General features: G+C 42.3%; 1 protein-coding gene across 1 annotated transcript; it reads left to right on the forward strand.

Moving 5' to 3' along the window:
- The first annotated feature begins 33,369 nt into the window (after positions 1 to 33,369).
- metap1d (methionyl aminopeptidase type 1D (mitochondrial)) lies at positions 33,370 to 59,837 on the forward strand. Its single transcript, XM_084057577.1, has 10 exons — positions 33,370 to 33,421; positions 35,724 to 35,944; positions 37,667 to 37,816; positions 46,127 to 46,275; positions 48,663 to 48,705; positions 51,250 to 51,413; positions 52,366 to 52,463; positions 56,247 to 56,294; positions 57,206 to 57,284; positions 58,100 to 59,837. Exons 1-10 carry the CDS (start codon positions 33,376 to 33,378, stop codon positions 58,185 to 58,187), a joined length of 1,086 nt encoding a protein of 361 aa, XP_083913703.1. The 5' UTR covers positions 33,370 to 33,375; the 3' UTR covers positions 58,188 to 59,837.
- The last annotated feature ends 10,175 nt before the right edge of the window (positions 59,838 to 70,012 follow it).

Consider the following 70,012-nt stretch of genomic DNA (forward strand, 5'->3'; position numbering starts at 1 on the left):
ACACTGTTGTTTAGTTATGCTACCCCTTTACACATGTATCATGCATGGGTGAAAAGAGTCAACTGGAATGGTACCGGGAAAAAATCCAGACTACCACAGAACCTGAAAGCCTTCATTTTAAACTCTTGCAAGGAAAGGTACTATTCTGGCGTTGACGAGATACCTGCTGACCGTAAGCAAGTCATTGTAAACCACGTTAACGATAATCTCCGTAAGGGAAGAGAGTGGAGTGACCGACAGTGATTGATTAGTGTTTTACTGATTTAACATGTGTTTCACATGTGAGCTTGTAGATCGGCTATTTTTAAAATTTTAGGCCATAAAACTGATTGAATACTTTATTAACAGTTTCCTTTCTATGTAAATAATAATGTACCATTACAACTTTTTTAATTGCATTTGAAGACAGTGTGCTTTTTTTTGTGTGTGACATGTGTACTGTCTGTACCTTACATTTACAAATAAATCTGCTTATAAAAACAAGCTTGATACATGTTTCTTTTTTTTCTTGTTTTAAACATTCATTGCAATTCATTGCAATTCACTTTATTAACAGTTTGCCAAAAAAGCACAGTTCTATACAAAGGGATGCTCATGAGAACGAAATCTTTTTAAACATTTACAGTTCTATTTCTTCATTTAATGATTGTTTAATGATTTTTTGATGATTTTTCTTTCAATGTGACATGATATACTGTACCTTACGTTTACAAATAAATCAACATCAATACAGTATCTCTCATTGTCTCTTTTCCAGCGAGACATGTTTTTTAAGCGTGTTAAAATAACATGAGAAAGTACATCAAGGCATTTAAATGGCCAAAACAGAAAAACAGAAAACCCCTAACCTGACATAATATTATCATGGACACAAAAGACAGGATATCTACACTCTTCAATAACAATAGAACACGGCTTGGGCAATTTGCAGAATTGAATTGTGATGAATAGAACAGGTCATTAACAGACACACAAGTGTTAACGATCGCTCATTAACTTTGTTTGATTTGCTTAACAAAAGAGCGGGCGCGTGCCGTGGTGCACACTGTATAGACAAGGATTGTCTGACATTAATGTGTAAAGTGTGTTGAGGTTGGGTTCCTAGATCAGTGGTTCTCAAACTTTTTCATGTCAAGGACCCCCAAATTGACACTTATTAGCCCGCGGACCCCCATTTCAAAAGATATGCCAGGGACCCCCATAAGAGAAGATTTTTTACGGCTCTAGCAGCGATTCTCAACCATTTTAATTTCAAGGAGAAAGACAAAAAGGCAGAGAGAGAGAGGGGGGATTTTCACTTTATTATTTGCTTGTTATAGCAGAGAGAGAGAGAGAGAGAGACACAGACAGACAGACAGACAGACAGACACACACATTCATTGCATCAACATTAATGCAGTGGCGTGCAGTCTTGACAACTTAGTTATTTTAAGTTTTACAGACTTTAAACTCAAATGTTTTAATGCATTTGAACTCAAAGTTTTTTACACATTGCATTACTATTAAATGTTGAGTAGAATATACTTATTTTTTTTTAGTAATGCAATAAAACTTAAATAGTCTGTGTATATTGTACTTTTTCTTTTAAGTAGAAATAAAGTCTGGGTTAACAGTGTTCCTAGATCACAGTAACCACTTTATTATTCGCTATTAGGAGAGAGAGAGAGAGAGAGAGAGAGAGAGAGAGAGAGGGGGGGGGGCGAGAGAGCGAGAGAGCGAGAGAGCGAGAGAGCGAGAGCGAGTCAGATTGGAAAGAAAAAACAGCACACAGCCAGAGATGCTCATAGGCCTGCGTTCTGCGTCGCTGACGCCGCGGGGTCCCTGGGACGCACTAGTTATTACCGGCAGAGAGAGAGAGGGGGGATTTTTCACAGACAGACAGACAGACAGACATGACGATCGCTCATTAACTTCAAATACATTTGAAAAGTTGTGAAAAAAAAAGAAAACCACATTAAAAACATAGCATTTTCGGGATATACGAGCTCACAACACGCCACTTCGTGTCATGATGCAAGCAAAAGCAAAAAAAAAAAGCAAGATTATAATCTTTGTCATATGCTGGGATCGAACGCCGACCTATAGTTCGATAGTCCACGGCCTGGACCGTCAGGCCATTGAAACCTTGGTTTGGGAAGGTGAAATATCTGATAATTAAACCTACCCAACATAGCTGTAGTATATATATTTATATGTACATATATATATATACATACATATATATACATACATATATATACATACATACATATACATACATACATACACATACATACATATATATATATATATATACTGTGCTTAAGTACAATTTTGAGGTTGTACTATAACTTTGTAGATTTAGATTACAATTACAAAACACACTAACCACTCCAGTCCTATATATATTTCAGCTGATCGAAACTAGCCGATCTACAAGCATACAGTGAGTTTGTAGATAGACTATTTTCAAAGGATTTTTTGTACATTTTGAACGTGTGAAATGGGACTTTTCCAAAAAATGCTATTTTTTGTTGTGTAGGAAAGTAACTAAGTACATTTACGCATTTACTTGTAGAGCTTGTAGATCTGCTATTTTCAAAAGATTTTCTACTTTAAGTACATTTTAATACCAATACTTTTGTACTTTAACTCAAGTATAGTTTTATTTCGTCTCCTGTTAGATGTTTTTTTCAGGCCAATTTTGAAACAAACCAGTGTTCAATTTTGAAAGAAACCATCCTTTAATGGATGCTATTTTCAAAAGATTTTCTACTTTAAGTACATTTTAATACCAATACTTTTGTACTTTAACTCAAGTATAGTTTTATTTCCTGACTTTTACTTGTAACAGAGTATTTCTACTTTGCAAAAGCAGCAGAAACAGTCTATAGCTATGTTGCTCACTGTGAATGCGCCACCCTGTGGCAGAATGGCCACACTACACACTGAAATAAGATATAATACATTTAGGGGGCGTGTCTGAGAATCTGGGGGAGTGGCCGACAGAGGTACCCAAGGGACAAATCAGTACCTATGAGTACTGATTTGAAAATCGTGAGGTTCTCAGCTGGCTACGACTGTACATAGGTTATTAAAAAAAACTCTTGCAATAAAATAAAGAATATTTGGAATATTTTTTAAAACATTCTAACAACACAAATGCTCCCTGGCAAAAAACATGTTCGTGAAAAGATTTGAGAACCACTGGTTTAATTATTATATATATTTTTTTTAAAAGCCTAAATAAGCAAGTACCTAAATAAGCCTAAATAAGCAAGTACACTTTATAAATAAGCCACACAAAACTACTAATTTTACAAGCAACTTTACAGAAAAAGAAGCCCAAAGTCGCTTATAATAAGCCGACATGGCAACGCTGATGCTCGCCTCGCCTCGCCTCCATTCCAACAGATGTTTACATGTTTGATTGTGTGCTGTCATGCTCGTTTGAGCTTATATGTGTTTGGGAATGTTGTTGAAGGTTATGTTATTTCGTCAGCTGACACCCAAGCCGTACTACATTTATTTGATATCTCCGACGTCTGAACACTTGCTGACAGACAGACAAGAGTCCCTGGCTGTTCTCAGCCACCGTGACCGTGAGCCACCCACGTTAGACAACGTTTCTCAGACTGGACACAGAGAAACACCATTTAGCTGTTAGCTCAATCTCATTGTATTTAAGATACCCATGCCATGCTGTTTCTTTGATATCTCGACATCTGATCTCCAACAGCTTTTCCTCCAGGTTGGAAATCTGTGCAATTTAACCTTTTTAATTTAACGTCTGAAACCTTGGCATTGCATCCGATAATGCAGCACTGTCGTACCATTACTAAATTAGAGCAACAGACAAGTTAGAGATAGATAATAATGTACACCGTCTACTTGCTGGACAACAAACACAGGACTACAGACTACATACACTACTACTCTACACTTGTGGCAGCTGTCAATCTACTCCCTCAAGATGGCAGTGAAAGTGGGCTGATTTAACGGCGTCTCGACCCTGTGACGTCGCTATGCCCGACCCCTATACTGTCTTCTATCCCTTACACTCAGGAAATACTGCAGTTATTTTAGGTTACAGTAAACATCTGTATTCCTCCATAGACCCTCCAGAAAAACCCTCAGTATCAGTGGATCCACCAGGAGAAGTTGTTGAGGGCAGCAAAGTGACTCTGACCTGCAGCAGTGATGCCAACGCACCAGTAGACAGCTACACCTGGTACAGAGACATCAGATATATCTCCACTGGTCCTCAGCTGGTGAAGGACAATGTGTCTCCTGCAGACTCTGGACAGTACGTCTGTCAGGTGACAAACACACATGGATCACAGAGATCATCACCATACCATCTACATGTTCAGTGTAAGTGGACTCAACGTTTTAGGGTATTTATTTACAGACAGCAACACAACAGCATCATTTGTTGAAGTGTTTAGTTTTTGTGTCATAAAGAGGGCTTTTAAAGTGACTTAAATGTTTCTCCAACAGATGGTCCTAAGAATATCCTTTTGTCAGTAAGTCCACCAGGAGATGTTGTCAAAGGAAGCTCAGTCACTTTCACCTGCAGCAGCAGTGGATCAAATCCACCAATCCAGAGTTACATCATTTTCAGAGACAGAAGTATAGTGTCAGAGAAGAAGATAGAGACCATCTCTAACATCCAACCCAGTGACAGTGGAACATATTACTGTCAGGCAAAGAACAACATCACTACAGTCAGTTCACCTGGAGTCACTGTTGATGTTCACTGTGAGTATTTCATTTCATTAACTCATTCACTGCCAGCATTTTCTGTGGTTGCGTTTAGCCACTGCCAGACATTTTGACCATTTTTGCCAATCTTTGATTATCCACAGAATATTTTGTGCTATGACTACATGTCACACAATAGCTCAAAAGAAAGAGGAGAACCTCTACGCTCCCCAGAAAAAAATAATTTGCAATCCCATCCTCCGTTCTTTACTTATCGGCAGTTGAGTAAAGCTTGTTTTCAGTGAAAAACACCCTCTGAGAAAAGAATTCTGAGATAAACAGCTTTTTGTAAAAGCTTTCCAGAAAACTCTTTTGATACATTTATTTTTCGCCTCAGTGACATACCAGAGACATATCAAAAGTCAGGAAACAAATGACAAAAATAAATAATCACCTCTTCAGGCAGGTCACCTACAGTGACATTAAGTGGTTAAGTAACTACATAACAGTGACTGAAATAGTCTCCAGGGTAAATAAGCAACTACTCACACAATATACAGTAGCACACACACTGTGAAACAAGCCCAAATAAGCAACTACACTTTAGAAACAAGCCCAAATAAACAACGACACTTTAGAAACAAGCCCAAATAAACAACTACACTTTAGAAACAGACATTGAATCAGGTTTTCCTTCTCTGCCTCTGCCACAAAACAAATGTGCAATCCCATCTTCCGTGTGTGTGTGTGTGTGGGGGGGGGGGCCGAGCGTTGGCATTGAGCCTGCTCTGGGGGTCAGTCTGCCTAGGAGCTATCCGACGCTGTGGAACCCGTCTCTGGCTGGTCCACGCCTTCGCCACACTTGTGGTGAACTCCATGCTGGTTTTTCAGCTGCCCTGAGGGTTTTTCTTTTTGTACAACACAAAGGCATTGGCCATACATATTTCAAATAAATAAAAGATGAACTTGTTGGTCTACTTGGAGGATTTCCTGGTGAAAGGATAGTAAGAGAGGGATTGGTCCAGCTTGTCCACGCCGTTCATGTTGTTGTTGTAGTCTATAATACTGGTAGGCTTGGCTCTGGTCACAAGGGCAGCGGGCACCGTGCCTCTCCGTCTCCGCTACACCTTTACCTCTCCCGTCGTGTCCGGATGGAACGTGGAGACCATTCTCACGACGTTGTTGTCCCGAAAGGCCATCGACATCACCTGGTCTGTGTGACGTACCAGTCTGTCCCCAACACCCAGTCTGGCAGTGGAAGCGTCCTGGATCTCTTGTGGGGCGCCCTGTTGCTGCGCAGTGTCCCACAGACATGGGTCTTCTTCAGGAGCAGATCACACATGGTCACACTATTATAAAAATTGTCCATGTAGAGCCGGTAACCTTTCCCTTCTAGACCACCAAGAAGAGAGACAATTGTATCTGCAAGGCTCACATGTGTTCCGCAGTATGGCCTGAGGTTGTGACAGTAGCCGGTTTTTGAGTCACATAAAATATAAGACTTGATCCCATGTCTGACAGGCTTCATTGGATTGTAGACTTTGAAGTTCAGTCTGCCTCTCCAAAGGAGTGTACCCTCGTCGATCGAAATGTTTTGATCTGGCTGGTACAGTTCCTAGAACTTCTGCACCAGATAATCGAGAACTGGCCGTACCTTGTGCATTCTGTCACGACCAGTATCAACACTGTCACTGAAGTGAAGGAACCTCAGGATGAGCTGAAATCTATTTCGAGCCATTGCCTTGGTGAAATATGGTGTAGAAATCAGCTCATCCTGAGCCCAGTACAGTTCCAGTTCTGGCTTTTTCACCAGCCCAGTAGTGAACAAGAGACCCCGGAAGGTCTTGATATCCGCAACAGTGAGCGCTTGCCAGGCATTTACCCTAGACTGTGGCAGGTCGACCTTCGCAATGCACGCCAGCGCGTACACGTTTGTTTGTTCCACGTTAGTCGTTAGCATATATATATATATATATATTTTTTTTTTTTCATGTCAAGGACCCCCAAAATTATTATGCATTTGGCCACGGACCCCCATCTCAAAATATTTTGTTCCAGGGACCCCCCAGAAGCAAATATGAGTTAAAAATGTTGTCTTAAAAAAATTCACCCACACACTCTCTGAGCAGTGTGGAGTTCAATGGTGCAACCCGGAAGTGGATCTGTTCACTTCCGGTTTTACAAGGAAGTGGTCGTAGAGACCCGAGATTGGACTCAACTTTTAGGTTATTTATTTACAGACAGCAACACAACAGCATCATTTGTTCAAGTGTTTCGTTTTTGTGTCTTAAAGAGGGCTTTTAAAGTGACATAAATGTTTCTCCAACAGATGGTCCTAAGAATGTCCTTTTGTCAGTAAGTCCACCAGGAGATGTTGTCAAAGGAAGCTCAGTCACTTTCACCTGCAGCAGCAGTGGATCAAATCCACCAATCCAGAGTTACATCATTTTCAGAGACAGAACTATCAACTATAGTCTCAGAGAAGAAGATAGAGACCATCTCTAACATCCAACCCAGTGACAGTGGAACATATTACTGTCAGGCAAAGAACAACATCACTACAGCCAGTTCACCTGAAGTCACTGTTGATGTTCACTGTGAGTATTTCATTTAATTAAAGTGTGTGTGTGTGTGTGTGTGTGTGTGTGTGTGTGTGTGTGTGTGTGTGTGTGTGTGTGTGTGTGTGTGTGTGTGTGTGTGTGTGTGTGTGTGTGTGTGTGTGTGTGTGTGTGTGTGTGCACGTGTATTTGTGGGGTAGGGCAGGGGGGGTTTGGCTATGCATGAACATCAATGAATACAGTTCAAATGTTGTCCATATTATCATAGTTAATATAAAGACACATAGAAAGAGCAAGAGAGAAAGAGGGGGAAATTATAAAAGAAAGTGTAGTTTGGAGAACATACGTTATTGATTACTTTAGTGTCTAGTGTTTTATTATTTTAATCAAAGTTGATTCATATTCATTACTGTTATTGTTCATTATTTGGAAGTGATGTATACACAATATAGTGTTATTTGAGTGTATCGATGTCTATTCCTCCACAGACCCTCCGGCAATGTCTTCAGTAACAGTGGATCCACCAGGAGAAGTTGTTAAGGGCAGCAACGTGACTCTGACCTGCAGCAGTGATGCCAACCCACCAGTAGACACCAAATGGTACAGAGACAGAGTCAGCAGATCTATCTCCACTGGTCCTCAGCTGGTGAAGGACAATGTGTCTCCTGCAGACTCTGGACAGTACGTCTGTCAGGTGACAAACAAACATGGATACCAGAGTTCATCACCATACTATCTAGATGTTCAGTGTAAGTGGATTAAAATGTTCGTACTTTAAAATATATTCAGCGTAGCGATAGTTCATGTAGGCATGTACTACCTGCTGTTTTTGCAGTATTCATAGGGAAACGGGTGCTAGCATTGTGCTAGCGCTCTGCGCTCTAGCTTTGAGATGCTGCCTGCCAGCCCACTCCACAAATCGAGCTCGTGGCTTGCGGCCTTCTCCTTCACCGAAAATAGCCGATCTACAAGCTGACAATGCATCGTGCTGCGACAGCTTGTAGATCTGCTATTTTTGGTTAAGAAGTTTGGTGGTGTATATGTAACAGACGTGATCTTGCGTTGTGTTGTTGCGTTGTGTTGTAAGATGTCGACAATGGCAACTATTGCGGCATGGTCATGCTGGACCTCCAGAAGGCCTTTGACACCGTTAATTACCTAATTATGATCGATAAGCTTAAAGCAATAGGTTTTGATGATACGTCGGTGAGCTGGATGAGATCCTATCTGGAAGGGAGGGAGCAAGTGGTGGAAGTAAACATCCGTTTTCAATCGAACGGTTGGACCTGATCTGAAAAAAAAAAACCTCATCTGAAAGAGGCAAGACAGTAACTGTGCAGCCATGACTCAGTTAGACACATTAGGCTGGAGTGCTTGTAATGACGATGTGATCAAAGTCTCTCGTTCATCAGCCCTATTGTCGTCTCGAATCGACTGTATGTTCCCCAAAACAGACGTATGGTTGCGTTTCAACGGAATTACATTTCCATTGTACCCTCTTCTCACTGTTTTGCAAACCGCTACTCTTTCTTTATTGAAGTTTTTTGATTTTTTTTTCTGGCACAGGATGCACATCCTCTACGCCAGACTCAACACAATACAAACAATATACAATATAATATACAATAGCACACGCATAATTTCACTTTTACATTAAAATGTAAAATGTGTTGGTTAGCCAGTCTATGACTGTATAATCCTCTCCGTATAATCCTCAAAACAGGGATATATACGCGGGTGGCACAGAGTGTTGTCCCTTGAACGAGAGAAGCCTCTCTCTACTGTATTGTCTGCACACTCCGCGCGCCATGGCACCCGCTCCAGGCCGCTTCTCGTTCCGGACACGCGCGTCCGCTTTTACCAGGGAATCGCGCACGGGCTCCTGCGTCACCAGCCGCCATGGTGCGTCCATCCACTCCGGTCGGGATCACGTTCCGAAAACACAGGGGACATATCCATAGTCCTGTGGCCCAAAGAAAAAAAACAGGAACTTAAACTTAAAAGAGGTTAGGCCCCTGGTTCCCTTTGTTCAATGTCGTAGTGTATCGACTGTATCTAACTGTACCGCCGGCTGGTCGGACAGAAGAACAAAGAAAACACTGATTAATCCACTATATACAAAGAAAAAGCTAGGACTCCAAAAACTCACCTTATCAGGGGTATTGAGGCGAGTCCAGTGTTTTATTATTTTGACCAAAGCTGATGTATGACACCACATTATTAATACATTCATACTGCATTATTGTTATTGTTCATTCCTAATGAAATTACTGCATACAGCAGTATAGCAAAGTTTGAGTGTAATTTGAGTGTATCAATGTTTATTTCTCCACAGACCCTCCAGAAAAACCCTCAGTATCAGTGGATCCACCAGGAGAAGTTGTTGAGGGCAGCAAAGTGACTCTGACCTGCAGCAGTGATGCCAACCCACCAGTAGACACCTACAGCTGGTACAGAGACATCAGATATATATCCACTGGTCCTCAGCTGGTGAAGGACAATGTGTCTCCTGCAGACTCTGGACAGTACGTCTGTCAGGTGACAAACACACATGGATCACAGAGATCATCACCATACCATCTACATGTTCAGTGTAAGTGGACTAAACCTTTTGGATATGTAGATTTTTTATTATTTTTACAGACAGTAAAGTATGTTTATGGGGTTTTGTCACATATGATAAAGAGTGCTTTTAAAGTGTCATAAATGTTTCTCCAACAGATGGTCCTAAGAATGTCCTTTTGGCAGTAAGTCCACCAGGAGATGTTGTCAAAGGAAGCTCAGTCACTTTCACCTGCAGCAGCAGTGGATCAAATCCACCAATCCAGAGTTACATCATTTTCAGAGACAGAACTATGGTGTCAGAGAAGAAGATAGAGACCATCTCTAACATCCAACCCAGTGACAGTGGAACATATTACTGTCAGGCAAAGAACAACATCGCTACAGCCAGTTCACCTGAAGTCACTGTTGATGTTTACTGTGAGTATTTAATTTAATTAAAATTATATTGATTAATTGTTATTGTTCATTCCTGGTAAGCAACACATGCGCCAATTCCTTACACACACTCAGGAAAAAAACTGCAGTTATTTAATATTCAGTATAAATCGTTATTCCTCCATAGACCCTCCAGCAAAACCCTCAGTATCAGTGGATCCACCAGGAGAAGTTGTTGAGGGCAGCAAAGTGACTCTGACCTGCAGCAGTGATGCCAACCCACCAGTAGACACCTACACCTGGTACAGAGACAACAGATCTATCTCCACTGGTCCTCAGCTGGAGAAGGACAATGTGTCTCCTGCAGACTCTGAACAGTACATCTGTCAGGTGACAAACACACATGGATCACAGAGATCATCACCATACCATCTATATCAGTGTAAGTGAACTAAACTTTTTAGGTTCCTTTCTTTTTTTTACAGACAGCAACACGGGAGGCATGCGTTAATCCGACGAACCTTTTCTCCGACTATGTGGCATCCGCGTGCGGTTAGGGTTAGGGTGCGGGTTTGGTTCGGGTTTACTGTTTAATGTCGGAGCACTGCGCTGTCGGAGGAATGCGCTGTCGGTCTAACGTATTGCACCCCAGCAACACAACAACATAATTGTTGAAGCGTGTTTAGTTTTTGTTGGGAGGGATTTGTGAACACATTATTGATTGTTTGTTTATTTATTTTGTTTGTTATGGAAAGAAGCAGGGACAGTATTTCAATCCCGAAGTGTTTTATTTTATTTACCATTTGCCAATTATTATATTGTAATTCCTGTTGTGTTTCCTTTAGTTAATGTTTCCCCTTGCAAAGTTAAAGGGTGATTGTTACAACACTCCCAGTAGGCGAAGGAAGAACTGCCACTCCAAATGTTCACAATCAGCCTCATGGTGGCGCTATAGCAGGTCACTTCACGTTTTGGCCTATGATTCTTGAACCGTATGTCGGACCATCAAAATGTTGTCTTTTTTCCCTCTAGTCTTGCATGAATTGCATGGAACATGGTGCAACTCCCCAAATACATTTGTGCCTGATTAGATGTTTTCAGTATTATGAATCAGTAAGATTGTTCATGTTCCATTCCGATTGGCTATGATTGCCATCCAACGTTTGTGGGAGGGGCCTGTTTAATACATTTCATTCCATTGAAGTCAATGGTGACTTGATGTGACTTTACACTTGGTTTTATTACCTTAGTAAACCTTTTCATAAAGACTTTTTCAGAGTTTTCAGTCACTAGTGTCAAATCTTCTTTATGTGTTTTTGTCTTAATATTTTCTATTGATGATGAAGCAGGGCATGCTTTCCGGGCTTGTGATTGGTTCTACTGAGTGAAGACCTCACTCCCCTTCAAACTGGGTGTGGTTTCACTCACAGACATTTTTCACTAAACTAGAGGGCTATACACTGATGATACGTCCCAGGTGCATCCATGTGATGTTTTATTTATAGTTATGATTCTATTTAGAGTGGCTCATAGGAATAGACTACGTGACAACCAGGAATAGTTTGGTGACCACCAGAGAGACGGGTGACAGCCGGAATCTAGACGGCATCCCGGGAGCAGTATGGGTTAGCGCTCCAGCCTGTGTCTTCCATGAGGAAGAAGCCCAACAAATCCACGGTGAGGCCTTTAGGAGGGCCATTCAAGCAAGCCGCAAGTGGAGCCTGTAGTACCACCATGGCCCAAGAAACCATCACGCCAGAAAGAAATGTTTGGATCAGGGGGAGTCTGGTGCAGCACTCACCTGGTGAGACGAAGGAGGAGCCCGGCCAGGAGGCCACCCACAGAGCCTAGTCCCTCCACGTGCCAAAGCCTCCCCCAGTCCCGGCAGAGTAGTTCTGGAGAAGCGGACTGAATGGCCCTGTCTTTCCCTATAAGACTGACCGTGGGTAGCTACTGGCACGTTAGTCTGTCTTTCCCTAAGAGGACTGACCGTGGGTAGCTACTGGGACGTAAGTCTGTCTTTCCCTAAGAGGACTGACCGTGGGTAGCTACTGGGACATAAGTCTGTCTTTCCCTATGAGGACTGACCGTGGGTAGCTACTGGGACGTAAGTCTGTCTTTCCCTATAAGAGGACTGACTGTGGGTAGCTACTGGGACGTAAGTCTGTCTTTCCCTATAAGAGGACTGACTGTGGGTAGCTACTGGGACGTAAGTCTGTCTTTCCCTATAAGAGGACTGACTGTGGGTAGCTACTGGGACGTAAGTCGGGGCTTGATCAACCCCGGCTGGGTCACCTGGGTGAGGGTGTATGTTGTTGCGAGACCCGAAACACCTGATACCCCCAGGCTACAACACTGATGATACGTCCCAGGTGCATCCATGTGATCTTTTCTTTATAGAGGCTTCAGAACGTGTCTGTAGAAACCATGGCTGACACGGCTCTTAGCCATATTGTTTACAGCTGCTCCCTTGTTGGTGAAGGTTACCGTGTCACCAAAACACCATGGCAACCGTGTATGTTTGCTGCTGTACTGCTAGACAGGTTCCATGTACTGTTACACTCACACTGTATTTCACTAGCAAGGACCACACTACAAATCAATAGCCTTTAAGAGTTTTATTGAAGATAACCGAATAGAAAGGCGAGGGACTTCGGGCTGTGTCGTCAATGCAGGGTTGATGATGCCTAGTCGTTGATGTAGAGTCTATGGCGAGTATCAGAGGCTGAGCTTCAGATGCCAGACTATGCAGAATTGGGAAGCTTTGAAGGGAGCCCGTCGTAGCTCCCGGGCATGACGAACCCCCAAAAGCTTCAGTTTATTTCAGACGGGATTGAGAAGCACTGAGGTCTTGAAGATCCGGCAGGATGTAACTATGATACGCTTAGGAGGACCAACGATCCGCAATTCCAATTAGGTGATCTGGTGAACTAAACCTGAATCCAGATGAGCGACCATTTGCAGCTGTAGGGGGCGCTGGCAACCCGGTGCCAGATGTCCCTAATGGAATGTGTTGCTGCTGTTGACTGAGTTGGGCAGCAGAGGACGCCGTGAAATAGCGCTGCATGATCAATCTAGAATAAAATCACGATGATTTATACATCTATGCAATCTCGTCAAATAGCCGAACTGGCATACAGTGGAGCCTGACCGAACAGTTGGAAGACCTGGATTTTGCTGATGATTTAGCACTCCTAGCACACACACAGCAACAGATGCAGGAAAAATCAGGGAAACTAGAGACAGCAGCTACTTCACTTGGGCTTAAAATCAACTCATCAAAAACTAAGGTAATACGGATCAACAATAAGAACAAGTCCATCATGGACCAAAAGCAGCTAGAGGAGGTAACCAGTTTTACATACTTAGGAAGCATAATCGCGGTGGACGGAGGAACGGATGAGGAAGTCAGTGCTAGAATAGGCAAAGCCAGGACCACATTCAACATATTAAATAAAATCTGGAAAGCAAAAGACATTTCACGCAAGACCAAACTGCAAATATTCAACTCAAACGTCAAATCCACCCTACTCTACAGTTCAGAAACCTGGAAGATAGCAACCACCATACTCAACAAAATACAGACATTCCTCAACCGCTGCCTCCGACGCCTCCTAGGAATATACTGGCCCAACACCATCTCCAATGTCAACCTGTGGGACCTCACTAGACAGGACACAATAGGAACACAAATCGGGAGGAGGAAATGGAATTGGATAGGGCACACACTGCGAAGACACAATAAATCAATCACAAAACAGGAGCTAACATGGAACCCGCAAGGCAAGAGGAAGAGAGGAAGGCCTAGAGCCACCTGGAGAAGAACCACAGAGCAGGAGATGAAGGCACAAGGGCTGTCATGGCAACAACTGGAACGGAGGGCACAAGACCGAAGGGGATGGAGGAGTTTCATCAATGGCCTATGTTCCTGGCCCGACAAAGCCCGGTTCACAACATGCAGTCAAATAACTTTGTTTGGCAACGGACCACCTCACCTGATAAGAATGAACCCCAGCAAAGAGCTGGAGAAACAAGGATGGATTATTTGTCCCGGTTAGCGTCCGTGTTTGATCCAAGACATGCGTTGACGAGCAGACCACCGCCTGAAGGAATGTGTCCGTTGATGACGAGACAAGGGCTTTCCCAACAACAACGTCATCAAGAGGGCCCAAGACAACAGCAACAAACATGGGCCCAAGACAACAGCAAGGCATCTCCCAGAGGGAAACACATGAAAATTGTGTTTTCCCCCCGGTATTCTCTATCCCCTGGGACCACTGCTTGGAGTCGACGCGGGACAAAGGCCTCTCCCCTCCCCCACCCCTCCTCCTCTACCACCACCAGCCGATACCAGGACAGATGGGAAACGGAGTTATTTTCCCTGCTTTCTCAATGGATACAGCACGACGTCTTCAAAGTTTTCCTTTGTGGGGAAGGCTTGAATTCAGAGACGTACAACTACAGCGTGTCCCACCGAGAGGAATGCTGGGAAACAGAGTTCTTTTCCCTGTTTTGTCAATGGACCCAGGGCGTCATTTACACGGTTTCCCTTTGTGGGGAAGGCTTGTAAACAGAGATTTTTTTCCCCCTGTTTATCACACCATGGCGCCAGCACAGAACTTCTGCCTCACCCCTCCCCCACCCCCCACTGCCCTGCTGCAACCACAAAGACCCCACCCCCCTCCCCCGATCACACCTCCACCCCCCCTCCCCCCCTCCCCCCACAGCAGGACGGAGGAAGATCTGGCAGAGACCATGAAACCAGCTGATCAGGTTTTAACCCAAACCCCCCGCCCATCGGCGACTCCAACGGAACCATGTCCTCTTCCCTCCCGGTGAGCTGTGGGGTTCCTCAGGGCAGCATTCTTGGGCCGTTACTGTTCCTTTTATACATTAACGACATGAATGCTGCCTGTAACTGCAAATTGTTCCTGTTCGCTGATGACTCGGCACTCCTGATCTCGGGAGAGGACAAGTTGCAAGTTGAGGAGGCGCTCAGCTCTGAACTCTCAAAAATCCGTACTTGGCTTACCGATAACAAACTGTCACTACACCTTGGGAAAACTGAATCCATTCTCTTTGGGACCAAACATTCCCTCAGACAGATGGAGGTAAATGATTTCAAGGTCAAAGTCGATGACACAATTATCGCTAGCAAAGAAGAGATTACCTATTTGGGTTGTATTCTCGACAAATACCTGTCGGGTGAAAGCATGGGGACAAAGGTGGTCAAAATAGTAAACCAGAGAACCAAATTTATGGGCAGAGTTTCCTCTTTTGTCAACCCACAGGCCCTCAGGACCCTCTCAGGGGCCCTGATTCAACCACATTTTGACTATGCTAGCACCTCCTGGTACTCCAACACCTCAGTGTCACTGAAGACTAAGCTTCAAACCTCCCAAAACAAACTGATTCGGCTACTCCTCGGATTGGGGCCCATGACCCACCTTTCTCCCACCCATTTTGCCAGCCTAGGCTGGCTCAGGGTGGAAGACAGGGTTAAACAACTAAAAATGGGACTGGCCTTCAAAATTGTAAACGAAAATTTGCCCGATATGCCCCCTATTCCCGCATATCTGAGTAAATACCTCCAAAAGGTTAGTGACACCCACAGTCACAATACCAGAGGGAGCGTTAACAACAATTTGGTACCACCCACCCATAAAACAAACATGGGCAAATTCTCCTTCTACAGCACTGCCACCCAGGATTGGAATGGGCTAACCCCATCCCTCAAAAAATGCAGTTCGCTGGGCTCATTTAAAAGAGCCTTAAAAAATCACCTTTCAGGAGGCCAAAAGAGGAGGTAGTACCATTTTCCCATTAGATAGCCGACCCCCCCCCCCTGTTCTTGTACATATCTTCCCCCCCTTTTTTTTAAATTTATTTTGTTGTACATAGTATTATATGTATGTATATATGTAAGTATATATATATATATATATATATATATATATATATATATATATATATATATATATGTGTATAGATATATATATATATATATATATATATATATTCTTGCTGTTTTATTTTTATTTTCTTTGTGTAATGATATTCGAACTGTGATGCCACTATATATGTCTATGAATTGAATACCAAGGCCCTCATTGGAAACAAGTCCGCAAGGACTTTTATGAACGGACCTGTTACACAAAGTATTTTAAATGTAAATGTGTTGTTTTACATTTTTTGCCTAATAAAATATTCAATCAATCAATCCTCAGGGAATTTAAAGGCCTAAGAAGAAGAAGAATCTCGTCAAAATGATTCCGATAACGTCACACTGTGTACATTCACATATTCGTATTTTCTATAGAGCAGGACGAGCCCATAACAATACAGACCAAACAAATTCCCGTTGACCGATATTCACACGGCGTCCATTTTGGAATTTAACATTTAAATTGCCACCCGTTGCCATGGCAACCAGGGTGGCACTTCATTGACTTAATAGCAACATGGACGCCGTGTGAATATGGTCTATTGAGATTAGAGGAGGTTGCTGAAACCACGTGCTTTGCAATTATTCCTGCTTTTTAAGCTTTCATTGTGCTGGGTGAACTGTCCCTTTAACAGAGGTGTTGACGTCACTACGTGCAGTTGTAGTTTGCAAGGGAACGTCACACGGAAGAGAGCGGTGGACTACAGCCGACTAGGGATCATGAAAAGTAACTTTCTTTTCTGTCAAATCGAATTCCCTCATCTTTTTTAACGTCTTGGAGATGACTACAATTCACTCACTCAATGTAGGCTGGCTGAATAACTTCAAGCGCGATCTGCAGAGAATTGAGACAGCTGCGTGCCGTCCGTCAATCAATCTATCAAACTATTATGGGACTGGAGTTGTCGGAACAGCGGAGGCTTGAATCGTATCTCCCACAGAAAAATAGCATCGAGCTACAGCAATGACAATCGATTGTTCTTCAAATTAATTTAAATATCGATGGTAAGATTATGTTGAGGAGAGATTAACCTGATGGATTACAAACCATGCATGGACTGTTTGAGCTTCGAGGTTTTGACCGGCCGCAACAGATGCCAGGGACGGGAGAACACATTTCCTCTGTGGATTTATCTACCTGGCGTGCAACTTGATCTGAAAAGCTTCATCTGGTGCGGCTAGAAAGGTGGAAGCAACTTAAGGCGAATGAGCTGAATAAATTGTTTGTCACCATCAAAGTATTTCTATTGACGTTGCGTCCTCTTGTTCTAGTGCAGATTGTAGAATGCAATAGCCATAGGGGGAGAGAGGGTTAGGTGAGCTTTTTTAGCTAAAAGGATGCGACTTGATTGGAGATGGCCTGATTGTAGGTGCGGTCCTGCTCCTGAACTTCTTCTAGTAGCTCCATTTAAGACTGTTGTACAGCTAGACAGTTTCCATGTACTGTTACACTGAAACCCATTAATTTGATCATTTTTCTCTTCAGCTCTCCAGGTTCAACCAGCAGTCCACACAGCAGGTAAACAAACACGAACAAACAACTACACATCATTGTAAGCTAAAAGGTTTTTCTTCTAATCAAAGTAATATTACCTTTTTACTGTGTATTCTATTGATATTGTACAGAGTCTGATGATGTCAGGTTGGTGGAAGGAACCAATAACTGTACTGGTAGACTGGAAGTGAAACACCAGGGAGAATGGAGACCAGCGGCTGATTCTACACCAGACTGGAACCTGAAGTCATCATCTGCAGTGTGTAAACAGCTGGGATGTGGCTCTGCTGTTTACACAAAATGGAGTCCTGGTTCTACACGTCAACCTGTATGGTTTATTACATCTTCCTGTGTTGGATCTGAATCTTCACTGAAGGAGTGTGTAACACTGCAGTCTGGTAGTTCTGGGGACAGACTGCAGCTGATCTGTTCAGGTAACAAACAATGACTTCAACAATGACAGTAGTCTGTCTGTCTGTCTGTCTGTCTGTCTGTCTGTCTGTCTGTCCCCTAGGGCTCTAGTGTGTCTCCTAACGTGTATCCTAGCATGTCTCCAAACGTGTATCCTAGCGTGTATCCTAGTGTGTATCCTAGTGTGTTGTCTGTCTGTCTGTCTGTCTGTCTGTCTGTCTGTCTGTCTGTCTGTCTGTCTGTCTGTCTGTCTGTCTGTCTGTCTGTCTGTCCGTCCGTCCGTCCGTCCGTCCGTCCGTCCGTCCGTCCGTCCGTCCGTCCGTCCGTCCGTCCGTCCGTCCGTCCGTCCGTCCGTCCGTCCGTCCGTCCGTCCGTCCGTCCGTCCGTCCGTCCGTCCGTCCGTGCGTGCGTGCGTGTAGCCTCGGAAACCCATGGCTTTTTTTGGCCTGGGCGAACCATGCAGGAATGATGGTCTTAGGACCTTGTTATCTCCTAACCAATCAGAGTGCCGAGGGGCGTCGCTCTAAATTTGGTGACGTCAGCGTGCTCCGTGCACAGGCCGGGGGGGGGGGGGGGAGGGGAGGCGGGGACTTGGATTGGTGTCCTATTGCCGGCTGGGTTTGGATCCGCCCTTCAAGACCATCGATTGGGCTCGTTCTTTCAGTCTAGCCTTGTTGTAACCTGCACCACTGTGAAGAAGTTATGATGGAGAGGGTTTGTAAAGGACTGTATAAAGGGACTGGTTCTGAGGGGTTATGGGGCGTCGGTCAGGACACAACAGACAGGCGGGTGCAGTACGTTAGTCCGACAGCGCATTCCTCCGACAGCGCAGCGCTCCGACGTTTCCAATACTTAACCCGAACCAAACCTGCACCCTACCCTAACCGCACGCGGATGCCACATAGTCGGAGAAAAGGTCTGTCGGATTAACGCATGCCTCCCCAGACAGGCTATGGCAGCTTTACTAAAAGTTGTAGCGCAGGGGGAGTTACAGGCAAGGGTTTCAGATGGTTGGTTTGAATGGTACAAGCACTGAGTGACAATGTGTCAATGTGGTTCGGCAATAAACATATCGGGTGCCGATCACGGTCTGAACCGTGTGTTTACATAGTAGCGCTCTGGTGCCGTTCACGGTCTGAACCGTGATTTCAGTCTTTTTGTTTTTTTCGTTTTTCTCCGCACGGGCGGGGCTAGAGCAGCCCTGGGAGTACCCATTGTGATCCTAAGAAGGATAGGCCAAATGGATCACCGGAAACAAAAACATGGCTTCCATCCACTTCCTGTCTATTTCCTTCTTTAAAACGCCTATATCTCCGAATCCGTTTCCGGTGGTGAAAACCGGTCATGCGCGATGCGCGATCCCCCCCCGTTGTAACTCGCAAGTGAAATGTTATGGTTCCAGGCTGTAGCCTGGATCATCGCTCAACATGAATGGATGCTTTTTTTTACGTGGATTTGCTCGTCGCTGAGTCTACAGATTTAAACAGTAAAGCGCAGTCAATGGGGAGAATGCTGGCACCCAACGTAAGTTGTTATGCTGGCACCCGATGTGTTAACATAGAAAAAACACACCCTGTGTGAAGAAGCGGCACCTTTGATGAGCCCCATGCTCAAACATACATACGCATCCATGTGGAGTTTGTGTTGTCATCAATATTTGTTTATAGCCCAGCCAATAAGAATACAGAGGGGAATACATACGGACGGACATACACGTGGGCGGTGTGGTCATCACAGTGGTCATCACAGACCCATGACTCACAAAAAAAAAAGTGTTTTTAGCGGTGCCAGCCGCTCTACATTTGACCGTGTGTGTGTCCGTCCGTCCGTCCGTCCGTATGTTTGAGCACGGCAAAGAAGCAACACATGTGCCACTTCAACACACACACACACACACACACACACACACACACACACACACACACACACACACACACACACACACACACACACACACACACACACACACACACACACACACACACACACACACACACACACACAAGCCAACACTGCACACGTGCGCACACGCACACGCGCGCGCACACACACACACACACACACACACACACACACACACACACACACACACACACACACACACACACACACACACACACACACAAGCCAGCACTGCACATGTGCACTCAAATACTCAAATACCTTGAGTAAAAATACTTCAGAGTTGAAAAAAAGAGTAAAAATACTTGAAAGTTGATTAAAAACAGTAAAGATACCTAAAAGTTGATAAAAAAAGTAAAAATACTTAACAGTTGTAAAAATCTGTAAAAAGTACTTTAAAGTTAATAAAGTGATTAAAATACTTTCAAGTATTTGAGTAACAATACTTAAGAGTACTTAAATTGAGTAAAAATACTCAGTAGTACTTCAAATGAGTACATAATACTACTACAAATACTCTTTTAGTACCGCCTCAATACCAGTTTGAATGCCAGTGCCCACACATCAAATAGATTTGTACCAACTGAATGACAGCACACACTCATCAAACAGAGTAGGCACCACTTACTCACACTGGGTGTGATTTTTTTAAGTGCATATTCCTATTTATAGGACTATGTACATGTGTCGTGTGTCTCGCTAGCCAATCACAGGGCTGAATAGAGTCAGCCAATAGAGTCAGCCAATCACAGTGCAGCTAGTGGTCATCACAGTGATGGAAGCTCACTTAAAGAAAAGTATAGATTTGTATTGAATGTGTAGGGGTTAGGGGTCTACAATGGGTGGCCAATCACAGTGCAGGGTTAGGGGGGTACAATGGGTGGCCAATCACAGTGCAGCAAATGTCAATGTCCCAACCTCACATATAGGGGCGGCTACACCGCCCCAAAAAATATAATAAGTACAAATACCATACATAAAGTATATCACGTTACTAAATAATATACAATATGCAATACAGTAGGAGGCATTTACAGTACACATGTTGTCACAGTCTATGGTCAGATATTAATATCAATCTCCAATGTGTGCATAAACTCTTCTATACACATTACACCATATCAGTATCAACTGCACAATAACTATAATGCACTTCCGTTCACTAGAATATATTTTAAAGTAGCTAAATATACGTAGATGATTTGTATTTACATTAGGATAAATTTGCGCGACTGTAAAGACGAAACGGAAGTGGAGAGGAGGCTTCACATCCGGTTTATATTCTAATCATGATCAGAGCTTCAGAGTCCCAGACTGTATGACCGGAAACATTTGAAAATTGTAGGAGGCAACAGTCTGGCCACGCGAGACTACCCAAGGTCCTACTGACACTCATCACCTGCAGACTCCCTTTTATAGGGAGTGAGACATACCAAAACACATAATAGCAATTGGCAATTCAATTAACTCACAACAAGCAAACACCCCTCCAGCTCTGCAGCACTTGGCACCTTCCCAATCAATAGGATTGCCACTGCAGAGGGCAGAGAGGTGACCCACACAATCAGTTAAATTTCAGTTCAATAAATAAACATTTAAAACCATGAGTAGCAGTACACTTCAGCAATGCATTTTACAGAATCAATGAAAAAACATACAATGACACAACTTGACCCACACTTCCAAGCCGGCTTGATGGTGGTTAATTTGGAAGCAGCTGCGTAGTCAACAGTGTGCAATGTCCATGATCATTGTCTATGTGGTTTAGAGGGTTATAGGGCACGGGCTGCCCTGTGACAGTAACATTAAAGGATCATGTCATCAATCACTGTCAATCAAACCAGCGTCGTAGTAGAAATACACGTACAAATACGGCAGTAACTTAAATAATCCTGGCAAATGAGTACAGCAGAAATCAATGAATAAAATATTTAACACAGTAGTCAAAGCCGCTCAGTGGCACTGCAGTAATGCACAATGATTAAACGTTCTACAGAATGAAGTGAGCGCGACTGGAATTCCCTTCTCCGCTGTTACTACTGGAATGAACCATAATGCATTGCACACTTAAGGTAACATGTAGCTATTACTCACATGGCTAAGACAGTTTTTAAGGCCTTTGCAGAGCCTGGGATAGCCTAGTTCCAGACGAATCTGCCATAGCAAAAATAAATTGCCCACGGGAGATTAGGTCTGGCCCCTCTCAATAGAGATGGATTTCTCTACCTCTGAAGTTATGAGGGACCAATCAGGGCCCAGTATGCAAATATGGGGCGGGTTTCATTTTTTTAATAGTTTCCACACAGAGATTCCAGACTAATGTCTACGCAGTGATATTAGTCTGGCCATGCCAGGCTAAGCCCGGGATCCCAAGCGGCCGCTGTACCTCCCCTATATAACAAGTTCAATTGTAAATTATTCTTATTGTCCGTCCGACCACAATGTAATCTCATGCTATGTCTCCATCTTGTCCAGCCCTGTTCTCCCAGTGCGGCAGACCTGATCCTCCTGATACAACCAAGATCGTCAGAGGCAGGCCGTCTCTTCCTGGGGATCATCCATGGCAGGTGTCTCTACAGCGCAGAACCAAAGGCTCATCTAAACCTAAACCGTTCAAACATGCATGTGGAGGCGTCCTCATTGCATCCTGTTGGGTCCTCACTGCTGGTCACTGCATGTAAGCTGCTATAAATTAACATGTTATGGTAATATGCAACGACAGAACGCAGTCCTGCCTCTAGATTATTCTAAACAAACGATTCCTAAAGCCATGATGAGTCAAGGTGTGAAGGCCCTGTTTAGCAGCTAGATGATGGTATCCTCCATCCTAATGTCCCCCTGGTATGTGAACTGAAGGGGGTTGAGGTGGTCCCTCACCAACAGTCTCACATGTTGTAGTATCAGTACCTGGTATGTGAACTGAAGGGGGTTGAGGCGGTCCCTCACCAACAGTCTCACATGTTGTAGTATCAGTACCTGGTATGTGAACTGAAGGGGTTGAGGTGGTCCCTCACCAACAGTCTCACATGTTGTAGTATCAGTACCTGGTATGTGAACTGAAGGGGTTGAGGTGGTCCCTCACCAACAGTCTCACATGTTGTAGTATCAGTACCTGGTATGTGAACTGAAGGGGTTGAGGTGGTCCCTCACCAACAGTCTCACATGTTGTAGTATCAGTACCTGGTATGTGAACTGAAGGGGGTTGAGGCGGTCCCTCACCAACAGTCTCACATGTTGTAGTATCAGTACCTGGTATGTGAACTGAAGGGGTTGAGGTGGTCCCTCACCAACAGTCTCACATGTTGTAGTATCAGTACCTGGTATGTGAACTGAAGGGGTTGAGGTGGTCCCTCACCAACAGTCTCACATGTTGTAGTATCAGTACCTGGTATGTGAACTGAATGGGGTTGAGGTGGTCCCTCACCAACAGTCTCACATGTTGTAGTATCAGTACCTGGTATGTGAACTGAAGGGGTTGAGGTGGTCCCTCACCAACAGTCTCACATGTTGTAGTATCAGCCACTCAAAGGTCTTCATGAACTGTGATGTCAGAGCAACTGGCCTGTAGTCATTGAGGCACCCACCCCGTCATCAGCGTATGAAGAGGTCCCTGAAACGTGATTTGGGAAGGTAGGGACCGGTCGGCAAACCCCGCCCCCGGCAATCCAAACCTCGTCCCGACCATCTCCATTGGCTGAATCATGCTTCCTCGGCCTAGTGAGAATGTGCGTGCAAAATGTAGTGGAAATTGCACATTCACGTTCATGATTTGAGGCATTTTGTTCAAAATTTACTATAAAGATACTGTGTACCGATGTGCGTGATGTTGGGACAAAATCTGTAGGAGTCAAAACATGTGTTTTGCAAAAAAAGTTAATCAAGTAAATCCCACTACCATAAAGGACTCAGTTAATCAAGTATATCCTACTACCATAAAGGACTCAGTTAATCAAGTATATACTACTACCATAAAGGACTCAGTTAATCAAGTATATACTACTACCATAAAGGACTAATTTAATCAAGTATATCCTACTACCATAAAGGACTAATTTAATCAAGTATATCCTACTACCATAAAGGACTAATTTAATCAAGTATATACTACTACCATAAAGGACTCAGTTAATTAAGTATATCCTACTACCATAAAGGACTCAGTTAATCAAGTATATACTACTACCATAAAGGACTAATTTAATCAAGTATATCCTACTACCATAAAGGACTAATTTAATCAAGTATATCCTACTACCATAAAGGACTCATTTAATCAAGTATATCCTACTACCATAAAGGACTCAGTTAATCAAGTATATCCTACTACCATAAAGGACTCAGTTAATCAAGTATATCCTACTACCATAAAGGACTCATTTAATCAAGTATATACTACTACCATAAAGGACTAATTTAATCAAGTATATCCTACTACCATAAAGGACTAATTTAATCAAGTATATACTACTACCATAAAGGACTAATTTAATCAAGTATATCCTACTACCATAAAGGACTAATTTAATCAAGTATATCCTACTACCATAAAGGACTCATTTAATCAAGTATATCCTACTACCATAAAGGACTCAGTTAATCAAGTATATACTACTACCATAAAGGACTCATTTAATCAAGTTTATCCTACTACCATAAGTTATCAGTTAATCAGGCAGTGCTGGATAGAGGTGAGCCTTGCGCTCCATGACACCATCCACAATGCACGCATATTCCCACCAGGCAGAGGTTATCTGGCTACCTGGCCTGGTGGAGACCTGTGCTCTGAGGAGCACTTTTTGTAGTTGTCAGTGTGTTTTGGAGCTTCACTTGTATTTCATCCAGTCATGTTCACTGAACTTCATTCATGAACCTGGACAACGTTGTTGACATGTGACTCTTTTGGCAGTTGTTGATGAAGCTGTCGTGTAATTGAGGCAGTAAACTGCGTGTTAGCAGGCTGGTAGTTGTAACAAAGTAGAGGAGAGAAGAGACGTCAGGTTTCCAGGTTCCAAATCATTCATTTATTCCATAATAAGCAAACATCATAAAAGCTTCCAGGGGCAGAGCCCCTGTCCACCACCAGCCTCACGGCTTGTGATAGTACTAGCTAACTTCACATTTCAGTCCACTCTTTTAAACTGTAGGTTCACATTTGAATACAGACAAGTGGGCTGGGGGTCAATGAGAAGCCCCACACCTATTGATCAAGGAGATCTTTGAACATTGGCTGAACTGATTAGCAACTGTATGTCAAGAAGCCTAGGTGATGTCTTCAGCTTAACAATAGGGATGTAAATCACACTTCACACCAAGACAGAGTGTCCCTGATTAGCAGACACCAGTCTGGGTCTGAATAAACACTTGATTATTCTTACTTTAGTTTTAGTATCATTTCTATGAGGGTTTTTACTTGCATACTGTTTCATAACTATAAGCCATACGGGCTAATATACCACAAAGCAGAGGAAAAGAAGATTCAAAATGTGTCTGATATGTGGTGATAATAATGATTAATCCTTTTTCTCAAAGGCCAGCTTGTCCGGGTCAAATTCTATTTTACGGGTTTTTGCACACAAAACGGGCAGTTACCAACCTAATATGGCCACTGATATCTATAAATATCAATTGAAAGAATATTGACGTTTTTTTAATTATTTTTTATTAGAGAGATTATATTCATTAAATATTGGTTGATAATATTTTGCAGGTTCATTCACATAATGTAAAGTACTGGGTTACATTACATTACATTACATTACATTACAGTCATTTAGCACAGGGGTTCTCAACCTTTTCAGGCCGCGACCCCCAAAATAATGATATTATTTTCCGCGACCCCCCGCGTGCACGCGCGCGGTCCCGTTCGAGCGCCCAAAGGTTATTTAATTATAATAGGTTATTGGATAATTGTTTATTATCAAAACATTTTTGCAAAAAGTGGGTAAATTAAGTAAATTAACTGATAAAACATGAATTTATGATAACATAAAAAAATATTTTGTTAATTTTTTTTTTTTCAAATTCACCAAAAAATCTGGCGACCCCCCCCAAATTATTTGGCGACCCCCCTGGGGGTCGCGACCCCCAGGTTGAGAACCACTGATTTAGCAGACGCTTTTATACAAAGCGACTTACAATAAGTGCATTCAACATAGGTAGGGAACGAAAACTACCAATCACCAGAAGTCTGAAGTGCATTTCCTGTAAAAAACAAGCAACCAAGAGTATACCTAGCGCTAAGGTAAAAGTGCTATATATCAGCTACCTACTTTCTTAAACAGATGAGACAAAATAACAAAATGATATGAGCAGGAGCTAAAACAAATAAGTGTATCGACTAAACAAGATCCAATAAAACAATACAACAATAAAACAAGCGTTCGTGCAACTAGTTAACAACAAGTAGGTGTAACAGATGTAACAACGTATTTTTGATATAACCCTTATTTATTATGAATGATATTTGCACGGCACATTTGCACTTTTTTGTATTTTGCACAGTTCACCTTAATGCAATGTGGAGAGTGCAATATGTGTGTAGTGAGGTTTTATTGTTGAGATTGATTGAATTCTCAACAGTACCTGGTGTGTTTCCAGCATGATTGGGCTGGACCATATCAGGATAGCAGAGGGGGGTTATGATGTGATGTGTGTTTGCAATTGCTCATATTTATGTTGTAGTAAAGTGAAGGATCCTTGTTTGTAGGTCATAGAGAGTTGAAATATATTAGGTGGGTTAAATGTATATGGTATTAATGTAGCCCTATGTATGTTTTATATTTATAATACACCCCTTGGAATGGAGCAGTCCAGGGTTCATTGGCTGCAGCTGGTATAAAAGGCTGCCAGTTGTCAGAGAGAGGAGAGGGGTGGAAAGCTAGACACCACCATGTCAATGTGGTAACAATGATTGAATGTTATCTGTATTGGTTTGGTGAATAAATACACAGTCTGGTTGAACTCTATTCCATGCCTCTGTACTAATTCCAACCGCAAAGCCGGCCATTCTCACAGTAGGCCAGGCAGAGAGGAAGGGTAGTGTTTCCTGAAGAGGTGGGTTTTCAGCCTGCGGCGAAAGATGGGCAGTGACTCTGCTGTCCTGACATCAGTGGGAAGTTCATTCCACCACTGTGGGGCCAGAACAGAAAAAAGTTGTGACCGTGTGGATCGGCCAGAAGGACCCTTGAGTGACGAGGCAATTAGTCGCCCCGAGGTGGCAGACCGAAGTGGTCAGGGTGTAGGCATCGACCATAGCCCGGAGGTAAGAAAGAGCTGTTCCTTGCCCTATAGGCTAGCACCAGGGTTTTAAACTGGATCCGAGCCGCTACGGGGAGCCAGTGTAGAGAACGGAGAAGGATAGTTGTGTGGGAGAACTTGGGGCGGTTGAACACCAGACGAGCTGCAGCTTTCTGAACAAGCTCCAGAGGTCTGATGGCAGATGCCGGAGCACCAGCAAGGAGGGAGTTGCAGTAGTCCAGGCGGGAGATGACAAGAGCCTGGATGAGCACCTGGGCTGCCTTCTCCATGAGGAAGGGGCGAATCCTCCTGATGTTGTAGTAGAGGAATCTGCAGGACCGCGTCACTGATGCGATGTTTGCCGAGAACGACAGTTGATCGTCCAGGGTCACACCCAGATTCTTCGCAGTCCGAGTTGACGTCACCACAGCATTATCAGTGGTGATGGCCATGTCCCAGTGCGGACAGCCCTTCCCCGGGAGGAACATCAGCTCGGTCTTGTCCAGGTTGAGCTTCAGGTGGTGCGTCGACATCCACTCCGAGATGTCAGCCAGACAAGCAGCAATGTGTGCCTCCACTTGTGTGTCAGAGTGGGGGGAATGAGAGGATCAGCTGGGTGTCATCGGCATAGCAGTGGTAGGAAAAGCCATGGGACTGGATGACAGCACCAAGAGATGTAGTGTAGAGAGAGAAAAGAAGAGGATTATGGCTGATTAATGACTGACTTGTTTCTTCAGTGACAGTTCCAAGGACATGCAGGTGGTCTTGGGGGTTTTGGAACATAAGAACCACCATAAAAATGTCCAGGTCATCTCTGTGCTGAAAGCCATCGTTCACCCGGATTACAGGAACTCAACGTTCTCTGATGGTCGTCTCAACGCTGTTCATAATGATGTTGGTGAGGCCATGAATTTACATACGTCACTGAACCAAAACATGATTCAACCTTGTTCTACATTGGCTGGTTGTAATGTAATGATTTCATTTCATAAATGTCATGACATGTATGCTCATCAGAGATGTTAATAATGAACCATTCTGTGTGTCAGCTTTACTTCAGCTGAATGTCACCCACAGTCCTCTCTGTGCCGTGGAAAGTCACTATGTTAAAACTATCTGTCTGCCAACGCAAGCCTTCCCTGCTGGCAAGGAGTGTGTGATCTCTGGATGGGGCCGCACTAACCATGGTATGTATCTATCTACACATTACCACTGATCTGAATCAACCTCATACCACACTAAACATGGTATGTATCTATCTACACATTATCACTGATCTGAATCAACCTGATACCTCACTAAACATGGTATGTATCTATCTACACATTATCACTGATCTGAATCAACCTCATACCACACTAAACATGGTATGTATCTATCTACACATTACCACTGATCCGAATCAACCTCATACCACACTAAACATGGTATGTATCTATCTACACATTATCACTGATCTGAATCAACCTCATACCACACTAAACATGGTATGTATCTATCTACACATTACCACTGATCCGAATCAACCTCATACCACACTAAACATGGTATGTATCTATCTACACATTACCACTGATCTGAATCAACCTGATACCACATTAAACATGGTATGTATCTATCTACACATTACCACTGATCTGAATCAACCTCATACCACACTAAACATGGTATGTATCTATCTACACATTACCACTGATCTGAATCAACCTGATACCACACTAAACATGGTATGTATCTATCTACACATTACCACTGATCTGAATCAACCTCATACCACACTAAACATGGTATGTATCTATCTACACATTACCACTGATCTGAATCAACCTCATACCACACTAAACATGGTATGTATCTATCTACACATTACCACTGATCTGAATCAACCTCATACCACACTAAACATGGTATGTATCTATCTACACATGATCACTGATCTGAATCAACCTGATACCACACTAAACATGGTATGTATCTATCTACACATTATCACTGATCTGAATCAACCTGATACCACACTAAACATGGTATGTATCTATCTACACATGATCACTGATCTGAATCAACCTGATACCTCACTAAACATGGTATGTATCTATCTACACATTACCACTGATCTGAATCAACCTGATACCACACTAAACATGGTATGTATCTATCTACACATGATCACTGATCTGAATCAACCTGATACCTCACTAAACATGGTATGTATCTATCTACACATTACCACTGATCTGAATCAACCTGATACCACACTAAACATGGTATGTATCTATCTACACATGATCACTGATCTGAATCAACCTCATACCACACTAAACATGGTATGTATCTATCTACACATTACCACTGATCTGAATCAACCTCATACCACACTAAACATGGTATGTATCTATCTACACATGATCACTGATCTGAATCAACCTGATACCACACTAAACATGGTATGTATCTATCTACACATTATCACTGATCTGAATCAACCTGATACCACACTAAACATGGTATGTATCTATCTACACATTATCACTGATCTGAATCAACCTGATACCTCACTAAACATGGTATGTATCTATCTACACATTACCACTGATCTGAATCAACCTGATACCACAGACAGTTTAGAGAAGGTTCATACTTCTCTAAACTGAAGGGAGAAACCATTGCCTTTATGAACAGTTTATATTCTATTGATGCACTTGGGCTCATCTATCATATATGCTATTATTACACGGCTTGGTTGAATGCTCGATTCTGATTGGTCAGTCATCGGTCATTATTTCTGGATAATGACCGATGAGCTCTATAACGGACCGCTGTGTAATCAGAGACTCAGAACACCTGCTCATGTCAACCTGTGCTGCTTAGTTATATGCTTTATCCAACATGACAGCCATGTAAACAAACAAACAATGTCATTTACAACTAAACGTTGCTCTCAAGAATGTTTTTGAAAACATTTGAAGTGAGAAATAGACGATGCAATAACCGAGAAGTCATTCTATTTGATCCACTGCACTTCCTTGTTTATCGTGGCACAACAACGGGGGAATACCAAAACGCTCGCCCCAAAACACAGTCGCCCCGGGGCAAATCCGGCGGTATTACAGGCAAATCGACAGTAAATAGAATGGGGGGCGAGTGTGTTTTGGGGCGAGTTTTTTTCCATTTCGTCATTTGTTTTTGCGAGGCGAACTTGTCCGCCCAGCCCAATACTTATGGAATACTTTCATTGCCGTAAGCAAGGAAATACTTCGTTTTGTTGTTACTTTTGGGTAAATGTATTTATGTATTTATTAAGTAGCCGTGTAATAAGCGGGATAATGCATTCGCCTCGGTGGTTAATCGCCCTGTCGGGCTTTAAATTTCAATAATGACTACCTCCCCATGCATTATCCCTTGCTTAATTAATTTAGCAATGGAAAGTGAAACTTTAGGTTGACATGTGTTTTGTTAGTAATATGTTGAAGTGTGTCTCAAGTCTTTATGTCTTTATCTGCTTTGTCTCTCTGTGTTCTTGACCCTCAGGAGAAGGAAATAAACCTAATAGAAAGCTGTTGGATGCCCAGGTTCTCTTGATCTCTAAGCAGAGCTGCCTGGCTGTCTATGCAAACCGACTGGATGAAACCATGATCTGTGCAGGAGACATCGAGGAAAGAGTTGATGCCTGCAGAGTGAGTTTGTGTCTTATTGGCCTCATTTTAAAACCTGGATGCTCGCCACCTGGTTATAAACAGCAGTACACCTTCAGATACTGTTTATAAACAACAGTACATCATCAGATACTAGTTATAAACAGCAGTACATCTTCAGATACTGGTTATAAACAGCAGTACATCTTCAGATACTAGTTATAAACAGCAGTACATCTTCAGATACTGGTTATAAACAGCAGTACATCTTCAGATACTGGTTATAAACAGCAGTACATCTTCAGATACTGGTTATAAACAGCAGTACATCTTCAGATACTAGTTATAAACAGCAGTACATCTTCAGATACTGTTTATAAACAACAGTACATCATCAGATACTAGTTATAAACAGCAGTACATCTTCAGATACTAGTTATAAACAGCAGTACATCTTCAGATACTGGTTATAAACAGCAGTACATCTTCAGATACTAGTTATAAACAGCAGTACATCTTCAGATACTGGTTATAAACAGCAGTACATCTTCAGAGCTACACAGATGGTTTCTTACCTTCACATCTCTGTATTAAACTCCATACTGGTTGGTTGTCCTCACAGGGTGATTCAGGTGGACCTCTGAAGTGTGTACAGGATGGGATTCACTACGTGGCTGGTTTGGTGAGCTGGGGGTCTGGATGTGATCAGAGGAACAAGCCTGGTGTCTACGCCAATGTCCACAGATATGTGGACTGGATTAATGAAAAGATGTCTGGTGATGATGATTATGTTGATGAATATTGATCTTAATTGTCACCTTTGACCCTGACCTCAACCTCCAAGGTCATTCGATCCTCATTGTATCATCTAAGAAACTTAAAGATGTCTGGTGATTATGTTGATTATGATGATTAAGTCACTCTCTGTACACTCAAAATTCCATCCACAGTCTCCAATTGGTTCAGAATGCGGCCCGCCTTTAAACTAGTTAATCTTTTCCCATATCTCACTTATTTTAGCATCCCTGCACCCAATGGAGTTTAGAATTGATTTTAAAATGTTACTCACTACATATAAGGTCGGGTCATCTCAGACCTACAGTATGTCCCAACAACATGTAGACTGATCAGCATGTCTACATTCAGGTTGTTATGAGTTTCATTGAAATGGTTCATTTGTAACAATGTGACAATGAATGAAGTTTAAATATGACTTGCATGTAAATGGTAAATGGACTGTATTTAGCCTTTCTAGTCTTTACGACCCTTCAATCTATCCTCTGTTACATTGATAATGAGGGCCTGTCCCTCAACTGTACTCTGAGTTTAAATAAAGTAAGTCTAACCAATTGCGTCCAGAGCCATTGTTTTGATGCCGCCTCCTTGGAAAAAAAACGTCCTCATAGAAGCACCAGACTCACAGTGATATAGTCTGACTACGCATCGCAAGGCTGGGATTATGCAAAGGATAACATGTAACTTAGTTAGCATGTTATGTTAGTGTGTATATTTGAGGTTTTAAACAGCTAATGTATTAAAATATGCAAAGTATCTTGTTAAATATGCACAATTAAAAAATGTATGAAGCAGAAATGGATTCTAGGTCAAATATTACTTTATTAAACCAAAGGGTCTTCAAGATTTTTCAGCCCAAGGACCCCTTTAGCTGTACCCACCATAACCTTATGAAAATAATCTAAATTAATTCTGTTTTAAGTAGCATGTGAGGGGTCAAACGAGGGTGTTTTTATGAATCCATTGCAAGCATTTGGCACCAAAACCACTCCTTGGGCTAAAAACGGCCATGCATAGCCAACCTTTTCCAGGTAATTTTTTTGTGTAAAAAGCCCATTGAGATTGGGCCGTGTTCAGCCCAAAAGGAGTGGTTTTGGTACAAAAAACAAATGCTTGCAATGGATTCAGAATCATAAAAACACCCTTGTTTGACCCCTCACATGCTACTTAAAACAGAATTAATTTAGATTATTTTCCCGCATAAGGTTATGGTGGGTACGTACCCCAACTTTCGGCAGCTGTCACAGATTCCCCTAGAGAAACTGCATTTCAGTCTTTATGAGATGTGTTACTAGACACCTTTACAAACACATTGGTGAAGACATTTCTTGGTAAGGAATGTATTCCTAGATATGACATTATTCTGATAATATTCCCTGACTATAACAAGACATACAAATACACACTACTATGCAGAACGTCATACAATCAGCTTACATGTTACTGGGATGAAAAACAAGAAATATGTACAATAGAAAGTTTTTGGAGGAGGGGGGGTGGGGGTAGGTTAAGCCTCCTGAAGTTGATTCTTTTGATTCCAAAATATTTCAGTTTTTCTTTTCAAGACCTTTTTCGAAAACAGCAGATCTACAAGCTCACAAAGCTTTGTGAGCTTGTAGATCTGCTGTTTTCAAATAGCAAATGTATATACAGGCTCCTGTGGCCATTATATTATAGACCTGGTTTGCTTATTTCTCTCACTAAATCTGGCAACGGTGCTCGCTGTCACCTGGTCACGTGTCCCTCACGTCACGTGACCGTCCTCCATAATCCAACATGGCGGCGCCCTGTGCCGCAGCAGGCTGTGCGTCCAGAGCGGCAGGTAGAGACACACACGCACACACACACACACACACACACACACACACACACACACACACACACACACACACACACACACCTAGTAAACACTATCAGTACAATGTACACGACGTACTGATAGGGGTTAATGTTAGCTAATGTGGCTAAATGCTAACCTGACCTTCCTCTCTGATGATGAGGAGGAGGAGGGTCTTTGATTGCAGGGGTGGTAAAAGTACTCAAATGTTTTACTTAAGTAAAAGTATCAATAATGCAATATAGAAGTACTCTTGTTACAAGTAAAAGTCCAGAATTCAAAATGTTACTTGAGTCAAAGTACAAAAGTAGGCATCAACATGTACTTAAAGCATCAAAAGTAAAAGTACTAAAATATTAGAAAATAGCAGATCCACAAGCTCACAACGTGAGCTTGTAGATCTGCTATTTTCAAATAGCCTAGGTATAAAATAGGGTCAAAGTGGTTACTGTATGTTTTATAATGTAATATTTATATATGTAAAGTAACTAGTAAACTAAAGCTTTCATGTAATTGAAGCTGAACAGAATCTATTGACAGAAAGTAGATCGTAACATGACAACAGTGATTTTTATCAAACAAATACTTGACAGCTGTAATAGAGTACAGAGGTCCTGACGTCACTCGTTCATCCCCAGGTTCATAAAGTCATTTCTCTATGGAGAATAACATTAATAATAATAATGATAATAATAATAACTAGAAAATGTGCTCCTCGGAGCACAAGTCTCCGCCAGCAAATATTGGAATTTATTCCAATATTTGCTCAAGATTGGAACTTTGATGATAGTGTGTACGTCAGATGGCACATTGACTGCATTACCGTGGATTGCCTTGAACTTGTTGGCAACTTGTTGGCATGCCAACAAGTTTCATGAAGGCAATATGTTGACTGTGTCATCAACTGTGATCTCAGTTTGTTAGTTGCACTGTGTCATCAACTGTGATCTCAGTTTGTACTGGAATGTACTGTTCTTGATTAATCCTGTCTAAGCTATTTATATTACATATTGTGATGACACCAGTGTGTCTACATAATGTATTGCTCCGCCATTTCTCAGCCATTTTGTGATTATTCCTGTCTTACCTCACTTTGAAAGAGACACCGGCTCTTTCAAAGTGACACATCTATTTATAGGCCGCTATACGTCATGCGTCTCACTAGCCAATCAGAGCACACTCTTTCACCGTATTGTCACGTGTCACGTGAGGCTTGACCGATGTTAGCTTGGCCGAGGGGGGGGGGACGGAAAGTGAAAACATAGTCTCCTGGCGGAGACAATAATACATCAGACTTATATAGCACTTTTCTAGTACCCAAAGTCGCTTTACAAAACAGCTTAAAAACAATGTTATTAGGAGAAAAGAAAACATTAAAAAGGCTAAAAACAAAAGGCTAAGACTTAGAGGAAGAAAGTGAGGTTTGGTTAGGTTTAGGCAGGGAAAGCCAGTCTAAAGAGGTGGGTTTTTTAGGGAGGCTTTGATGTGAGGTGGGAGTGGGTTGGGTTCCAAAGGGTGGGGGCCGCAACTGAAAATGCCCTGTCTGTCACCCCAGGTGCGTTTGGGTCTTCATAGAATCGTCTCATATAAGAATTGTGGTCCAAAAATAAACAAACTGTCTCTGTGATATTGTCAGGGAGGAGGTTCTGTATGGCATTGGTTCTCAAAGTGGGGTCCGGGGACCCCCAGGGGTACTTGAGGGGGTTCCAGGGGGTCCCCAGCTAAATGATGGATCGGAACCAAATGGACCCTTATGGGTCTGTAACTCTGAAAGCGTACACATGGAACCAAATGGACCCTAACGGGTCCATTTGGTTCCATTTGTACACTCTCAGAGTTAAATTAACATTGATTTTACAATATGAATTGGGGTCCCAGTGATAGAAATGTCATTAAATGGGGGTCTGTAGCTCTAATGCATGTCAAAATGGGGGGGTCCTTGAAATTATAATGGTTGAGAATCACTGCTAGAGCTCTGAAAAAAATCTTATCTCTTATGGGGGTCCCTGGCATATCTTTTCAAATGGGGGTCCGCGGGCTAATAAGTGTCAATGTGGGGGTCCTTGACGTGAAAAAGTTTGAGAACCACTGCTCTGGATTAAGAGCGTCTGATAAATGCCTAAACTCTAAGTGTAAACTGTATGAATGGACTGTCAATGGAGGGTGTTGCTTTTAGAGCTTGTAGGTCGGCTGTTTCCACTACTAATGATTATGTTTAAATGTAAAGACGTTCTGTAATGATGATGATGACAGCCTGAGTCATGAACACATATATGCTCCTCCTCAGGTGTGGGCGGGGTCCTCCAGAGGCTGTGTGCTGGTGGTCCCACCCCCCTCCAGAGGCTGTGTGCTGGTGGTCCCACCCCCCTCCAGAGGCTGTGTGCTGGTGGTCCCCCCCCCTCCTCCACCGGTCAGCAGCAGAGACGTTTCTTCTGGAGGAGATGGAGGAGTTCTCCTCACAGTGTGGTCCGCCCGGCCGCTGTACGCCCCGCCTATGCTGTGCCTAAGGTACTGGTCACCCCTACCTCTACCCCTACCTGCCCTTACCCCTACCTCTACCCCTACCTGCCCTTACCCCTACCCCTACCTCTACCCCTACACTGTGTCCAATGTACCGGTCACTACCCTATTTAAATACAAATGTAAGTTTTCAGGATTCCAATTCAAAAGTAGCAAAAATAGCAGATCTACAAGCTCAAAACTGCGACGCGTTTTGAGCTTGTAGATCTGCTATTTTTGCTACATTTGTGTGACATAGAATGGCCAGACAGTATATGTAATGTGTTCCTCTGTAGTGAGTGTGTTAATATAGAGGTCCTCTACATCATTAAACAGACAGTATATGTAATGTGTTCCTCTGTAGTGAGTGTGTTAATATAGTGGTCCTCTACATCATTAAACAGACAGTATATGTAATGTGTCTCTGTAGTGAGTGTGTTAATATAGTGGTCCTCTACATCATTAAACAGACAGTATATGTAATGTGTCTCTGTAGTGAGTGTGTAAATATAGTGGTCCTCTACATCATTAAACAGACAGTATATGTAATGTGTCTCTGTAGTGAGTGTGTTAATATAGTGGTCCTCTACATCATTAAACAGACAGTATATGTAATGTGTCTCTGTAGTGAGTGTGTTAATATAGTGGTCCTCTACATCACTAAACAGACAGTATATGTAATGTGTCTCTGTAGTGAGTGTGTTAATATAGTGGTCCTCTACATCATTAAACAGACAGTATATGTAATGTGTCTCTGTAGTGAGTGTGTTAATATAGTGGTCCTCTACATCATTAAACAGACAGTATATGTAATGTGTCTCTGTAGTGAGTGTGTAAATATAGTGGTCCTCTACATCATTAAACAGACAGTATATGTAATGTGTCTCTGTAGTGAGTGTGTAAATATAGTGGTCCTCTACATCATTAAACAGACAGTATATGTAATGTGTCTCTGTAGTGAGTGTGTTAATATAGTGGTCCTCTACATCATTAAACAGACAGTATATGTAATGTGTCTCTGTAGTGAGTGTGTTAATATAGTGGTCCTCTACATCACTAAACAGACAGTATATGTAATGTGTCTCTGTAGTGAGTGTGTTAATATAGTGGTCCTCTACATCATTAAACAGACAGTATATGTAATGTGTCTCTGTAGTGAGTGTGTTAATATAGTGGTCCTCTACATCATTAAACAGACAGTATATGTAATGTGTCTCTGTAGTGAGTGTGTAAATATAGTGGTCCTCTACATCATTAAACAGACAGTATATGTAATGTGTTCCTCTGTAGTGAGTGTGTTAATATAGAGGTCCTCTACATCATTAAACAGACAGTATATGTAATGTGTCTCTGTAGTGAGTGTGTAAATATAGTGGTCCTCTGCATCATTAAACAGACAGTATATGTAATGTGTTCCTCTGTAGTGAGTGTGTTAATATAGAGGTCCTCTACATCATTAAACAGACAGTATATGTAATGTGTCTCTGTAGTGAGTGTGTAAATATAGAGGTCCTCTACATCATTAAACAGACAGTATATGTAATGTGTCTCTGTAGTGAGTGTGTTAATATAGAGGTCCTCTACATCATTAAACAGACAGTATATGTAATGTGTCTCTGTAGTGAGTGTGTTAATATAGTGGTCCTCTACATCATTAAACAGACAGTATATGTAATGTGTCTCTGTAGTGAGTGTGTGTAAATATAGTGGTCCTCTGCATCATCCCTGCAGCACATCGTGCGGCCCCCCTACGTGGGCAGAGCGGGGGTCCCAGAGTGGCCAGACTACATGGAGATCAAAGACCAGGAGCAGATCGAGGGTCTGACCAGAGCCTGTCAGCTGGCCAGACATGTACTGCTGCTGGCTGGACGCAGTCTGAAGGTCTGTCTGTCTGTCTGTCTGTCTGTTAGTGTCCGACCGATATGGATGTTTGTGACCGATAACCGATTTTAGAGAGGTTTGGATTATATCGGTCACTGATAACCGATGATATGCAACCGATATTGTGAATTTTATTAGCTGTAATGAAAATAGGCCTTTTCTGTTTTAGTTTTTTACATTTACATTTAAAAATGTACTGTACAATTTTGAGGTATTTTTTACTTCAGTGGAGTATTCCAATTTTCAACACTTTTACTTCTACTCTCTACGTTTACTTCTACTACATCTCAGAGGCAAATATTATATTTTTACTCCACTACAATTATTTGAAAACTTTAGTTACTAGTTGCTTTTTAGATTAAGATTTAGAATATTATAAACAAAACACACATTATCCACTTCAGCCCTATATACATTTCGGCCATTTGAAAATAGCAGATCTACAAGCTTGTAGATCTGCTATTTTCCAAAGATTTTAATGCATTTGAAAACTTGTGAAACTGGACATTCTGCATAATGAGTAGTACAGATGTGCCACTTCAAAACTTCACACGTTACTGTTCTTTCCCTGAAAGTGCCTTGAAAAGGCATGTTTTCCTCCCTGTTCTGCCCTTAAAATTGCACTGTTTTGCCCCTGAAAAGAAGTTGTCACTACACACCCCCGTTTTTCCCTTCAACAGACACCCATATACATGAGAACAAAAGAATGTGTGTTGAAGGTGTCAGACTCATTATGAGGCGAAAGGTGATTTGAAGAGGTCCTTGACCATTTGCTCAAATTAATTAGCATCATAAAAGCAGTGATCCTCAAAATAATTCATCATTTTAACACATTGACTGCCAAGGGGTTTTCTAGAAATGGCTTCCCACTGCCAAGGTTTTTGACCATTCTGACTCATTTTTGAGGGCCCACAGAACATTTTGTACTAGGACTATGAAAACATAGAATATCTAAAAAAAAAGCTTAGAATCTCTTCTTTCATCTGAAAGAAAAAGTGAGTTGATACCATGCTCCGTTCTTTAGCTAGAGGAGTTTGAATACAGCTTGGTATGCACCAAAAAGAGGCCTTTTTCTTCAGAAGCTGAGATATGAGCGTTTTAGTAAATGACACACATTTAGAGGCATAACTTGATTTCAAAAGTGTTTCAAATTTATTTCGCGCCTTCATTGACATCAGTCATGTAAACAATACTTGTTTATATAAAAAAAAAAAAATTGCTTTTGATTGTACATTTATTGCTCTGTTTCGCTCCAAAGTGCTCAATTCAAACAACATTTTTCACTATATATTTTTTTTCTTCATTTTTTTTTTCAAATAATAATAAATAATAATAATTCAAAGTTGATGTGCAACATCAATATATTCATCGAGAGCGTCATTTTCCAAACTTTTTGCCCACACAATTCAAAATCTCAATACTACATTCATAGCAGATCTACAAGCTTGCCTTTTTTTCTCTTATGCCATTTATGACATGAATCTCTAGGGAGTACAACAACAAATTGGTGCTATTAGAGCAAAATAAATAAATAAAAGTAAAACATCTGCCTGGCATGAAGCAGTATGAATAGGCAGGTTGAGGTTGATAGGTTGAACAACATAGTAGCAGCTGCTTCACAAAGTGCTTTCAAAGTCATTTCAAACTAAACGTAACTACATCAAATAATAAATACTAATCATTCAAATCAATAAATTGAGTGCAATCAGTGCAAATAAATACATAAACAAAAATAAGTGTTTATTTTAGGATGAGTTGTTGGAGGAAATCTGCACTCAAACCAACCTCTATGCCTCACAGCAGCCGCGCAGTGACAAGAAGTATGGCAGATCAAAGAAGTGGAAAGCGGTGGATCTAAACGAGCTCAAGCGCTTCCTGGGGCTCTTTCTTCTGACAGGAATCAACCAAAAGCCTGAGCTCGAAATGTACTGGTCCACTGATGAGTACATCGAGGCCGCTGTCTTCCGGAAAGTCATGCCAAGGAACAGGTTCCAGGCCATTTTGAGCAACCTCCACTTTGTGGACAACACCATCCCCCGCCCTGTACCAAAAAAGCCCGAAGACGCAGACAAACTCTGGAGAGTCCGCCCAGTGCTGCAGTCCTTGCTGGCCAATTTCCAGGAGATGTACCTGCCGAGCGTGGACATCAGTCTTGATGAGGGAATGCTGTTGTGGCGGGGACGCCACAGTTCAAGGTCTATGCCCCACAGAAGCCGGTCAAGTACGGCATCAGGTCGTACATTTTGTGTGATTCAGCAACAGGCTACCTCCACAACATGCTGCCATACTGTAAGCGGAAGCAGACACTACCTGCCATCATAACACAACTCTTAGGCAGTTTAGCCGGATGTGGATATAGGCTCTATATGGACAACCTGTACAACTCGGTGGGGACGGCCATTATGCTCCTGGACAAGAAAAATACATACGTCTGCGGGACCCTTCGTAAGAAGCGAGGACAGCCACCAGCCATCGCAGATGTTACCCCTGCAAAGCTGCCACTGGGGTCCACCATCTCTCGCCACTCCAGGGACGTGATGGTACTTGCATGGCGAGCCAAGAAAACAAAAATCGTCACGATGATCTCCACCTTGCACCCTGATGGCATGCTGCCCGTGTCCAGGAAGGAGAAACATCACAGGAAGACTGAGCTCGAAATGTCCTGGTCCACTGATGAGTAACAGCTGAAAGAAGTCCACGGGCTCATCAGACTGCAGAGCAGCAGCGGCGTTCTGAGGACCCGGAGTCCCAGCTGTGAAGGGGATGTCCTGTGAATTATAGAAATAGATCATTACCATAAAATACTTTTTTCTTTCACACACACACACACACACACACACACACACACACGATAATAATTCTTACCTGCACGACCAGCTCCACCAACCGCTCCACCAACTGCTCCCTCCTCCACCTCCTCCTCACCACTAGCATGCGACCCTGTGTAACATAACATATACTTTTTTTTTAGATATTATGTCCATCTTTAGCAAAGCATTTATCATCCACAGACCACATGCATATATACACTGAATAAATAAATATGAGAGAATACATTTACCATTACCCTGGTTTTAGCATTTTTTCATTCCTGTGCTATAATTGACAATTCACTCACCCCTAATACCACACACACACAGCTCTTTGAGCTTGTAGATCTGCTATTTTTACACAATAAAAAAATATCAATAGAGCCTAAACATAATCATCTCATAAGATAGATGCATGCATATACACACACACACACACACACACACACACACACACACACACACACACACACACACACACACACACCTGGTCGCGTATTACTTTCCCTGGTCGCATATTACTTTCCCACGATCTGGCACGATCAGGCTGTGGCCCGTCTTGAGTGACTGTATGTGGCTGTATGTGAGCAACGAACCACAGGTTGAGAACCGCAGCCACATACAGTCACTCAAAACGGGCCACAGCCTGTCGTCTATGTTGCCAGATCGTGGGAAAGTAATACGCAACCAGGTCTATGAAAACGAGCCCACAAGAAGCGAATAGCCGAGTATTAGGCCACATGGGCACTTCAAACATATCTAAAAAAAGGTGAAAATAGTCCATCTACAAGATCACAACCACAATTACCATAATTTCCAAGCAGATTTACAGAAAAACAAGTCCAGTGTGGCTTAGCAGACCTAGCCCTGAAACAGATACAAGCGTCATGTGAACCATGGCTTAGCAAACTGGCAACGCGGGCAACGACGATAGTTTACTTTTCTGCATTGAATCAACTAAACGCACGGTCAGATGAAGTAGTAACGAATACAACTCGATCAAATCAACTTGTAACACATAAAACGATAAAGAAAAGTATGCTTACCACTGGAAAAAAGACTGTTGCCCCGACTGAGAGCCGCCGCCGGCCGGTTCCCAAGCCGAGCCCTCGGCTCTTGGATAAACTTTTTGAAAATGCACAGAAAGAGGGCTTCGCGCATGCCCCTTTTGTAGGTTTCCGATCTCAGGACACCTGTTATTTTTCCACCGTGGCTTTGATCTGAGGTCACAATAACCTGGATCCAGATCCGAGTGCGAGCATTGACGTGCACACCCTCCCTTCCCCCATAGAGCGGCTGCTGCTATTCGGTGATTACAGGCAGTCAGAGTGCATGGATGCGCGTGCACATTACCAGCGTGGAATGTGATGTGCACACGCTTCCTTTTGTTGACTGCAGCGCAGCTGAGGGAGAGAGAGAGAGAGAGAGAGCGATCGCTCGGATTCAACTTTAGGTTTGCCTGATCACTGCTTTAGATGATGTTTTGTGTGATCACATGTTCAGATTTTTTTATTTTATTTACAAAACAACAATATTGGCGGCGCGATCAGTCAGTTTATCAAAGGGGTAACATGCTGTGTGTTTGTGTTATGATCTGTGGGGAAGGTTGCTGCTGCGGGTGCACGTTACGAGTGCGAGCATTGACGTGCACACCCTCCCTTCCCCCATAGAGCCAGCTGCTTGCTATTCAGTGATTACAGGCAGTCAGAGTGCATGGATGCGCGTGCACATTACCAGCGTGGAATGTGATGTGCACACGCTTCCACAACGAACCTGCCATGCGGCTTTGTTGATTACTGCAGCCCAGCTGAGGCAGAGAGAGAGAGAGAGTGATTACTGGGATTAAACTTTAGATTTGGGACCCCTGATCACTGCTTTAGATGATGTTTTGTGTGATCACATGTTCAGATTTTTTTTTTTTTTTTACTTCTACGTCATTTTCATGTAAGAGATTAACCAACAAAGTGCCTGAGGGGTTAATCTAATGTAAACCATTAAAAAGACCTTGGCCCGTAGGACTACGGGCTTGGCACTTAACGGTTGGATTTAACGGCCCGTAGGACTACGGGCTTGGCAGTCAATGTGTTAAATGCCCTTCTTTGTCCCTCTTATTGCCCTGGGAATCCCCTGAAAATTTACTGTCTTGGCGATGGCAGGACATGTGAAGTTTTGAAATGGCACATCTGTACTTTCTACTTTGTACTTTAAGTCAGAATCCTGCAACCGTTTGACAGGTGAAAATGGGTGTAAAATATACTTTAATAAGATCACGGGTTCGGGGACGGGCGGTTCTGAACTAGACGCGAGTAGGTAACATTTTATTGTGAAAATCAGAGAGCACTGTCTCCGCCCAAACAACATCACTTGTGTAACTTAACACAGCACAACGGCATGGAGCACGCCGCTCAGTTATCTTAACTCACAAAAACACATTGAACATCCTGTTAAACCAGGGGTCTTCAACAGGGGGTCCGGGACCCCTAGGGGGTCCTCAGAGCTACTATAGGGGGTCCGCCAAATATTTGTGTGATAGGATTTTTTTTTTCACATTAACCACTTGAACGCTAGAATTCCTTTTGTGAGGGGAACATTAGCCAAAAATAGCAGATCTACAAGCTCTCAACGCCTCGCGCTGCGAGGCGTTGAGAGCTTGTAGATCGGCTATTTTTGGTAAAGAGGCTATATGTGTAGAGGGAAAAAAGAGCAGACTAAGTAAAAAAAAAAAACTTTAATCTGAAACACGATTTTATACAATATAGAGTAGGCCGGGTCCCTGCTTCATCTCTCTCAGCTAGGGGGTCCTTGGCCTGAAAACGTTGAAGACCCCTGTGTTAAACCTTCAAATTAAAACCATCTGACGACGTAAACGACAACACATGTGTAGTGCGTATGTGCACGTTCGCGCGTGTGGCTAAAGCTCGCTCCTCCGTCTTCACTTGATTTCTGAACGAACCTGACCACTGAATGTAGCTCTATTGTTGAAGGCTGCTATGGTATCCTTTTCAACACATTTCAACACGCTTTTAAATTGAGTGACTGTCTGTTGGCTATTTACATTTTACTCTGCATGTAATCACAGGTAAACGGGCGGACAACGGGTCCATTATTTGACGGGCGGACGCGGGGCGGTTCTGGTTCGTATTTTGAAATAATCACGGTTCTCAAAATTGGACCCGTGCAGGACTCTGCTTTAAGCACATTTTTATACCTAAACTTTTGTTTTTTAATTCCGGACTTTTACTTGTAACAGAGTATTTCTGTATTACAGTATTACTTTACTTAACACTTCCGTGACTAAGCAATCAATGGGACCGATTTTGAGAATTGAAAGTGGCTTAACTTCTCTCAGGAAGCTCTGAGAAAGTTTTCCTAACTTTTCCTAAATATATGTTTCAAACCATCTCCGTTTTTTTTTTTTTTTTTAACTCATTATAAATATGAAATACATACCATGTATCCCATCCCAGCCGTTTTATTTCGGCTAAATTGATCGCTCTCCCCCTCTCTCCCCCTCCCTAGAGCACTTTACACCTCGAGACCCCCCACAGAGCGGCCCGTAGACAGCAGACTTGCTGCTGCGCAACTATTCTATGTTGCCATGTCTGCTTATTATAAGCGACTTTGGGCGTCTTTCTATTATTATTATTATTATAATGATATATATAATTACATTATAATGGTAATACTTTTCTACTCCACTACAACTCAGAGGCAAATCTTGCACTTTTACCCCACTACAATTATTTGAAAACTTTAGTTAGGCTACTAGTTACTTTGCAGATATAAATATATTTTCATACTTGTTTAGATTAGAGCTTCATGCATGTCCTTTTGTAGATAATTTTTATTAGGTAAATATTTATATAGAAAGGTCTAACCAGGGACTGGGGTTGCAAATTTGCCTCGGATATAAACTCCATTTACAATGCAATGGTTTCATGCCTCACTGTTTTCTTAGGGCACAATGCATGCAGTAACATTTTCATAGACCTGACTGCTTATTTTTCTCACAAAATTTGGCAACCCTTTCACTGCAGTGTACAGAGTGTTTGCTACTGGATCGCGCTGTTTTAAAATGCTGTGCCAACAGATGTGATCTACAAGCATATGGCTCGTCAGGCAGCGATTGTTTTATGTTTGTAGATCAGATATTTAGCGCAGGAATGAGCACATTTGTGGAACATATAGCGATGTGTTCACTTGTTACGCTGACAAGGAGATGAGAGGGACAGGAGAGGAGACGCTTTCTCATCAGCGTGAACAGCTGATAGAATGAGAGCTTTACGCTCAGACAATAATGTGAATATTATATAATATAATATTGGTTTGTCAAGAGATATCCATGTGTTTTGCACAATGGAGATCACGTAATCTAACCCTAACCCTAACCCTGGAGTCACGTAATTAGACAGTGGCTTCAGTGGTTCATATAGGCTCCATGTTTCACTGAAGAGTTTAATGTGTGATGCTACAGATCGCGCTGTTTTATACGCTTTTTTTTAAATAAAGATTTTACATACAGAATCTGCAGTTACCATTACAAGTTAGCCTAATTTTATAATGTTTGTGTCTGCCTACAACAACAACATTATGTGGGCTCACTGACTGCGCAGAGTGCAATTGAGATGTTAATGGCTATTTAGAAGACAATGGAACCCCCCACTGTGTGGGTGAGAAGGTGTCAGCTAGTCTGGAGCACAGAGGTGAGACAGTAACGAATAGGAGAGCTTGATTTCTTGTTCAAAATGACCGTTTTGCAGGCTGTGTGTTGGATAATGTAACCTCAGTCATGCCAGTGTTAATAAGCAAACCCGCTGTAGACAATTAATTAATTGTGGTGGTGTTGTTTTTGTTTGAGGTGTAACAAGCCAAAATGACGACGCTCAAATAGAAGTGAGTAGCCTCACCTCAGCCTATCATTTATCATTATTATTATAGGACAATCCACAATTATTTATACTAACTGGCATGTTTTGGGCTGAACCAGTCATCAGATTGAACTAATTTACTGTTGCATCTGGGAAAAGTATCCGCTGGTTGAAGCTGCTTTGGTCGACGATGTTTTTGTTTGGTTTGCTGTTGTGTAGAGTAGTAGAGTATGTACTGAAAGTAGCAGATCTACAAGCCCAGCGCACTCTGCTGGACAAAATGTAGCATTACACCAGCAACGTGCTTTTTGAGCAAAGCTTTTTTTTTTTTCATATCAGGGAGAAATTTCACCGATATGATCCGATATAACCAAATAAGGCCATATCGGCCTTATGGGTACCATATATCGGTGACCGATATATCGGTCGGACACTTCTGTCTGTCTGTCTGTCTGTCTGTCTGTCTGTCTGCTTGTCTGTCTGTCTGTCTGTCTGTCTGTCTGTCTGAAGGTAGGTGGTCAGTCATACTGTAATACATTATATAATAGCCTCTCTGCACAGCAGCCATATTGGAAAGACATTGTGTCGTTGAATTGACATGGTTCTCAGTGTTTGACCTTTGTGTGTTCCAGGTCGGCATGACAACGGATGAGATAGACTTCATAGTTCACCATGAGACCATCAGACACAGCGCCTACCCCTCCCCCCTCAGATACGGGGGCTTCCCCAAGTCTGTGTGTACGTCTGTCAACAACGTGGTGTGTCACGGCATTCCTGACAGGTACATACACATATATACACATCTACTCTCTATTCCTGACAGGTACATACACATATATACACATCTACTCTCTATTCCTGACAGGTACATACACATATATACACATCTACTCTCTATTCCTGACAGGTACATACACATATATACACATCTACTCTCTATTCCTGACAGGTACATACACATATATACACATCTACTCTCTATTCCTGACAGGTACATACACATATATACACATCTACTCTCTATTCCTGACAGGTACATACACATAGTGTCAACATGAACACATGTACTCTGTCTTTGTATATTGACATATTTCTCCCCTTCAGTAATACCAAAGGACCCTTCATTAAACCCCGCCCCAAAAGCGATCCAATCGTCCAATGCTAGCTTAGCAACTTGGCAAGCTTTCGTCACCTGTCATAGCTGTCGATGTTATTTCACCCGCACACACACACACACACAGTCATTTGAAACGTAATAGCACGAATATGAATACCACGATAACGCAATGGTGACTATGAACCAGCAACAGATTCCACGTACCCAGTAACGGTTGAAGGGTGCTTTTCCCAAGCCCAAATCTGCACTTAAACTGCACGGCTGCATGGCTGTGTGTGTGTGTGTGTTGTTCAACACATACACAGCTTAACGTTGGGAAAGTTACACAACTCACCCGCCCAGGTGGTGTCAATAATACTAATCACCGTAATCATAACAACATGCAGAATCACAGCGCTGCCTGTTATGGATTCCACACGTTAAAAGTATATTAATTTATTTGTTTGTCTATGTATTAACTGCTACTATGTAGTCTTACCCTGCGGTACATGAAAACTCCTCTTGGATGAACTTCCCCCTGGTGTTTGCACTTTCCTTTTTTACGGTCCGTACATCTGTATAAACGTTAATATTTCAAATATAAAGTGCTTACCCCATGGCCACGGATGTTACAATTATGCGCGGACCTCTCAGAAGTGTCCGTATTGTTCACTAAAAAGCATTTTAATCCGATCAGTGGCCATTTTCTCATAGAGTAATGATGTATCAGAGTGTAATACACCTCCCAAACGATATGGTTGAAAAGCATATGGAGCATATGGAGAAAATACAGAGAAAATCACCACCGATCGGATTAAAATGCTTTTTATTGAACAATACGGAAGATATGGGGAATTTCTGAGAGCCCGTACATAAATGTATCATCCATGGCCATGGGGTAAGCGCTTTATGTTTGAAATATGAACGTTTATATGAACGTCCAACACACTCGTGACAGACGACCGTGGTGTATCCATGGCTATTACTCCCTCTAACATTTCCCGTGTTTTTAGTTTATTGAAATAATGTCATGCACATGTGTCCAATGCATTGCCTACTGCAGGCCTTGTTGACTAGATTTAGAAGAGATTATGAAGCTCTTGCTCCTGAAATGATTGATTTTATATATAAGGGGAAAAGCCGTCATTTAACATGCAAGTCAATGGGTGACAAAGCATAGCTTGCCCCAGACCTACCTAGGTCTTACAGAAAGGAGTGGGCGTGGCTTAGCGAAGGGTCCATTGGTATTGTATTTGATGTCGTTATCGTTGATTAGTCACCTTTACAACGAGGTATAATGTGTAAGGATCGTGCAATTGTGGAATGTTCACAGCTAAACTCCCTCAATATGCTTCTGTTGGTAATCACTGTAGTTTAGAGCGACCTGCCAGCTCACAGCTGCACTGGAAAAATACCATCAAGTAAAATACAATACCAGTTAGTATTGAAGGAGAGAAATAATAATTAAGTTAAGTTTCTAATTCATTTTGTCAGACTGACTGATGCAAGATGTTTGGGTCTGGAGAGTTCTAGACATAGGCATAACCCATACACAATGTTTTGACCCATGTTTTGTTAAAAGGAAAAAAAATACATGCAAATTCTAATCAATTTGAATAATGTAGATTTGATTGTAATTCAAAAAAAATAAAAGTAAAATAGCCGATCTACAAGTGCACATTGCATTGCAGTGCAATGATGCGTTATGAGCTTGTAGATATGTTGCTTTTGAAAACTTTTTACAAACTTTAAAATGCACAATACATACAATACATATCACCTTGACATGATCAAGTTGGAGCACCGTACTGTTAGGATTTAGAAAACATGTTTAGATGTATTTGGCCCATGAACCCCCATCTCAAAATGTGTTGTTCCAGGGACCCCCCCTGAATCAAAGATTTGAGTTACAAATGTTCACTATTTAAAAAAGAAATAGCAGATCTACAAGCTCATAGCGCGGCACTATGTTTTGAATAGCCAGAGAAATGTTAGAATGACACGGATGTGTTCCTGTACTGTTTGATTCTTACTGCTGTTTGACTGTAAAGGTTTATTATCTTATCTTACAGCCGGCAGCTTGAAGATGGAGATATGATCAACATCGATGTGACTGTAAGTAGAGCCGTCACCAGTGGTGGAAAAAGTACTCAAATGTTTTACTTAAGTAAATGTACTTAGTTACTTTCCACCACTGGCTGTCACCATTAACACATTGCCTGCCATTGACAACAACAAAATAAATCACAAGAGGGCGCTCTAACACAACGTATGAATGATCCCTCCACTCTGAGAGAAGGAATGGATGGATGTGACGTCATCCCAAAAACTGTCACTTCTGTCCATTCACTCCTATGTTAGGATCTGTAGAAATACACATCTAGCTCACATTTCTGCTTTCTTTTGTGTGAAAACAAGCCTTATTCAATGGGCGATAGCAACAAAATGGCCGATTGTGGTAAAAATGTTTTTGTTCCAGTGGATAGAGGAGGCCCTCCTCTGGTTCCTCTGGGTCCTCTGGAGGCGTTGTGAGTGTGTAGATCTGTGTATCTGTAGTGTGTAGATCTGTATATCTGTAGTGTGTAGATCTGTATATCTGCAGTGTGTAGATCGGCTATTTTCACAATCTTTGCCTTTCTTAGATACTATTTGAATCAGAATCAGCTTTATAGTCACATCACAGGTTTACAGAAATGAAACAGTGGGTGATAATAGTTTTGGTGCATAGTTCCATCGTTGTCACGTCCTGGGTCTGGCCCTCAGCCCCTCCCTGCTCCTCTTGGTCTCTGATTGCCTAGAGCGGACTCAGCTGCGGGTGGCAGCTGTGCCTAGTTGGCTAATGAGCCTCAGAGACTATTTAATACTGTCTGTGACTTTGCTCTGTGCTGGTTCATTATGTAGTGTTCAGGTTCCTAGTTTCCAGGTCCCCGTGGTTTCACCTTGTAATGTATTCACCCTGTGAGGTATACCCAGGGACGTGCACAGATAGACTCTAGGTGGTGCTAGAGCACCTGCCCTTTGCCCTCTTGACCAGAAGTGCCCTTTTGAAAAAATATGATTTTTCTTTTTACCATAACCACTCGAAACCTAGCATCCTTTTTCTGAGGAGAACTTTAGCCAAAAATAGCAGATCTACAAGCCCACAACGCCTCGCAGCTTGTAGATCTGCTATTTTTGGCACAGAGGTATAGGTGTAGAGGGAAAAAAGAGCAGACCAAGTAAACAAAAAAAAGTATAATTTACTTGAGCACCTGCCCCTCAAAATGGCTGTGCACGCCACTGGGTATACCTATGTTTACATTATTATTATTTCAGTAAAGATGTTGTTACCTTGGTTTCCTGAGTCTACTTTAATGTTGAGTTCTGCATATGGGTCCTAAGACACCCGGGTCCCTGACAATCGTATTGTTATTTCCATAGGAGAAAAAAAAGAATGGGAAGAAGAAGAGAGGGGGGGGGCAAGTGGGAAAGGAGATCAAACAAGAGAACCAAAAAACAAACAAACAGGTTATCTACATATTTACACATGGTACCTGAGATAAGATATACTTTACGGTGCTTGAGCATAGCAGCAGATGTATACTGTGTTAGTTAAGGTGCCAGAAAACACACAATAAAAAGACAAAAGTCAGTGGGATTAAGGTGCAAAAAGTTAGTGCGTGTCGACCGCATAATCCACTTAAAGTAGACTGACACTGATATAATCCATGAGGAAGAGCAAGACAAAAAGAGTCATTTGTCCCTGAAATAATCCCTGGTATGTCCTTGGTGTAATAATGGTATAATCTGGTATAATCCACAGGTAGGTCCAAGGAAGAGCTAAATCCAAGTCACTTGTCCCTGGTGTAATCCACGGGTACTACATAGCATTGGTTCTCAAAGTGGGGTCCGGGGACCCCCAGGGGTACTTGAGGGCATACCAGGGGGTCCCCAGCTAAATGGTTTATAGGAACAAAATGAACCCTTATGGGTCTTTAACTCTGAGAGTGTACAAATGGAACCAAATGGACCCTAACGGGTCCATTTGGTTCCATTTGTACACTCTCAGAGTTAAATTAACATTGATTTTTCAATATAAATTGGGGTCCCAGAGATAGAAATGCCATTAACACATTCCATGCCAGCGTTTAATCTCATAATGTACTCACCAGCGCCAGCGTTTTATTGTTGTTTTTTTGTTTTTTTTCATGTCGCCATCGACCTCGCTAAATCCGTTATAAAAGTGCGCGTTCATTTGGTTCTAAACACACAGGGGATCTGTGTGAGACGAGCAGTGAAGGCCGCTTCGCTTTGCGATCCGCCATCTTGAAGCTACAGCGGTGAACGCTAAACAGTGATCAGCGAGGAGAAAAACAACAACCGACATAATCGACTTTTAGTTTTCGTTCTAGACAGGAAACGGATACGATCGGAAAAAAACGGAACCCGGATAATTCCGTTTCCGGTGGTGCTACCGGAACCGGAAGTGTATCAAAAACAAATGCAATGTCAACTGCTGTTTTTGAATAGCCAAAGAAATCTAAAGTGACACAGATGCGTTCCAGGTCTTAATGGGGTTAATAGTTTAGTCCTATTGTTATCACACTGTATATGTATACTTACTGTATGTTGGTTTGTTTACTGTCTAGTGACAAAACTATGTCTCTCCCCATCCTATAGGTCTATCTGGAGGGTTACCACGGCGACACGTCAGAAACCTTCCTGATTGGCCGGGTGGACGAGGCTGGGCGGAGCCTAGTGGAGACGGCCAGACGCTGTCGAGACGAAGCCATCGCCGCCTGCAGGCCTGGAGCCGCTCTGTGCGTTATAGGAAACACTGTGAGGTACACACCTAACACACTCTGTACTGTATGCACACACACACACACACACACACACACACACACACACACACACACACACACACACTGTGTGTGTTATAGGAAACACTGTGAGGTACACACCTAACACACACTGTACTGCAGGGGTCGCCAATTCCCACACTTACAAATTGTGTGTAAAAATTATAACAGACCCCCCTAAAAAGCACTACACAAGAACCCCAGGCCTAAAATAACTGTCAGATTAGAGGAAAAAAAAATCGAAATGACAAAAACAGAAATCAAAATCCACCCAAAACCGCGAAGTTTTCGCCCAAAACCGCAAAAAAAAAAGTGCACTTCGCGCGAGTGCTGAATTCGGGCACCCGCACGCTTCACGCGCGGGTGCGAGGGCACCGGCCCTCAGCTTGGCACCCGAGACAGAATTTGGCCCTTGGGAAAAACTAATTGGGGAACCCTGCTGTACTGTATGCACACACACACACACACTGTGTGTGTTATAGGAAACACTGTGAGGTACACACCTAACAGACACTGTACTGTATGCACACACACACACACACACACACACACACAGGCGCACAGGGTGATTTTTTTTTGGGGCGGGGCTCTTTAGAGTTATGTTACATAAATTCCACATGTAGCATTGCATGTCTTACACTAATGGAGGCAAGATGTTATAATAACTTATTACACGGCTTGGTTACACGGATGGTTGAATGCTTGATTCTGGGGGGATGAAGGGGTCCCAGCTTCATCTCTCTCTCTCTCAGCTAATAATGCCATTCTAGTCATAATGCATAATGCCATTCCAGTGACGTCATAATACTGATGTCATTGTATTATGACCCTACTATAACACTATCAATACTCAATACCAGCAACAGTCTTAGCGATCCCACACTGTTTCTTCAGGAACAGTACTTTCTAGTTATGTCTCATATTGTGTCTCCAGTCAGATGGCTCAGGCCAGTGGTTTCCAGGTCTGTCCATATTTCATTGGACATGGAATCGGATCCTACTTCCACGGTCACCCTGAGATCTGGCACCATGGTGAGTTATAGATCTACTACATTGGTTCTCAAAGTGGGGTCCGGGGACCCCCAGGGGTACTTGAGGGGGTTCCAGGGGGTCCCCAGCTAAAGGAACCAAATGGACCCTTATGGGTCTGTAACTCTGAGAGTGTACAAATGGAACCAAATGGACCCTAACGGGTCCATTTGGTTCCATTTGTACTCTCTCAGAGTTAAATTAACATTGATTTTACGATTTTAATTGGGGTCCCAGAGATATAAATGCCATTAAATGGGGGTCCGTAGCCTCTAATGCATGTTATACTGGGGGTCCTTGAAATTAAAACGGTTGAGAATCACTGCTAGAGAGCCGTAAAAACCTTCTCTTATGGGGGTCCCTGGGTTATCTTTTCAAATGGGGGTCCGCGGGCTAATAAGTGTCTATTTGGGGGTCCTTGACAGGAAAAAGTTTGAGAACCACTGATATACTATACTATAGTTTAGTTTACTATAGATCTACTTTCCTATAGTATACTATAGATATACTATACTATAGTAGACTGTAGATCTACTATACTATTTGCTATAGATCACTATGTTAGTAACAAACACTATATCAGAGGTGATGTAACGTTGATGATGTAGAGGAACACTATATATTTACACACTCACTCCAGAGGAACACATCACATACACTGACAGAGGAACACATCACATACACTGACAGAGGAACACATCACATACACTGACAGAGGAACACATTACATACACTGACAGAGGAACACATCACATACACTGACAGAGGAACACATTACATACACTGACAGAGGAACACATCACATACACTGACAGAGGAACACATCACATACACTGACAGAGGAACACATCACATACACTGACAGAGGAACACATCACATACACTGACAGAGGAACACATCACATACACTGACAGAGGAACACATCACATACACTGACAGAGGAACACATCACATATACTGACAGAGGAACACATCACATACACTGACAGAGGAACACATCACATATACTGACAGAGGAACACATCACATATACTGACAGAGGAACACATCACATATACTGACAGAGGAACACATCACATACACTGACAGAGGAACACATTACATATACTGACAGAGGAACACATCACATATACTGACAGAGGAACACATCACATACACTGACAGAGGAACACATTACATATACTGACAGAGGAACACATCACATACACTGACAGAGGAACACATTACATATACTGACAGAGGAACACATCACATACACTGACAGAGGAACACATCACATACACTGACAGAGGAACACATCACATACACTGACAGAGGAACACATCACATACACTGACAGAGGAACACATTACATATACTGACAGAGGAACACATCACATACACTGACAGAGGAACACATCACATACACTGACAGAGGAACACATCACATACACTGACAGAGGAACACATTACATATACTGACAGAGGAACACATTACATATACTGACAGAGGAACACATCACATATACTGACAGAGGAACACATCACATATACTGACAGAGGAACACATCACATATACTGACAGAGGAACACATCACATATACTGACAGAGGAACACATCACATACACTGACAGAGGAACACATCACATACACTGACAGAGGAACACATCACATACACTGACAGAGGAACACATTACATACACTGACAGAGGAACACATCACATACACTGACAGAGGAACACATCACATACACTGACAGAGGAACACATTACATACACTGACAGAGGAACACATCACATACACTGACAGAGGAACACATCACATACACTGACAGAGGAACACATCACATACACTGACAGAGGAACACATCACATACACTGACAGAGGAACACATTACATACACTGACAGAGGAACACATTACATACACTGACAGAGGAACACATCACATACACTGACAGAGGAACACATTACATACACTGACAGAGGAACACATTACATACACTGACAGAGGAACACATTACATACACTGACAGAGGAACACATTACATACACTGACAGAGGAACACATCACATACACTGACAGAGGAACACATCACATACACTGACAGAGGAACACATTACATACACTGACAGAGGAACACATCACATACACTGACAGAGGAACACATTACATACACTGACAGAGGAACACATTACATACACTGACAGAGGAACACATCACATACACTGACAGAGGAACACATCACATACACTGACAGAGGAACACATTACATACACTGACAGAGGAACACATCACATACACTGACAGAGGAACACATCACATACACTGACAGAGGAACACATCACATACACTGACAGAGGAACACATCACATACACTGACAGAGGAACACATTACATACACTGACAGAGGAACACATCACATACACTGACAGAGGAACACATCACATACACTGACAGAGGAACACATCACATATACTGACAGAGGGCAGAAACGCGTTTTGAGCTTGTAGATCTGCTACTTTAGCTAGTTTTGAATTGGAATCCAGATTTATATTTGTTTAGCTAGTTTTGAATTGGAATCCTGAAAAGTATCCTTTTTATTTAATTTCAAATGCATTTAGTTATACTCACACACACACAGCTCTGCCTGCAACACAGCCTGAGTGAGGAACACACACTGACTTTAGCTGTTCATACCATTTACTCAGGACTTATGTTTAATATGAGCGGGTGGTATGAATACATGTGCTTACAACATCTGATGAGAACTGAGCTCCTGACCCCTGGGTAGTTGAGTATAGTAGCATTTTTCTTATTTAGCAATAGTAGTTGTACTCTAAGTGCTTTTCTATTAGTACTGTATCATTAGCTTGTGTGTTAGTCTGTATTTTATAGTTGTATTGTATTTGTGCTTCAAGCAGTAGGCTATTGGCACTCTCGAGTTACGTAGGAGTATGGGGCGGCAGTGGTTCAGGGGTAGAGTGGCCGGGTAGAGTGAACTGGAAAACCGCAAGGTTCACAGTTCGATCCCAGGCTGGGGCACTCCCCTAGAGTTAGTGTAGAAGTGTCCTTGAGCAAAGACACTGAACCCCTAATTGCTCCTGATGAGCAGGTTGGTGCCTTGCATGGTTTCCTCCGCCATCGGTGTATGAATGCGTGTGTGAATGTGTGAATGGCACAATCAATGTAAAGCGCTTCAGATAGAAGCGCTATATAAATGCACCATTTACCATTTAGGAGTACGCAGACGATTAGCAATCAGTTGAGCTGGCCTTATACCACCAGCTGAAAGCGGCGTCCAGCAAACGAAGGCCAGGCGAACAAAGGCGACAGGCGACTTTGCCGACTTGGATCAGACCTCTTCAGGAAACACTACCCTTCCTCTTTGCCTGGCCTACTTGTTGTTAACTAGTTGTACGAACGCTTATTTTATTGTTGTATTGTTTTATTGGATCTTGTTTAGTCGATACACATAGCTCTTGCTCATTTGATTTTGCTATTTTGTCTCATCTGTTTAAGACAGTAGGTAGCTGATATATTGCACTTTTACCTTAGCGCTAGGTATACTCTTAGTTGCTTGTTTTTTGCAGAAAATGCACTTCAGACTTCTGGTGATTAGTAGTTTTCGTTCCCTACCTATGTTGAATGCACTTATTGTAAGACGCTTTGGATAAAAGCGTCTGCTAAATGACTGTAATGTAATGTACATGGATCACGGGTCCATTTGGTTCCATCTGTACCCTCGCTGAGTTAAATTTAGATACCTTTAATGTATTTGATGTCATATTATCTTATGTTTTCAGCCAATGACAACGATGTGATCATGGAAGAAGGAATGGCCTTCACTATAGGTGAGATCTACAAGATCTGATATTCACGCTATGAAAATAAAACATGAAATATGCATTTCATGTTTTATTTCATTTTGTGCCTATGGGATTACCTGGGTTAATGTGGTTAAGGTCCCATTGCCTGTGTGTACCTGAACGTGTTCCTACTGGTCGTTGGTTCTCTGGGAGTCCCCAGCAAAATGTGTTAATAAAGCATCACGATCATTTTAACCTCTTTAACCTTTTTATACTTTGGGCTGTTCAAAAATAGCAGATCTACAAGCTCATAGCGCGGCACCGAGTGCCGCGCTATGAGCTTGTAGATCTGCTATTTTTGAAAAACTCTGAAAGTTTATGCAAATCTTTGAATATATATATATTTTAAAAGCGAACACTTGTAACTCAAATCTTTGCTTCTGGGGGGTCCCTGGAACAACATATTTTAACATGGGGGTCCCTGGAACAACATATTTTAACATGGGGGTCCATGGCCAAGTACATGTCACTTTGGGGGTCCCTGACATGAAAAGGTTTCAGAACCACTGATTCAGATAGCATGTTGTTTAGACAACAGACGACAGGTTCATTTGTAGATCTGTTGTTATATATATAATCTTTATTCCAGACTCATGCGTCAATATAAAAAGAAAAGACATCACATAATATAAAAAGAGTTATGTTCTTCAGAGTGTGTAGTTACAGAAGTACACTATGTATGAGTGTGTATTGCTTTTCAGAGCCCATTCTAACAGAGTGTGTAGTCACAGAAGTACACTATGTATGAGTATCTATTGCTTTTCAAAGCCCATTCTAACAGAGTGTGTACTCACAGAAGTACACTATGTATGAGTGTGTATTGCTTTTCAAAGCCCATTCTAACAGAGTGTGTAGTCACAGAAGTACACTATATGTGAGTGTGTATTGCTTTTCAGAGCCCATTCTGATGGAGGGCTCTTCAGAGTTCAGAATCCTGAAGGACAAGTGGACAGCAGTGTCTGCAGATGATAAAAGGTCCGTAATGACATTATTGTCTCCGCCAGGAGAGTTTGTTTTCACTTTCCGTCAGCCAAGCAAACATTGGTCGAGCCTCACGTGACACTTGACAATACGGTGAAATAGTGTGATCTGATTGGCTAGTGACATATAACGGGCTATAAATACATGTGTCACTTTGAAAGAGTCTTTGCCTCTTTCAAAGTGAGGTAAGACAGGAATAATCACTAAATGGCTGAGAAAGGGCGGATACTGTAACAATTGGATAGGACACTTACACAGACAGGACAGATAGGACACTTACACAGACAGGATGGATAGGACACTTACATAGACAGGACGGATAGGACACTTATACAGACAGGACGGATAGGACACTTATACAGACAGGACGGATAGGACACTTATACAGACAGGACGGATAGGACACTTATACAGACAGGACGGATAGGACACTTATACAGACAGGACGGATAGGACACTTATACAGACAGGACGGATAGGACACTTATACAGACAGGATGGATAGGACACTTATACAGACGGATAGGACACTTGTGTCATGTTACTATGACACAGTAACATGTTCTATTTTTTGTAAGAATTAGAACATTCCCAACATTCCCAACACAAGTCTGCTGGCGGAGACTTGTGCTCCGAGGAGCACTTTTTCTAGTTATTATTATTATCATTATAAAACTCCTCCTAATCCTAATGTCTCAAACTGCACCTGAAATCAGAACTTTAGGCACTAAACACAATCATTTGATTACAATTGTGTGTGTGTGTGTGTGTGTGTGTGTGTGTGTGTGTGTCTGTGTGTGTTTGTGCAGGTCAGCCCAGTTTGAACACACTGTGGTCATCACCTCTGATGGAGTGGACATCCTCACTAAACTACCAGAAGAAGAGATCAGTCCATAACACAGTGGACATCCTCACTAAACTACCTGAGGAGATCTACTGTCCTTGTCCTGACCCTGTGGACAATCCAACAGGACAGAACAATAGGGCATAGCGGTTCCATTTTGTGATGCCACAGATCGAAAGCCTGTTCATTCTTCCCATAGAGATTTCGTAAAATATTGATATGAATTATTTTAAGCCTGTAACGGGGCGATTACTGATGATGTCACAACCTCTGGAGCCTGGAGGGTTGTCCTGTAGAGAGGGAGGTCAGGGGTCAACAATATTTATATAAGAAATGGGTTGCACTCAGAGATGCAAGAGTGAATAGTCCAGCCTTCGTTAGTCTCGTGTAGCCAGACAACTATTCCACAATCTCTGAATGTTATATAGAGTCTGGAACTACAACTCCCACAATCCCAGAGAGGAAACTGGCACTCTCCGCCAGGCCGAAGGCATGGTGGAGAGTATGTTTTCGTTCCCGTCCCAAGCTAACATTGGTCAAGCATCACGTGACACGTGACAATATGTTGAAAGGGTGTGCTTTGATTGGCTAGCGAGACGCATGACGAAATAGAGCCCTATAAATAAGTGTGTCACTTTGAAACATTGTTTACATGTTTCAAAGTGACATCAGTGCCATCAGCCAAGCTAACATTGGACATGTTAGCTTGGCTGATTGAACATGTTAGCCAAGCTAAGCAAGGCACCACTCACTTCACACAGGGTGTGATTTTTAGTAAGAATTAGAACATTCCCAACATTCCCACAATATTAAAATAGCACAGGTCTGCTGGCGGAGACTTGTGCTCCGAGGAGCACATTTTCTAGTTAGATATCTTTACACTTTACTTTTTCATTTCCATTTCTGCTAAGCAGCAAGCTATGTATACTTAGATGATTTGTATTTATATTAGGATACATTTGCGCGACTGTAAAGACGAAACGGAAATGGAGAAGAGGCTTCATATCCGCTTTATATTCTAATCATGATCAGAGCTTCAGAGTCCCAGACTGTATGACCGGAAACATTTTAAAATTGTGGGAGGCAACAGTCTGGTAACGCGAGACTAAGCCTTCGTCAGCTGGATGGCCCAAACGTGTGTCCATTTCAGAGACATGTAAGACAGAAGTCAAGTCACTCTTGCCAACCTGAGAGCGACCCATTTCTTGTATAGATGTGGTAGATCTAAACTAGGACATCGCTCCAGAGGAGTTGTAGATCTAAACTAGGACATCGCTCCAGAGGAGTTGTAGATCTAAACTAGGACATCGCTCCAGAGGAGTTGTAGATCTAAACTAGGACATCGCTCCAGAGGAGTTGTAGATCTAAACTAGGACATCGCTCCAGAGGAGTTGTAGATCTAAACTAGGACATCGCTCCAGAGGAGGCGGTCGCTACTGGACTCCAATTCTGTTCTTTTGTGGATAATTGTTGTCACTGATTTCAGATCGGCATCTCAATCTATCTACATGTTACACACCGGTTCTATCATGGCACTGACAGTGTGAAACATGTGGTTCTGATCTGTCTAGCGCAGGGGTCTTCAACAGGGGGTCCGGGACCCCTAGGGGGTCCTCAGAGTTAATACAGGGGGTCCGCCAAATCTTTGTGTGATGTTTTTTTTTTTTTTTGACATTAACCACTTGAACCCTAGCATCCCTATTCTGAGGAGAACTTTAGACAAAAATAGCAGATCTACAAGCTCACAACGCCTCGCGGCACGAGGCGTTGTGAGCTTGTAGATCTGCTATTTTTGGCAAAGAGTTATAGGTGTAGAGGGAAAAAAGAGCAGCAAAAGTTTATCTGAAACACAATTTTATACGATATAGAGGGGGTCCCTGCTTCATCTCTCTCTCAGCTAGGGGGTCCTTGGCCTGAAAACATTGAAGACCCCTGGTCTAGCGCTTTGTGAGATTAGATCTGAACCACAGACAGTAAAACGTATGGACAACGTTACGCCCATAGACTCTACAGACAGTAAAACGTATGGACAACGTTACGCCCATAGACTCTACAGACAGTAAAACGTATGGACAACGTTACGCCCATAGACTCTACAGAACGTAAACTAAGCCTTTTTTTAAAACCATTTCAAAGCCGCCATCTTTCTATATCTGGTTGCTCTCAAATGAATGCTATTGGTTGTGTCGCTTGTCAATCAAAGCATCACAAGGTAGCCACGCACGGAACATGTCTCCTCTAATGACATGTCCAGAATAGGGATGAGGACGAGGGGTTAATAAGGTTAAAAGGACTGACCTGGACATGTCATTATAAATATGTCATAAATATGTCATTATAAATAAGTACACAATAAACAATAAGAGTTGTACCATTTGCTCAGGTTTATTCTAATAACATATGTTCACACTATGTTCTCTGAACATCCTGTCTGGTAGTGATGAGCGGGCCGGCCCGTAACCCACGGGTCCCGCGGGTCAACCCGCGCCGCGGGTGGTCGAGTCAGGATTTCAGAGGCAATTATGCGGGCTGTGGGTGAGCGGGTCAGACACTCACTCAAAAAAATATATATATATTTTGAACAACATGCTTGTTTATTTAGCCCCATGATAATGTTGTGCTACTGTAGACATTTAAAGCCACTTTGGGTACTTAACCTTTTTATACTTTGGGCTTTTCAAAAATAGCAGATCTACAAGCTCATAGCGCGGCACCGAGTGCCGCGCTATGAGCTTGTAGATCTGCTATTTTTGAAAAAACGTGAAAGTTTGTGCAAATCTTTGAATATATATATATTTTTAAAAGCGAACATTTGTAACTCAAATCTTTTTTTGAGTCCTTGAGGGGGTCCTTGAAATGAAAAAAAAAGAATCACTGATATAGAACCAATGCACCAAGTTTGATTGATTGATTGATTGATTGATTGAATACTTTATTAGCAGTTTGCATAAAAACAGCACAGAAAGTACAGTTCAATACAAGGTCTGTTAAGAGGATTAAACCTAACAAAGCACTATGGCTTGTTTCCATTGGGGTCCTTTGTACTCAATTGTAGGAATGAGTATTTGTACCACCACTAAGTAATAGGTAGTAATGAGTATTTGTACCACTTACTCATCTAAAGTAAAGTCAGAATATATGATCAGCCACACAGGCCTAACTGTGGAGTTGTTACACATTTATGTCAGTAGGTGGCAGTGATGATCCATCCACCAATCTGATGAAGACAGAGCTAAGCTAAGTAATGTTAGGAATGAGTATTAAAGACCAGCAAAGCCTCCGTGTCATTTTAGATTTATTTGGCTATTCAAAAATAGCAGATCTACAAGCTCATAGCGCGGCACAGAACTTGTAGATCTGCTTTTTTTTTTTTTATTGTGAAAATGTGTGCAAATCTTTGAATATATATTATTTTCTGAGGTGAATTACTTTTACTCAAATCTTTGCTTCTGGGGGGTCCCTGGAACAACATATTTTGAGATGGGGGTCCACGGCCAAATACATATAATTTTGGGGGTCCTTGACATGAAAAAAGTTTGAGAACCACAGATTATAGCAACATACGTTTAAAAAAACAAAACTGTTAGGATTTAGAAGACATTAAGTAGAATCCCCCAGAAGCAAAGATTTGAGTTTTATGTTTATTAAAGAGCTGGAGAGAAGGGGACTCCTGTGTGTGTGTGTGTGTGTGTGTGTGTGTGTGTGTGTGTGTGTGTACAGTTGGCATGGAGCACAGTGCTACATACATTGTGTGAGACGGAGAAAATAGGATTCCAGCCTTTTGGGAGGGCGTGTCTGCACTTCCTTTCTCTCTCTCTCTCTCTGTGTGTGTGTGTGTGTGTGTGTGTGTGTGTGTGTGTGGACGTGTCTCTACAGGTATGAAGTGTAACCTTGGCAGACCTTGGATCACCATGGATTCCTGTGGAGCTGAACAGTACAGTAGCATGGAGGTGTCATATATCACACACACACACACACACACACACACACACACACACACACCTAGTTAGACCGGACTATGAGAATCATCCACTCTGCTTGTAAAACATTCATAGACTCCTGCAGAGCCATAGTGAGACAGACAGACAGGCAGGCAGGCAGACAGACAGACAGTGTGTAAATGTTGGCCTATAATGATATTAAACCTACTGTAAAGGCCTGCTTAAAATAGACACAGTACTGTGTGTGTGTGTGTGTCCTTGTGGAATGGAGAATAATACAGTGAAGTGTTTACACAACTTTTGTCCTGCACGCACTCACTCACTCTCACACACACACACACACACACACAGGGAGCTTGTAGGGAGGAGAACAGAGAAAGTAGGAGGAGGAGGTGCTAGGTAAGAGGAGAAGGGAGCAGGTTAAGGGTCAGTAGAGTCAGGGTGTTCATGTTGGAACGATGATACAATGATATGAACATGTTCACATGGTATGGAGCATTGGTTGTCAAAGTGGGATCCGGGGACCCCCAGGGGTACTTGAGGGGATACCAGGGGGTCCCCAGCTAAATGATTTATAGGAACCAAATGAACCCTTATGGGTCTGTAACTCTGAGAGTGTACAAATGGAACCAAATGGACCCTTATGGGTCTGTAACTCTGAGAGTGTACACATTTTGTACACTCTCAGAGTTACATTAACATAGATTTTACAATATTGGGGTCCCAGAGATAGAAATACCGTTAAATGGGGGTCCGTAGCCCTAATGCATGTCAAACTGGGGGTCCTTGAAATTAAAATGGTTGAGAATCACTGCTAGAGCCGGAAAGATCTTCTCTTATGGGGGTCCCTGGCATATCTTTTGAAATGGAGGTCCGTGGGCTAATAAGTGTCAATTTGGGGGTCCTTGACATGAAAAAGTTTGAGAACCACTCTGGTATGGAGCACATGTATCATAAATCATACAATACATAACAGTATTCATACAGACGTAGCAGAAGGCATGGCAAGCATTATTTGAACAGAGGAAGAACGTTTTTTAAGAAAAGCACCCAATGTATAAATCACTTTTGTCTTATCAGATTACAGTAATAAAATGTATTTCAGCAAAGATGGGCGACTTCTATCATACTTTGCCAGGTATTTCTGTCTGAAATTCATAATGTTAGTATGTTCAACCATAACGTGAAACTCATCTCCAACTCAATTTGTCATTACATAAATTGCGTAACCTCTGGCTTCTGTCCAGCCCTTTGTATCAATGTATGTGAATGTCCCATTTCACACCTTTAAACAAATATATATATATATATTTTGAATATAGAAGATATTGAAAATAGCCCAAGTCCTGTATAAAGGGCCGAAGTGGTTAATGTCTGTTTTGTAATAATAATCCAAATCTACAAAGTAACTAGTAACTAAAGTTTTCAAATAATTGTAGTGGAGTAAAAGTATAATATTTGCCTCTGAGATGTAGACGAGTAGAAGTAAAAGTATTGAAAATTGGAAATACTCCAGTAAAGTAAAAAAATACCTCAAAATTGTACTTAAGTTGCAGTTACTTTACGATGATGATGATGATGATGATGATGAAGCAGGACATCATGTCTCTCAGTCACAATGTGATTCATTTCCTGACTGAATGTTATGTGACCCACCTTTATTTATCTAACACACACACGCACACGCACACACACACACACACACACACTTACACACACGCCCGGGCCCACACCCTCAGAGTGAGGAGGTGGTGCTCTGGGGCAGGTCGCTACAGGCGCACACACACACACACACACACACACACACACACACACACACACACACACACACACACACACACACACACACACACACACACACACACACACACACACACACACACACACACACACACACACACACACACACACACACACACACACACACACACACACACACACACACACACACACACACACACACACACTTGTCCTTTCCTCTAGGCCTTATAGACAGAGGGATATCTCAGGTGTTTCCAGAGGATCCACAGGCTTTACTTCTGTATCTCATACAGCAGTGGTTCTCAAACTTTGTCATGTCAAGGACCCCCAAATTGACACTTATTAGCCCGCGGACCCCCATTTGTAAAGATATGCCAGGGACCCCCATAAGAGAAGATTTTTTTTACGGCTCTCTAGCAGTGATTCTCAACCATTTTAATTTCAAGGACCCCCAGTTTGACATGCATTAGGGCTACGGACCCCCATTTAATGGCATTTCTATCACTTGGATCGAAATTTATATTGTAAAATCAATGTTAATTTAACTCTGAGAGTGTACAAATGGAACCAAATGGACCCGTCAGGGTCCATTTGGTTCCATTTGTACACTCTCAGAGTTACAGACCCATAAGGGTCCATTTGGTGCCTAATCTATCATTTAGCTGGGGACCCCCTGGAACTCCCTCAAGGACCCCTGGGGGTCCCCGGACCCCACTTTGAGAACCAAAACCATAAAGATTCACCTTTAATAATGGATTGTAAACACAGGACTTTGGTATGAATTAACACTTTGATGCTGATAAGTGATAAATAACCCATACAAACTAACACTGGTTCTCAAAGTGGTCCAAAGGGGGTACCAGGGGGTACCAGGAGGTCCTTTGGGGGTACCAGGGGGTCCCTAGCAAAAATGTGTTTAAAGAGCGTCACAATCATTTTAACTCCTTTATCCATATTTTATACTTTAGCTATTCAAACATATCATCTCTGAGCTTGTAGATCTGCTATTTTTGAAAATGTGTGAAAATCTTTGAATATATATATACATATATATATGTTTTGTAACATTTGTAACTCGGGGGGGGGGGGGGGGTCCTATCATTATAGCTTTAATATGTTCAATCTAAAACTAAACAAGCTGATCTACTATCAACAACATTTATGTGAGCTTGTTCTGCTATGATTGTTCTTTTAAAACTTTTATACGACAATATCGTACTAATCATAACAGTATAACATTACCAATTCATTTATACAATGCCTGCGTGCGTGTGCGTGTGCGTGTGCGTGCGCGTGCACGTGTGCGTGCGCGTGCACGTGTGCGTGCGCGTGTGCGCGTGTGCGTGTGTGTGTGTGTGTGTGTGTGTGTATGTGTGTATGTGGTACTCCACATAAAGCAGACGGTGGTAGGGAGGGAGTTTCCCCTTGATTGACACTTTACTAGTTGACCTCCTGACCCCATTCTCTCATTAACATTTCTTTCCGTTGAAAACAATGAAAATATGTATTTTAACGTGTGGAGTCAGGGAGTGGTCAGTGTGTTATCACACTGACCCTCTCTGTGGTCAGTGTGTTATCACTCTCAGTGTGTGTGTTCTACCGTGGTACGCTGTATACGCAGTATGGCCTGCACATTTTTTCCGTCGCCACCGTATACATCCAAAAACAGTTCGAAACGGAGTATCTGATACGTTGATACGCATCTGATACGATGCACTCAGGGGTGGCTGGGCTGGGGGGGGCGCAGCAATACAAGCAGCAAGAATGTGGTCCGTCTGACTAGTCTGACTCTGAGTTGAAGGCTTATGTGTATTATTGTTCTTGAGGTGTTAATTAATGGCTACTGGCGAAGGAATCCACACGTTTCAACGACCTGCCATTCACTTCATTGAACGTAGGTAAGTGCAGGGACGTGCACAGATAGACTCTAGGTGGTGCTAGAGCACCTGCCCTTTGCCCTCTGGACCAGAAGTGCCCTTTTGGAAAAAAAAAAGAAAAAAGAAAAAACAGTTTTTTTTCTTCAGTTTACAGCAGGGGTCTTCAACAGGGGGTCCTCAGAGTTACTACAGGGGTTCCGCCAAATCTTTATGTGATAGGATTTTTCTTTTTACCATAACCACTCGAAACCTAGCATCCCTTTTCTGAGGAGAACTTTAGCCAAAAATAGCAGATCTACAAGCCCACAACGCCTCGCGTTGTAGATCGGCTATTTTTGGCAAAGAGGTATAGGTGTGTAGAGGGGAAAAAAGAGCAGACTAAGTAAACAAAACAAAAGTATAATTTACTTGAGCACCTGCCCCTCAAAATGTCTGTGCACGCCACTGGGTCAGTGAATTGAGTACTTCATTAGTATTCAAATTGCGCGTCATAGCACAGCAACATCTTGAATCTTCAATACAGAAGAGTGTTTCTATTGCAGTATGGATACTTTTACTTAGAGTGTAACTGAGGAGTTACACGCCCGTAAGGGTCCATGTGGAACAAGGAGCCATGAGGAATGTACAAAACTGCATTTTGAATTAATCACTTATTAAGCCCTATTTAATTCTAAAACAGCAGATCTACAAGCTCACAAAGCATTGCGTGGTTGTGATGCGTTGTGACGTGTTGTCAATAATCAACTTTGTTGTGAGCTTCTAGACATTAATAATAATAATAATAATAATAATAATAAAAGGTTTGCAGGTTAAACAAAGGTTTGCTGTGTGTGTGTGTGTGTGTGTGTGTGTGTGTGTGTGTGTGTGTGTGTGTGTGTGTGTGTGTGTGTGTGTGTGTGTGTGTGTGTGTGTGTGTGTGTGTGTGTGTGTGTGTGTGTGTGTGTGAGAGAGAGGTATGTGTTGCCCCAGGCAGCACTAAAAGGTCTTTGATCTATGGTGTGTCTCTCTCTGGGGCGGACACACACACACACACACACACACACACACACACACACACACACACACACACACACACACACACACACACACACACACACACAGTGTAAAGGCCGCTCTTCTGAGCTGTGTAACCGGTTTTCCCAGGTCACAGTCAGAGAGAGAACTGTGCTGCTCTGTGTGTGTGTGTGTGTGTGTGTGTGTGTGTGTGTGTGTGTGTGTGTGTGTGTGTGTGTGTGTAGCTGCTGGATCAGATAAGATAACCTGGAATGTGTTGCTGACAAGTGTTTTCTTCCTCCTGTAAAGTCTAGCTATGTTTTTACTACACACACACACACACACACACACACACACACACACACACACACACACACACACACACACACACACACACACACACACACACACACACACACGTACTGTATTAATAATGTGTACATTTCATATGACACTATAGACATTACACTGTATCATATCTTTAGGTCTGTCTCACTTTCTCCTGTTTTCTCCCACTTCTTCTTCCTGTTGCTTTGTAAGAAGCATCCAGTGTGTTGTACAGGTGCATCCTGGACCTTGTAGTTGTCCACAAGCCCCCCCCCCCCCCCCCCCCCCCCCCCAGCTCCCTGTGGATGGTGATGGGGTCCAGGCAGTGGTGGAAAAGGTACTCAACTCCTTTACTTAAGAATGCTGTATCATCACATGATGATACAGCATGTCATTTACACTAAACATTATGTTGTATTGCCTACTTGTTGTCAATTAGTTGTACAAGCTATTGTTTTATTGGATCTTGTTTATTTGAGACACTTATTTGTTGTATCTCTTGCTCATTTGATTCTCCTATTTGTCTCATCTGTTTAAGACAGTAGTATATGTCACTACTTTTACCTTAGCGCTAGGTGTACTCTTAGTCGCTTGTTTTAGAAGAGAATGCACTTAAATGCTTCTGGTGATTAGTAGTTTTCTTGCCTACCTATGTTGAATACACTTATTGTGCACCTGATTCGGATGCTATCAATGCATTGAATGGGACATTATCACCTTTTATTAGACCATTGAATGGGCGAAGTAGGCGACATACTGACCTACCCGCCATTTATCAGACCCTTCATTGGGTGTTATCAAGACATACTGACCTACCAACGGAGATGACTTACTGTAAATAGTTCAGTTTCGGTTTTGGTTTCGGACCATGACGGAGGCGCGCAGTCTCAGGCGAGCTGGAGCCCCGCGAAGGACCACCGAGGGAGCTAAAGCGACCGAGTTGCCGTCCTGAGCGGTGCGACGCTCGCCTGTGCCTACTCAGTGCCGTTGGAGTTATGTACCGATAGGCACAGAATCGTAAATATTGTTGTGGGGACTGCTCCGCTTCCAAAGTAGGTCAGTAGCTCCTGATTACGCCCAATGAATGGTCTGACAAATCGCGGGTAGGTCCGTGTATCGCCTACTCCTCACCTACTCGCCCCATTCAATGGTCTGATAAAACGTGATAATCTCCCATTCAATGCATTGATAGCATTCGAAGCCGGTGTATTGTAAGTCTCTTTGGATAAAAGCGACTGCTAAATGACTGTAATGTAATGTAATGTATTTAGCTTCAGTTGATGTGGCACCACTGTTTCTACTATTCACTTTATTATTTTACTAAGTATTCATTATTAATTGACTTTTTATTTATTTCAAGGACCCCTAAAGTCTCCATTTACTACACGGCAGCATGGCATCAGAACCACTGGTCCAGGTATAGTCATTTATGTTCTGCATAGTAATGTATATCTGTCTGTCATCTAATGTCTCTATGAATTGAGCACAAAGGACCCCTATAGACCAGTGGTTCTCAAACTTTTTCATGTCAAGGACCCCCAAATTGACACTTGTTAGCCCGCGGACCCCCATTTGTAAAGATATGCCAGGGACCCCCATAAGAGAAAATTCTTACGGCTCTAGCAGTGATTCTCAACCATTTTCATTTCAAGGACCCCCAGTTTGACATGCATTAGGGCTACGGACCCTCATTTAATGGCATTTCTATCTCTTGGATCGCAATTCATATTGTACAATCTATGTTAATTTAACTGTGAGAGTGTACAAATGGAACCAAATGGACCCGTTAGGGTCCATTTGGTTCCATTTGTACACTCTCACAGTTACAGACCCATAAGGGTTCCATTTGGTGCCTAATCTGTCATGTAGCTGGGGACCCCCTGGAACTCCCTCAGGGACCCCTGGGGGTCCCCGGACCCCACTTTGAGAACCAATGCTATAGACCATAGTCACACGGCGGCCATTTTGGAATTTAACATTGAAAATGCCACCCGTTGCCATGGAAACCGGGGTGGTATTTCATTAATAGCAATATGTCCGCTGTGTGAATGTGGAAACAAGCCAATGGCTTTCTTGTTTGTTTTTCTAAGTCCTATCAGCAGACCTTGTATTGAACTGTACGTTCATGTGCTTTTTTTTCTGCAAACTTCTCATAAAGTATTCAACCAATCAATGAAACTCCTCTACGTCTCAGAGGCAAATATTGTACGTTTTACTGTAATTATTTGTATTAAGTTTCTATAGTTTGTAGTTACTTTACATATGTAGATTATTACAGAACATACAGTTAAGCCCCTCCTTCATCCAGCCTCTATATGTTCATTATAAGTGAATATGTTCAATAAATAATGTATTGTTATAATAATTCATTAATATAATTAATAATTCATTAATATACATAATAATTAATAATATGTATTTATTGTTGTTTAATAAATAACCCTCCAACGTTTACAAGAACATCCATAAGACCTACCAGGTCACACTCTGTGATCCTGTAGATCTATCTACAGGTCAGGACGCTCTGTGATCTTGTAGATCTACAATCGGCTATTTTGGCTTCGGAAGCTTTTTGAACGGGATTTCCTCTCCTTGTCTCTGTAGTGTGGAGAGGAAACACTGTGTGCACGCACACACACACACACACACACACACACACACACACACACACACACACACACACACACACACACACACACACACACACACACACACACACACACACACACACACACACACACACACACACACACACACAAAACGCGCACAGGCACACATCCGTCTGTATTACCATACTTGTGAGGACATTATTATTTTCAGACAATATTTGTATACATTTTAAAACTTGAAACAGGACATTCTGCATAATGAGCACTTTGTACTTTTGCTACTTTAAGTACATTTTGATACAAATACTTTTGTACTTTTACTCAAGTACATTTTGAAATAGGGGCTTTTACTTATTTCTACATTGCAGTA

This window comes from Gymnoscopelus microlampas (assembly GCF_963454915.1).
Source record: "Gymnoscopelus microlampas genome assembly, chromosome: 5".
Lineage (NCBI taxonomy): Eukaryota > Metazoa > Chordata > Actinopteri > Myctophiformes > Myctophidae > Gymnoscopelus > Gymnoscopelus microlampas.

Excerpts from the sequence above, each read along its gene's own strand:
- metap1d (XM_084057577.1), top strand. The coding sequence starts at position 33,376 with ATGGCGGCGCCCTGTGCCGCAGCAGGCTGTGCGTCCAGAGCGGCAG. Across the intron at positions 37,817-46,126 it reads TGGCTGGACGCAGTCTGAAG|GTCGGCATGACAACGGATGA; the intron begins GTCTGTCTGTCT and ends TGTGTGTTCCAG. Across the intron at positions 48,706-51,249 it reads TGATCAACATCGATGTGACT|GTCTATCTGGAGGGTTACCA; the intron begins GTAAGTAGAGCC and ends CCCATCCTATAG.